This window comes from Chenopodium quinoa, unplaced genomic scaffold (assembly GCF_001683475.1).
Source record: "Chenopodium quinoa cultivar QQ74 unplaced genomic scaffold, ASM168347v1, whole genome shotgun sequence".
NCBI classification, from domain to species: domain Eukaryota; kingdom Viridiplantae; phylum Streptophyta; class Magnoliopsida; order Caryophyllales; family Amaranthaceae; genus Chenopodium; species Chenopodium quinoa.
This window is the reverse complement of record NW_018742461.1, coordinates 3753157-3823534: the sequence shown is the minus strand read 5'-3', so window position 1 is coordinate 3823534 and position 70378 is coordinate 3753157. Positions and strand designations below refer to the sequence as shown.

The 70378-nt window shown below is 35.0% G+C and overlaps 10 protein-coding genes across 11 annotated transcripts in view; 4 read left to right on the top strand and 6 right to left on the bottom strand.

Annotated features, from left to right (window-relative positions):
* The window catches only part of LOC110718828 (TIP41-like protein), a 6039-nt gene extending 2352 nt beyond the window's left edge, over positions 1–3687 (top strand). Inside the window, exons 2-8 of the mRNA XM_021897744.1 lie at positions 1–22; positions 1606–1696; positions 1864–1974; positions 2651–2710; positions 2803–2844; positions 3201–3329; positions 3429–3687. The exon at positions 1–22 is cut by the window's left edge and continues 164 nt beyond it. Coding sequence (XP_021753436.1) covers positions 1–22; positions 1606–1696; positions 1864–1974; positions 2651–2710; positions 2803–2844; positions 3201–3329; positions 3429–3548 — 575 coding nt within the window. The 3' untranslated portion in view covers positions 3549–3687. The remainder of the gene's footprint in view (positions 23–1605; positions 1697–1863; positions 1975–2650; positions 2711–2802; positions 2845–3200; positions 3330–3428) is intronic.
* A 1899-nt stretch (positions 3688–5586) lies between these two features.
* LOC110718827 (zinc finger protein 7-like) lies at positions 5587–7487 on the bottom strand. Its single transcript, XM_021897743.1, has one exon. The coding sequence runs from the start codon at positions 6450–6452 to the stop codon at positions 5895–5897; it is 558 nt and encodes a 185-aa protein (XP_021753435.1). The 5' UTR covers positions 6453–7487; the 3' UTR covers positions 5587–5894.
* Positions 7488–21159: 13672 nt separating this feature from the next.
* Positions 21160–26468, top strand: LOC110718825 (transcription factor 25-like). Of its 2 annotated transcripts, none has more exons than XM_021897740.1 (6): positions 21160–21479; positions 21609–21668; positions 22795–22982; positions 23242–23774; positions 24532–25443; positions 25946–26468. In XM_021897740.1, exons 3-6 carry the CDS (start codon positions 22800–22802, stop codon positions 26205–26207), a joined length of 1890 nt encoding a protein of 629 aa, XP_021753432.1. In that variant the 5' UTR covers positions 21160–21479; positions 21609–21668; positions 22795–22799; the 3' UTR covers positions 26208–26468. The 2 variants fall into 2 exon arrangements, with proteins under 2 accessions (XP_021753432.1, XP_021753431.1); XM_021897739.1 differs by having other exon boundaries at positions 21161–21479; positions 21609–21663.
* A 93-nt stretch (positions 26469–26561) lies between these two features.
* On the bottom strand, positions 26562–30187 carry LOC110718826 (alpha-L-fucosidase 2-like). The gene is made up of 3 exons (XM_021897742.1): positions 29563–30187; positions 29139–29287; positions 26562–28985 (listed from the first exon to the last, which is right to left on the bottom strand). Exons 1-3 carry the CDS (start codon positions 29864–29866, stop codon positions 28380–28382), a joined length of 1059 nt encoding a protein of 352 aa, XP_021753434.1. The 5' UTR covers positions 29867–30187; the 3' UTR covers positions 26562–28379.
* Positions 26931–28157, bottom strand: LOC110718983 (alpha-L-fucosidase 2-like). Its single transcript, XM_021897919.1, has one exon. The coding sequence runs from the start codon at positions 28155–28157 to the stop codon at positions 26931–26933; it is 1227 nt and encodes a 408-aa protein (XP_021753611.1).
* Positions 30188–31946: 1759 nt separating the features above from the next.
* LOC110718824 (alpha-L-fucosidase 2-like) lies at positions 31947–36783 on the bottom strand. The gene is made up of 3 exons (XM_021897738.1): positions 36185–36783; positions 34672–34820; positions 31947–34257 (listed from the first exon to the last, which is right to left on the bottom strand). Exons 1-3 carry the CDS (start codon positions 36462–36464, stop codon positions 32164–32166), a joined length of 2523 nt encoding a protein of 840 aa, XP_021753430.1. The 5' UTR covers positions 36465–36783; the 3' UTR covers positions 31947–32163.
* Positions 36784–41432: 4649 nt separating this feature from the next.
* LOC110718823 lies at positions 41433–46650 on the bottom strand. The gene is made up of 4 exons (XM_021897737.1): positions 46276–46650; positions 43927–44018; positions 42132–42315; positions 41433–42037 (listed from the first exon to the last, which is right to left on the bottom strand). The coding sequence occupies exons 1-4, from the start codon at positions 46339–46341 to the stop codon at positions 41717–41719; spliced, it is 663 nt and encodes a 220-aa protein (XP_021753429.1). The 5' UTR covers positions 46342–46650; the 3' UTR covers positions 41433–41716.
* Positions 46651–47864: 1214 nt separating this feature from the next.
* LOC110718822 lies at positions 47865–49839 on the bottom strand. The gene has a single exon (XM_021897736.1). The coding sequence runs from the start codon at positions 49656–49658 to the stop codon at positions 48042–48044; it is 1617 nt and encodes a 538-aa protein (XP_021753428.1). The 5' UTR covers positions 49659–49839; the 3' UTR covers positions 47865–48041.
* Positions 49840–57113: 7274 nt separating this feature from the next.
* LOC110718821 (LYR motif-containing protein At3g19508-like) lies at positions 57114–62244 on the top strand. The gene is made up of 3 exons (XM_021897735.1): positions 57114–57441; positions 57543–57606; positions 61777–62244. The coding sequence occupies exons 1-2, from the start codon at positions 57232–57234 to the stop codon at positions 57597–57599; spliced, it is 267 nt and encodes an 88-aa protein (XP_021753427.1). The 5' UTR covers positions 57114–57231; the 3' UTR covers positions 57600–57606; positions 61777–62244.
* A 1386-nt stretch (positions 62245–63630) lies between these two features.
* LOC110718820 (transcription factor bHLH113-like) lies at positions 63631–67206 on the top strand. The gene is made up of 5 exons (XM_021897734.1): positions 63631–64477; positions 64708–64836; positions 65018–65083; positions 65338–65460; positions 66668–67206. The coding sequence occupies exons 1-5, from the start codon at positions 64229–64231 to the stop codon at positions 66833–66835; spliced, it is 735 nt and encodes a 244-aa protein (XP_021753426.1). The 5' UTR covers positions 63631–64228; the 3' UTR covers positions 66836–67206.
* The last annotated feature ends 3172 nt before the right edge of the window (positions 67207–70378 follow it).

The window sequence follows — 70378 nt, the reverse complement described above, 5'->3', positions numbered from 1 at the left end:
CAGCAAAATGGAAATTCAGAAGGTTAGCTGAATTATTAAAATTGAGATCTCATGTATCTTTAAATGCCTAACAGACATAACAGTTCAATTTAACATGCCCAGTAAATGATGAGCAATCATAGCACACCTCAACCCAACTTTTGAATAGGTGCTGACTGCTGAGTATATCTGGGCATCTTTTGAATTGTTTGGATTTTTTTTTTCCCCCTATATTCTGGTTAAGGAAAATAATTATGATCATCGTGTTGCTTCTACTTGAGTATCCTCTTCTGTATTCCTGCTGTCACTGGGCTGTCTTGTATTCAGGACTTGCGGTTGCCATTGGTCTGTTGCTTTTGCACTTTGCCCCTGTCATATATTTCACTTCTTATAATAAGAATGTTATATGTAACTAAATCAAGAAGCAGATTACAACTCTAAACCACATGTCTTCCTCCAAAACTATCTGTGTGAAATAACCTGTCCATTGTGCTCTAAGACCCAAAATAGAATGTATCTGAAATGCCCTGGTTGTGTGAACACAAAAGTAAGCTTGTGAAAATTTTAACATTTCTTATTTTTTTGAATCCTCTCAAATCACAAAGCTAACAAGTTGGTATAATAACCAAAGATCTTTCTGCTCCAAATTCCATCCTTTAGCTTGTATATGGACCTGTATATGATGAGGGTTTTGTTTTTTTTGTTTGGTTGTTGAAGTCCTTTTCCTCTACACATCTTGAACAGGTTACGAATGGCTTAAAGGCGACTTCAGAATTGGAATTAAAAAAATAAAAAAAAAATAAAAATTCCAGTTTCTTTGTTAAACTACACCAAACACAAACATGCTCATGACTCATGAGAGTACTCTACATGGCCTCTGGATTTGTAACCTGTAAATAATTCTGATTGAAAGTCAGAGTGAACAATTATCTTCTCTGTTTCTTGAAATAGTAAAATAGTAGCTTGCTCAATTCAAGTCACTTGAAGCCAATGACAAAACACAACTTTTGTTGTTAAATTACTCTGCCAATTTGCTTGTGGCCGAAAGGAAAATGTTAGTGGTTGAAGGAAGTATGTAGACATATTTAATGTCATCAAATTGCTTGTGAATGATTTCCTCTCCATGCCTATCAACTGTTTCATCGGATTTCACCCCTCCCATCCCTGTTACTTTACCCAAAAAGAAAAAGGAAAAGGTGTTATGTAATGGAATTGGTCTGTACTCCAAAGTGTGAATATGAAATGATTTTCTTCTTAAAGTTGCTCATATATGATGAGTGATATTGGCAGGCTTTATAAACAAATGGTGTAATTTATTTTGAGCTAGGTGAAAGTAACCTTTTGTAGTATAGCTGGAAGTTGTGTATATAAATATATACTGTAATTATTTACTGTCTAGTGCTGGGCTGCTGGCTTAATGTGTATGCTCTGGATTGTCTAATCAAATATAATTTCCTTGTAACTTTGGATTTGTTTTACAGGATCTAATTTCGTGGGCAACCTGAGCCTGATTCTGTTTTGTTTGTAATGACTTTTCTTGCATAAAGTACATTTGATTGGCTTCATATTGCCAAATGTTAAAGTGCAGTCTAATCCAGTTGCATGGAATTTCTCGTATGCTTGCAGCCAACCATTTCAACAGGTGATATTGGACTATGACTACACATTCACAACTCCTTATTGTGGAAGTGAAAAGGTTGACACAAATAGTGAAAAGGTGTGGTTCCCTAAAGATTCGCTTTATATACTTCAAATTTTAACTGCCCATATTTCTGGTGCATATTCTACTCCATGCGTATTTCTTATGGTGTGATTTTCAGACTGAAATTTGTTTCTCATTTATTTAAGATTTAAAAAAACTTGTTTGAATGTTATGCAAATCAGGCTGGAGGGGACATTTTAGATGGTGGTTCCAGTGTTTGTTGGGAAGACTGTGAGGAGAAGATTGATATGGTAGCTCTGGCTTCGAAAGAACCTATTCTGTTTTATGATGAGGTTAGTATTGATAAAGCAACTATAAACTGCCAATAGAGGGATATTGAATCTGTCTGTCTGTCTTGAATAGTTCAACTGAGACTTTCTGTACCTGTCTCGATGTAATCACTCTTAAAAAAAGGTGCATTATGGGGTCTAGGTCTGCAAGTGATAAAGCGTCTATAAACTCCGCCTTTATCTTTTATAACAGCTACTTGCTGATATGACGGAAAACTATAACTATCTTCTTGTTATAAAGGCCTATGACATTTCTCTCATGTAATTTCTAACAAGTTTTCAGTGTACCTCGTTTTTCGTTGGTGCACCAAATGCCATTGGTTTTTTTGGTTATTCAATTTCCTTCCTTTCTGTTCTAATTTGATTCATTAATGCATTGCTACATACTTTCTCCTTTCTATGCACTATATGTTGTTTTACATCGAGAGCTCTATGACTTGTTGACTAGGATTAGAGCTCTTATTCTTTGGTTGCTGACAAGGATCTATACTTAAACACACAGTTGTCTCCACAATTTTAAGATCTCTCTTTAGAAAGTTAAACTAGATGATCTGTTTTGAGTTTCTTCAAAATCTCTTTCAACTTTTGAATCCTTCAGCACTTCTCTGTAGCTATGAATTATGTACTCGTATTAACAAGTATTATCCTCTATTTTAATGCTTCTCTTCAATTGGGGCAGGTGGTTTTGTATGAAGATGAATTAGCTGACAATGGAGTGTCACTTTTGACTGCTAAAGTGGTAATTCTGACATTTTTAATGTTTTGATTAATGAAATTGTTGTATGTTCCTTGATCACATAGAGGTCTGAGTGAATACATTTATTTTTGCAGAGAGTTATGCCAAGTGGTTGGTTCGTTCTCTTAAGATTTTGGGTGAGTACTGAAATATAAATCTTCCTTTCCTTATCTATTTATCTTCTTTCATAAAGTCCATATCTAATAACACTTTTGCCTAAGGCAAGGTACAGAGGAGGAGAAGAGTGCTTCTTACCCATGCAACTGAGGGAAGAATAGTTCTGTTAGATTTTTGACCGAGAGATCAATTAACTGACTTGTTAATTCACAGCAAATAAGTGGGGATATTAGTTATAGGACAATTGTTTGAGTCTTTTAACCCATGCTTAGTTGTGCTGATGCAAAATATTGTATATAGAGAGCATACTGATCTACACTCATCTGTTGTTTCATCTGTCTAATACTTGTCTAAACATAGTTTAAATTCCATATAGCTAAGAGTTGATGGAGTGCTTATGAGACTTCGGGACACTCGTCTGCACTGTGTTTTTGGAGAAAACTCATTCCCTGTGGTTCTTCGGGAAAGCTGCTGGAGAGAGTGTACATTCAGTGCCTTGGCTGCAGTAAGTATCTGTGTTTGCCCTTAGCTGTCTATTTACTGCTGTAAATGGATTTCTGCAACTGTTTTGCTCTCGTATTAATTTCCGATCTTAATCTTGCAGAAAGGGTATCCAGTTGATGTTGCTTCATATAATGATCCAAGCATCATCAGCGAGAGGCTCCCTATCATCAAGCATAAAACACAAAAGCTTATATTCAATACCAAGACCACCAACCTGTAAGGCTGTTAACATTTATTTGTCAGCGGCTATTCATAACACTGATATACTGACTGAATCTGAAATGGAATGAAATTGTTTTTTAATACCCATCTAACATAATGATGTTATTCTGAATGAGAATTCCTTTCTGCATGTAAAATATATGTTTATTTTGCATTAGAGTTCATTAATGTGGAGGCGTGAAAGGTTGTCTGCTTGGTAAGCACGGTTATAATAAACCATGTGAAGGCGTCAAAGGTGCATTTATAATGCCCATGTACTATAAAATGACTTCGGAATTGATACCAGAAGCAGCCTTTAAATTTGCAAAAACAAACAGAAGCTGTCAAAGTGGCAATGCTTTGTTGGTATTTTAGGCTGCCTTCAACAAATACCACTAAGGTTCCACTTCCACCTCTGTATTGATTATGTTGGGAACTAAAATTGTTTGAGGGAGCAATGGATTTCACCGCGTTTCACAACTCTACATCATGGGTTTGATTCTCGCCACTAGGGGATGGTGATCAAAGGAGTTGTAAGCTATGATCCCATCCCTCACCTGGTATATAGACTTAAGTGGGGATCTCATATTGACCTATGCTACTCGGCTTTGAGTACTCATGTCAGAAACAGAGTACCCGTCCAATGTAAAACTTGACTATTTTGTGGGAAAAAAAAATCATGATTATGTCCCAAATGAAGTGTTTTAAGTGTATCTATTTCGGAATACTGAGGATCCGACATAGATTTAAATGTAAGACTCTGAGTAACATTTTTTTTTTGAAACAAGACTCTGAGTGACATAGGTGGGGGCCTAAGCTTACCATTATAAAATAAACTTTTTTCAAGGAATATATTTAGGTTATATTTTCTTGAAAATATGCAATAATCCACCTTGGTATACAAACTAGTTCTGTAGTCAATTTGTCAAATTCAAAATCAAAGTGCCCAATATCATTATCATTATATCTTATATCTGTATAATCTAATTCTGATTTCATTTAAGGCTGAGCCGAATATCTGAGTTTTTTAACACCAGCAACAAGACCTAGCTGTTGGGTACATTGCCATTGCAAGCTTTTTGTCGACATTACACTACCTAAAGTGACACTAACATTGCAATCACTCTGTGGCAGCCTATCTTTTCCTTGTGGAAGAATCTGAGCTTGAGTGATTTATGTAACCTTGTCATTTGTGTGCCTGACTCTGCTGAGTGCGTTTCCTGGTTTTCAACCCCCTCCATCTGCAAAGAGTTATGACATTCAGTAGTTTTTTCCGTGGTCATTATTTACTTTTTCATGCGTCTTTTTTTCAAACAAGTCGTCAAGGCTTGGCATGTATAATGTCCTCGACCATGCGAGATATTGTTGGTCAATTATCGGCTATAACTTTCATCAATTTCTTTCACGCTTTGCAGTTTGCATTATCTTCTCAAACACATGAAAATTATCGGTATTTAAGCAGTTGTCCTTTCTGAGGTTAGATTTTTTTCAAAAAAAGAAGCCTTTTCTCCGACCTGTAATCCCCCCCTCTTTGTGAGACTTTTGTGGTTTTAGTTCTTGATGTGATGATTCCGACAACTACATCCTCTAGTTTAACTAGATGACTTTTGATGTGAACTGTGTGTAAGTGTGTTTGACTATCGTGGCTTTTCAATTAGTCTGGTTGCATCTATTCAATATATTGGCTGGATACACACGATAACAAAAAATCACAATAATTTTGGAAGGATCCCGATTGGCCTGTCTGTAGACGGTTTGGGGGTGGAGGTCTAACTATTCACATACTGCAGCCATACATTTGATTGGTCCGCACCAGCTAAAGGACTACTTCTGAAACACCTAAACAAAGCTGTTTAGCCTGAAAACTACTTTGATGGTTATTTTTATTTAGTTAAGTTGAATTACAGTCGAGGTGTTTCTCTGTTGAAAGTTTGAAACAGTTATTACTGAGAACCACTGGGAAGTCCAGAACTAGACTTGTGTTCTTCCTGAAAGTTGTCCTTTGATCATTTCAGATATGACTAACCATGTAGATGATCATGTTGAGGATGAACAAGTAAAGAAGAAAACTTAAAGATAACTGGCTTTTTTATATGCATAAATTTCATATACATTATTTGATTATGTAAATTACAGTACTTCAGCAAATTTAGCATTATTGGGCATCACGTTGTTTATATTCAAGTGGAAGCTTGTACAGTTAACACTTGTGAGTATTTAGAGGTAGGACCACTCTGAATCTTACTCTGGGAAGTCGTAGACCTGGACTAGGAATTTGCAGAGGCTTGGTTCACATAAAGTCGTGTTCTTGATGCTTGATAAAAAGCCTGGGTTGTGAAGCTAAGGAAGATTGCTTGAAAGTCATTCAGAGCCGGAGATTCAAATCAAGCTTCGATTCCTCTGGTTGCTGTTCAACTGGTTGCAAATTCACGCGATAACTCCCAGGCCACAGGACATCTGTTGTGCTGTCAGCTATGAACTGGTTCCAAGGAGTGGCAATTCCTATATCTGAGTGTTTAAATCTTCCAGCAAATGGATAATCTTCTCTTAGTGGTTTGTATACCAGTGAATGGGGATGCACACCTAGTGATCGTTGCATCAGTGAGTTGACAGGTAACTCCATCATCGACATCATCCTTTTAGATTGAAATCTTCTTGCTGCACCCCTTTCCCTCTTGTGTGCATTTTGGTGACCTCCAAGAGCCTGGGAACTAAAAAACTTCCTCATGCAGAAGTTACATGAGAAAATTTTAGCAGGAACCGGTCTTGAAGAACTCAGTTCGTCAGCTATAGAAGCCGGCTTTGTTGTCAAACCCAGATCTAACCACCCTTGACCGTTCTCCTCCATGTCCAAATATGTTTTTTGGACAGCTTGTTCTTGGTTAGATGTTAACCCTGTCGCTAAATCACTCTGAACTATCATATCTATCCTACAACCCTGAGGATCAAATTTTTTTGCTGATGGTTGTTTTGCTGAGTATTAAACAGAAGAGTTGTTCTAGAAGCGAGCGAGCTAGAGTGAGAGAAAGAGTTAGGAGGAATAACACTAGCGAAAGTGAGAGGGAAGATTAGAAATATTATCTGAAGTAAGATTGGCCCATATAGTGATGTTTTGGTAGGACAGAAGACAATACTCAGGTCAGTGAAACAGTTGCTAATGTCGAGCTTAGGATTCCCACCTTAACGTATCTTTCTTGGATCATATCAAATCATACCAACTTTAAGTGGCACTCTACACTTCAAAGGTAGGCCAAAAGGAACACTAGTTGACTATCCTACAAACTACTTTATCAACTGACAACTTCATGTTTCTTACTATTGGACTCAATTGCCTGCTGTCTGTTAGTAAATCCACTAAGTTTGTGCTCTACTTACTACTGTACTTAGCTTTACCTAGTACTATAGATCTCTTCTTGTACTGCTGTAAATGTTTTGTACTGTCTTTTGGTACCAGTACTTGGAACTTAACTCTGGGCAACTCTTTCACTGGCTGAAAGCCTAAAAGGCCATAGCTGCTAAGTGGATTGGAGCAGAGTAGGTATTTATGTTGCACGTACAGTAGTTTGATGATGATAAATTTTGCGAGGATGAGGGGCTGGAAGAGCGGTAAGCTCTTTTACCTCTTTACATCTATGAGGATAAGATTAGGGGTTTAATCCTCGTATTAGTCCCTTATTTTTGGAACCTTCGCATCCTATAGTACTTGGAACTTGTTCGTGGGAGTGGTTGGTAATTAGTGAAGGATGTGGTGGAAGTATCGGATGGTTTTGTTGGGTGTATCAGTGTATGTAGTGGCTGGATGGCTGGCGGTGGTCAATTTGTCGCTTAGGGCTGAGAGAGGAGGGGTAAAATTGTCAAAAATAATAATAGTGTAGTCATATATAATTACAAAGGACATAAAGAAATGCTCAAATTATCAACCTTTACCTGAACCGAAAAAAGGCCCTCATAATCAATTATTCTAGGTTTCATAGATTAATTAGTCTAGTTGTAAAAAAATAAAAAATGTAAAAAAAAAATAAAAAAAAAAAAAAAAATTATTCAAGGTGTCAATAATTAAGGTAGAGGTGTACTATTTAAGTCCCTAGATCCTTTTGTTTTGGGTGGACATAGCATTTGCCATTATCGTATGGATTATACTTTTCTTTAATTAGCAGGATATCCTGTTAACTACTAACGAGTATCATAATAAGCTTTTATGTCTTAATGATATGATCTTTCCATCATCTCATGTCATGTCCAATGAGATGGATACCACCCAAAAAAAAGTTTAAGTCTTTTTAATAAATTTTTTGTAGGTGTTTGGCTTAAATGAAGGAAATTATAAAGTGGATTAAAGTTGGGTTATTGAGTTACATCATTAATAGTAAAAAAATTATTGTGATGTTCCCAAAAAAAATAATGAATAAAAAATTAACTAAAATTATTTTGATGTTTTGTGGAATAAGTTGTCCCTAGATGATAATATTATTGGGAAAAGTTGATCTTAGTGCTATCTTACTATTTATGGTATTGTCCTTTTACAAGAACAAGACTATCTTTGTGGGAGTTGAATGTAGGGTTTGTTTGGAAGATCTCATATGAACAAAGTGGCCACCTGCATGTGACGCATTAAGACCACTTGTACTTGCCTTTATCCCCTTTGGAAATTATTGCTTGTTACTCTTCCCAGTTTCCCCAAACTCCCAAAGTGGGATTTCGAGTAACACGAGTTTAAGCTTGTACTTTTTCTCGAGTAGTTCTATTTTTTGTAATTGAACTAGTTTGGTTGATCATGAAAAGTAACGTGCTTTATTACTTCGTATGTGGGAATAAGAATTTTATGTAAAATTGCACTATTTGTATACAAAGTATATATCAGCTAATGACTTAACACTTTTATTCATGACATATATCTAACTCAAAGTGTTGATTCCACGATTTCCTGAGTTTGATCATAACTCGATAGATCTTGAAATTTTTTAGCTCCGATAAACAGTAAGCTGATCATAGGAGAAGTAGTGCAAAGCTGGATTTTCATCCATATTATGTTGAATTGGGTGTTGAAAATGAACATGGAAGAGATGCCCTTATTGGCCTACAAACAAAGTTGTGCCAATTAAGCTTTATCAGTTCCTGCATTAGATGGACGATCCCCATATAAATATCTACTTTATGGGGACAATTTGATTCCTTCGTGTTGGAACTTCTTTGGTAAAAAGAGACTACCATTAAATTTGAAAAACTACCGAATATGGTAAAAGAATAGTCATGTAAAAGCGCAAACAATAATATTTGCGACTAATTAAAAGTAGGTGATATTCTATTCAGCTTCTTTCCACTTATTTCATAAAAAATAAGTTTAATAAGGGTTAATTAAGTTTATTTTACAACTAAAATAAATTCTAAAAGATTCACATAGGTTCAGGTAAGTTTAAGATAGGTACAAATCAAGTTAGAAGAGCAAAATGCGCATCAACTAGTCTTAAGATTCGTTTCTCGATGATTTAGCAGTAGTAGTAGATTATTTCATTATCTAGTTATGGTGCTAATTTCCTGTACTATAATGTGTGTATGATCAAAAAAAAAAAAAAAAAAAGACTTTGACGTAGTATGTGATATTTATCAAAGTTGATAATTACGAAAAGAAAACATTTAATATTCAGGATTATAATTATTTCCTCCGAAATACTTGTATAAGATTGTAAATTTCTAAGTGTGTAACTATGTTCGCAGCTTGCTTTACAAACTTGTCGGCCAACCCCTGAGCACCATTGTTGGCTTGTCAATAGGAAAGTTGAGCTGTTAAAGCAAATAAGTGCATTTTTTTCTTTATCAACTTTCATTACAGTACAAAACATTAGACGTGAATTCCTCAACCAAGTGCATATCTACTGTCCATTTGACTGCGGCCTCTCTTAATCACCTTCCTTTTTAACAACATTCTTGTATCGTAAAAACCAAGCTAGTCCAATCCGATGTGATGTTGGATGATCCCCTTTATCACTTGCCAAGCGCTACCCATTATTTTTCAAAATGTCATTATGAGAAACAAAAGTGTTTCTCATAATGAGAAACTGGGGCTCCCTCTTTCTTTTGGTGGATTGGAGCAACCAACATACGAAAGCTTGATAATGCATAGCGCATGTCTGATTGGAATATTCGATGAGAACCAGGCTTTCTTGCTTCCTCGACTTTAAGAGGTGCATAAATAATTGATCGACTTTGTGCCTCTATACGTGTGTGTGTGTATGAGGGTAGGGGTCAATATAATGCAAAGTGTAACAATGCCAAACCTTTTATTCTAAGCCACGTTTACATTATAATTATGTTCTCAATCAATTTAAGAATATAGAATTTTTAAAGTCGGATGTGACGTATTATTCTCAGTTCTCAATAATTGGAAAGAAGGGGAAACAGACATTTCCTACGTACCGAAACTACCCAGTGGCGAAAGGAGTTGTATATCATTGACAATTTACGGGTCCAGGGGAAAGCTCTTACATAAAATGGCATCTTGTTCATAGCATATGATGAAATGATGCCAAGAATCAAGATAGATCGGAAAAGTACAGAGAAACATGTGTAGTTTCCACACGAGGAAGGAATTTTAACCCAAAATTGGTCCTAATAATAAGCTAATAGCGACTGCCTATCAGTTCCGTGCACAAAGGCATAGATAATCACTTATGTCCACAGCAAACAACTTGCAATGGAAATACTCTCAACCCATAGATTCACTTCCTTGCCGAGATGCATACGTACTACATTGTATCATCCTCCACAAGAGGAAGAAAAAAAGGAGAGAAGGGCAACATCGCGCTTTTAATACTATTAGGCAAATTTGATTATCTATGAAAAAGACCTACAGAGAGTACAAATTATCTATCTCATTATGTTATCACATTCTGTATGCCATATCATCAACTTGGCAAGGATCCTCTTTTGTGTGGAGCGGAGGAGCTGAGGTTGCTCATCCTCGCTTTCATCCTTTTCTCACAGGTCACAATCTTGGGCACAAGAGAACCCAAATTCTCACCAAGATCCATAAGATTTTAAGTCATTTACTTCAGTTAAAGAGGTGGTGACAGCAGAAACAAATAGCCATATGAACCACAAAAGAATGGCATAGCTCAACCAACTAAAAGTAATTCTAGCTTCTGCTCATTTAAGGATTCTAAGTAAAGCATGAGAATTGTGTTTCAAGACTAACAAATTGCAATTAAACTAAGTACTAGGATCCTTCTGTACGAACCTCTACCTGTTGTTCACTACCTATATCACAATCAAACAAACAGATCCAATCCCGTCTATACCATTTGCCTTTTGTAGCCCTCTTTACATTGAACAAAAAAACAACAAAAAGGCCACTATCTATCTTCACCTACTTTGACAAACACACCAAACAAAATAACCCGAACACCAAAAATCAATCAGATTGCCACATCTCATCACATAATACAAGTGGTTCTGAATCATAGCATAAAAATCTACCAACATTGTCCAAAAAAATAATGTCCTAGAAATCTTAAAAGAGGATTCTCATGCACTGGCACAAAGGAATAAAGGATAAACACTGATAATACTTCGAGTGATCTAACTGTCAGCTAAGTACTTTGGCTAACAGCTAATTGGCCAATGAGATTTATAGATCTGTCAAACAACGGGCCCTACGCTAGCAGGATTCGACAGTATTTTACATTGCACATTGCAAAAAACTAAAAAGATTTCAAGCCGAAGGACCCTACATTAATGAAAACTGACCATAACCAACTCAAAACTGTAGTTCAAAGTCACTGAGATCCACTTCTCAACATAGCCCTCAAGGAAATATGTGTCCTCCCCAAAGAAGGGTCCCTTTAATTTTAAGAGTCACTGATTTTCCTCCAACAATAAACTTCAACGTTTGCGTCTTCCGATTTGTTGTTATTGTCCCCAACTTCTCCAACCATTGAATGCCTAAAATTATATCAGAGTTACCAAGCGGTAACGAAAGAAAATCCTCCAACACCTCAATCCCCATATAAATCATGTAATTGTCTAGAAATCAATGCTCCCCTTGATATTGAAGTTTCACTTTAAGATTGTTAGGTGGATAGACATTGTGATAATGCTTAAGCAATTGATCCATTATATTCTAATGGTGGTCATCATATCGATTCTCCCTTTTTAGACTAAATTATGTACTGTAAACAATGATAATCTAATACATGTCAATAAAACATGCCATTTAAGAGTTCCGTATAATTTTTTATTTTATGCCTCTACTTAATAAAACTACCTTAGTAATTCCTATTTCTTGATACTCAAATCGACCACACAATTTCCTTGAAACAACTAACGGACAATCTTAATATGAATTAAAACATGGAAAGATGCAAATTAATAAAGTGGTAGGAAATAGTATACTAATGTAGCAAGTTACTACATACTTATAGAAACCAAAAGATAACAACATCAATATAATGAAGCCATCTATATATATTCCTTGGGTCCTTGCTGAATTTAGTCACAGTAGGTGTGCTGGATTCTTTAACAATTTTCTCCAAAGCATCCACCACATCAAAGTCCCACAATATCAATAATATTTATTTGCTCTCAAGATACATGCATATATGTTAGCGATCTTCAATATATTATTATTATTATTATTATTATTATTATTATTATTATTATTATTATTATTATTATTATTATTATTATTATTATTATTATTATTATTATTATTATTATTATTATTATTATTATTATTATTATCTTGAAGGAACAATCTTGAAGTACCTAAGTTAACAACAAAAATTTATTGTGCAATCTTTGTTTAATGTTCATATGTTCATGAGAACCACCTTTATGTGTGCTTCTCATCTACCCAAATTTAATATATGCATTAAAGAAATACTTCTATAATAAAATGAATCTTTATGCTTGTTAATAAATGTTACTAAAACACACACTCATATCCTATATAAAGTCCATGCAATCAATTGTTCTACTTACACTTCCTACACTAATTTTCCTCAAACACATACCTTTTTCACTACAAGACTCTTTTAAGTTTCTTAATTTCTCACAAAATGTCAAGCTTGAAACTTTTTCTTTTTACACTTTGTTTAGCTTCTTATGTTTCCATAAACAAAGGCCATGACTACTTAGCCGTCTACAACCTCAAATAACCCAAAGTGAATATTTCAAGCTTGGTTGATCATGGTGGGATAAGATCGATATGCTAAATATCCTTACCAGAAATGGTTTCATCCTGGGGAAGTTGTACAATATTAATCAAATGAATGCTACACTAACTAAAGAGTTAGGTCGTGCTCCAATCATTTCATGTTCAATTCTCAATGGCCAACATTGTTTGAAAGATATATGGGTTTGCTTAACCAAGGATGGAAAAAATATTAGGAAATGTTTTATGAATTATAGGAGAAATACTTGTCACTCTCATAATTCACAGATTTATATCCCTATATAAAAAAAAAAGAAAAAAAAAATTGTTTATACGACATGAAGGGATATAAGCAATTAACATTTTAAGTTTTTTTGAAGAAATTTTTAATATACGATTTTTTTTTCTTTGTGCACCATGTACTTATGTAGAGCTATATGCTCCCTTACATTAAAAAAGAGAAGAAAAAAAAAAGGTTATATGCACAATAGCCATTTTGGTCATTTGAAGTTCTCTTCAACTTTTATAGTTTTACATACCATATTTCCTTGCTACATGTCTACCTTTCCTACAAAGCCAATTAAATGACTTAGGCCCTGTTCTTTTGGATTGAATTAAACCGAACCGAATAGACCAGAACTAAACTGAACTTAATGGAACGGAACGGAATTAAACTGAATTGAATTGAATTGAATTAAATTGAGATTAATAATTATAATAATGATAAAATATATTATTATTTATTAATCATATAATAAATAATAATATTTAATATTAATATAATAAATAATAATAATAAATAATAATAATTAATAGTATAAGTATAATAATAAATATTAATAATATTAAAAAAAAATATAATAAATAAATAAAAATAAATATATAATATAATATATTAAATAATAATAATAATGATAATAATAATAATAATAATAATTTAATTAAAAAATAATTAATAATAATTATTAATAATAATAATAATAAATAATATAATTAATAATAATTAATAAATTAAAAATAAATATCAAATAATATAATTAATAACAAATAATAATATTAAAAATGATAATATTATTTCTAATATTAATATATAATAAATAATAATATTAATAAAGTGTAATAATATAATAAATAATATTAATTAATAAATAATATTACTAAATAATAATGATTAATAATTAAAAATAATTAATAGACAATATTAATAATTAATACAATCACATACACATGCTATTTCTACAATTATAACCCAGGATTTTTGCAATCATACTATATAGTATTAGATTTCCTAAGGTAATTATTTTCTCCTCCCCTAGGATTTAAGGGAGTTGTTGGATGCAGTTTGCCTAAAGCTATATTGATCTACTTTTCTTCTCCTGCAGTGACAAACATGATTTTTCGGTTTCTACCAATACAGCTCCGCACTCACCGGCATTCACCAAATACGGTGGATCAAACCTTTCTTTTCATCACAGCTAATCAGTAGGTCACATAGGAACAGTATCTTATTTTGAAGCTAAAACAACCCAACATCTTCAGCATAGGTCTTCAAGAAAACAAAATTAACTGTCTCCATTCCAGGGATAATTGGCTATGTTATACTATGCCACTTTGGGGGTGTCCTCAAGCTAACATACGCCTTTTTTCTCTTTACTTTGTATCTAACATTGTTACTCATACCCACCCAACAAAATTATCCCCTCTTCTCTCTCCCCTAGCAATGAGATCATTTACCTGATTTACATCAGATTATCAATCATGTGAATGATTCCTGTGAGTGATGACTCCTATCCCGCAGCATATACACCGCAAAACAAAGAAATATCTAGTAAAAGCCAAGCATGGAAAAAACAGAGGACAGTGAAACAGTTAACAAGTTATTGCAGCTTCAGATATTCTATATTATTATGAACAAGTTGGTCTGATCCAGTGGCATCCAGATAAGATCCCTTTGAAGTGGTTAAGAAAGATACTTGTATATCATCCCAAAAAGGCACCACAAACAGAAGCTCAGGATGGAACTGAGAATAAAAATCAAAGCGTATGGCCACAGGAAATTAATAGCAAGATCTAATATAGAGCAGAAAACATGTGTCAAAAAGAAATAGGACAGCAGCAGGGTCCTACAGTTTTCTTAAAAGATATGGATCTTCATGAGTTGAGTTGATTTTATAATTGATATAATGTGCCAACCAAAAAGGGTTCCAAGGTCAATATTGCATACAGTACACCCACTTGTAAAGTTGTAAGTGAGGAGACTATCAGCTTTGGATGAGCTGATCCATATCTTGTTATGTACCTGAAATGTAACAGCAACATCAGAATTCAGAAATTTGTTTTAAGTTTATCATCATAAACCCCAGATAGGGTCCAGCTTCTACATAATTAATAGTTTAATACTATTAAAGTACAACTCAGATTCCATTTAGTATGAAATATGTTTAATCTAAAAACAAACCAAAGGGGTGCATTAACAGGTGTGCTAGAGCCTAAAATACCATGCCCTCGAGTTATCTTAAAGTATATTTTTTCTTGGACCCTTGGAAGTTGGAATGTAACACATGACTTTAGCTATACCACAGCCTCAAACCAAAAAACTCAAATCTGGACTTGAGCAAGTCTACACTAAAAGACTCCCCCTCTTTTCACTTTATCTTCATCCTTTTACACACCACAAGAACAGCTTTAAACAAAAGAGGTTGAACTCAACTCATCCTAAACAGAACTAAAGATAAGAGTCAAAAAAAATGAACTACTTTTCAACAAGATTGGCCTCGTTCTTAGGACAAAGAGAACGTCAATTTGCAAAATCAAAACTTTAAACAGCTTCTCATATCCCAGAGCACAGGGACTGGTACCATGTCACACTATAAGTTCTACCAACATTTCACAAGGCTCTCACCTATTCCGTAACAAAGGGTATTGTGAGGAGCCTGTTTAACTAGACCCTTGACTGACATGCAAGGGGGAAGAAGCAGAGCAAAGATAATGTGTTTGATTTATCCCTTGATGGTTTTATGTATTTATGTACAGAAAGAAACAGTCGCAAGCATCAATACAAGTCAAAGTGCCCCTCTTTATCAAAGGCTTCACACTTTCACAGCAAAGGGTAAGAGAGGATGTAACATGAGTGCTCACACAGACAAAGATCACTGGACCTTAACCAGCCCATCCACAATAGTGCCGAGGATAACATTGTTAGGATGCTTGCATAAGGCTCTGCGTTTTGACACTAGTGATTAGGCCCTATTACGGGTCCAAGAGTTTGAAAATGGCTAAATCTACTCCAACATATACCACTAGCATGGTTAGTGGATTGTAGCCAAGTGCCAGGGGGAAGGGGGGGTAGAGAAAAAATGGGGTGAGGTGGAACGAAAACAAAGTTCTCTTGATTTTAGAGTGGCTCTGTTGCATTCAGAATGTTTGATCTCTCATAATTGAAAATCTGATTCCGGTGACAGGATCCAGTCATCCAGATAGAACTTGCTCGACAAAAAAACAAAAACAAAAACAAACAAACTGACAACAGCTGTGTTCTCATTCCAGAGATGGAGCTTAGGACCATAGGCTGGTGCTCAAGGCAAATAGTTAGAAAGTGGGCGCCATCTATTGAAAATCAACAAGCACTACTTTTTGGCATGTAGCATGGGATAATTACTGTCATTTTTGGGATATGTCAAAGCCCAAATATTACGGACAGCAGCTTACCTGAAAAGATATTCAAATCATAGTATAAGAATCAAATAGGATTTCTGACTATAGTAAGAAGAATACAAACACCCTTGAAGGCATTTTACACATCCCTTTATTTTCTGACACTCCTTTAAATCTATTCTGCAAAGGATAGAATGCCACAAGATACAAGACAAATGCATGTAAATGGTCCCTTACCATTTCCAAATCATTGTTCAATTTGCCAAGAACCAAAGGAAAAAGTTTTTTTTGAAAAATTAGAGTAATTAAAAGTTAAAAACAATCAAGAAACTCCCGGTGGTATTTGTAAATTTACAATGTATGTCTTGAAAAATATGGGGAGGAGGGAGGACTCTTGTTATCCGGGAAAGACTCTAGGTGTTGGCAACAGAAGCAATAGAATTGGCTTGACCTGACCCGAACTAGATTTACTGAGAGAAACCTGAACCACATTTAGCCTTTTTTTTTAGGGACACAACCTGAAACTAAACTTGAGCCTGGTCCATTGACCTGAATTGCCACCCAAAACGGACAATGAATAAAATTACAAAACCAGGAGTCAAACAAAACCTATAAAGTTCTCAACCATCTCACAAGATTAAATACATGACAAGTCTCCACATGTACATGTGTGCTTTCGGGTACAAGAGTTGTTTTAATAGCTTATCAATGTTGTCACCCCCCCCCCCCACCCCTCCCATCTTTTTGTGCTTTATCCTTTCCGATTGGCTAATTTGCACACCTATAGATATCCTCAGATTTAACTTTCCATCATTCTTACTCCATCTTTACACAAATCAAAGACAAGATGTTCCAACACTGAATTATTGTACCTTTCTCCTAATAACCCTTCACCCACAGAGGCCCCAACTATCACTGAATCTGTGGTGGAAAAGCTGTGGTGATGGTGGAAGATTATAGCCTCCAGAAAGTTGAAAATAAATCTTTTTACCATAATGTTCTTCAAGTGTGGACTCGCGTGTAGTAGGCTAAAATAAAGGAGCTCATAGAGTCACAGGTATTAGGTGAGAAGTGAGATATGGTAATCAACATGAAATTATTGTGTTGCTGAGATTTATGACAAATGGGGGTAAAAAGGGACAAGAATGAGTCACGAGGCGAACAGAGAAGGGAAAGACATGAGGAAAACATTGCGGAGAGCAGTGTATGATGCCAAAGGATGAGGTGGGAAGGGGGCATTGGTTAAGGTGTGAGAAATAGGTTCTATGTGGAATTGTGGAAGAGGATGTAGCTCTTTACAAACTCCCTCTACTTTAAATGAGTATCTTAGTTGGATTGGGGACAAATATTAAATGCAGCTCTAGGAGAGAGAGAGAGAAGGCATCATTGGGGCTTGTGCCCATAAGGCATTTTGGGGAATGAAAGTATGAAAAGAATTAAGTGATGAAGAACAGAAGAAGTATTCAAATATGCTAGGAAAAGGTATTGTTAGTTTTTAAGGGTATATCGTCCAACATGATTAAAAGATGATTGCCTCACTGCTATAACTCTCTCCAACAAACTATAATCATTACATTGAAACGCTTCCTTATTATTACTCGACATTTCAACATAAATAGTATATTACATGGCAAGGCAACCCGGCTAACCTCCGAAAAAAAGATTATGTAATGGATCTAATTAAGTATGGTATGCCTGTTCAACCCCAAGCTTGAATTAGCTTAATCCTTCAAGACACCTATGAAAATTTCCAGATGATTGGAGGGAGAAATTTCTAGTAGTTTGATATGATGCAAAAGATCTTCATCTTGTAGAAAACAGGATATAGCTAAGTCACTATACTTTCTAGAAATATGCTTGTGGCTTTTCAATCAAACCCAAGTTCAAGACTCTAAAGTAACTAACTTTTAGCTAGGTTTAAGTAAACATGTCCTCTTCAGAAGATAGAAGTACCAATATTGCATGGCACACCAAATCCAAAAAAGCTAGTGTATTGACTTGCTATAACTCATACAATCCTCAACACACCAACTTTTCATACTCCAGTTGCCAATTTGGTTATTCGTCCAACATAATACCAGACCACTAATTTGCAAAGAAGTAAGGCAATACATATTGACATCACCATGGGATCTGAATTGAACTGGTAAAAGAGAGAAGATACGGGCATTATAGGTTTCAACAAGAAACTCCAACAAAATATATCATATAAATTTCCATATAATAGGGTAATAAATTTAAGGATGAATCAAGAATCATATATAAAAATCTTCCAAATCCAAGGTGAAGAATACATTGAGAAGTAAAACACGATTAAGCATAAAACTGTGAAAATGGAAAAAACAGTATTAATACGAGCAATGAGAAGTTCAAAGCATACAATAGGTAACTATTTACAGGATTAAGGAAAAGTAATGTGTAGAAGTCTGCGGTCTTGCATTATACTGTGAGACAGATAGCTAAGATATGCTTGACGCAAACAAACAAAAAACAAAGGCATAATGTCTTTAACAACAATGAGAATGTCCATAAATATATAGCCTTCTTTCCTGTTTTCTGGCAGGAAGTCATCAATCTCAAGTAATCAGCTATAATTGTTTTTCCTTTAACAAATTATGTTTTGTAATGATTTCAAATTTGATACAATTAATAATAGCCAAGAGTAATCCAGGAAAAAATAAATAGTAATTTAAACATGTTAAATGCTGGGGAGCAATATCAAAAGAAGATAATAACCTAAAGATGCAGCACCTCTGTCCTTTCGATGATCGACGCTTCCAAGCAACATCACCCATCCTCTCCATTATTCCCTATAATTCCCAATCACAACAATTCTCAACAACCAAATCCAGCATAAAGACGAAAGTAGATAAGCAATGTTAACTAAGTTATCTTATTCTCTGAATTCTTAACTGGTCTAAACAGCATAGTGTAATATTAATGTTGTTTCAATTAACAAACATAATACATATAAATTGGATGTCAATTTGATAGCATGGCAATTATCACAAAAAAAATGTCCTAGAAATGGACTCACAAATTAACTACTAGCGATCCTGACAAGAACGGCAAAAGGTACCATGGAAGAGTTCGGATACTCGCAATTCAGTAGATAGGCGTCCAGGCAAAGTTGCAGCATAGCTGAAAGGAAGCAATGACTGCGTGCATCCTAATTCTCCAAAGTTTCTACAAACAAATAAAGTTACAATTCAATTTAGAAACACAAAATTAAACAACATTGATCATTAGATATAATACAACCAGCAAATCAAAGATGTTGCATTTAGCCTCTGAATATCAGATGCATTAATAAAACGACATCCTTATTCAAAGATCACATTTTTAGAAATCCAAATTAATTGCAACAAAGTTCCCAGGAATCATACACATTTACATATGAATCACACACTCAAAATTGAACCTACATTGATTCTAAGATACAATAAATAACAACCAAGACAATAATTTATGTTCACCCTTCAACTATCTGCTACATAGTCAACTAACTAACATTATATTAACCCAACTAATACAAAATTTTTATTCAAAATCTACATTTCAGGGATTAAATCAAAATTCAATTTCAAAAAATACCCATAAGTCATTTCAGCAAATTAAATAAATTGAACCAAAATAGAGCAACATAATAATCATTAAGTAAAATGTGGATGAAAATAGTGGTGAAAAGGAAGAGAGAGAAAACGGAGTTGAGGGAGACCTGGAAGGAGCGAAGGAGGGGCGGCGAGGGCGGAGGCGAGGGGAGGAGATAGGAGGAGGACGGAGGAGAGATGGTGGTGAACGGAGAGTGGAAGTTCGAGCAGAAGACATGAAAGACCTTGACAATGAACCAAATCTTGCAGCCATTTTTATTGGTGTGTATGTTGAGTATTGACAAGCAAAAGGGTTTTGCAGGGTTTTGGTGGAGAAAGATGTTTAATTGAGAGAGAACGGAGAAATTGGGTATACTCGGAGCACGAAGTAGAGATGCGGTTAATCTAGCGGTTGTAGGATTGGTAGACAATATGGTAGATCCTATGTGGTTAATCCTCGAGGCTCGATCTACATTGGTCATTCTCATATACGCAATAAGCTAATGAATAGAGGAAATAACACGAAATGATGACACTAACTTGCATCACAAACACATGTATTAATAAAGCACTGACATAGGGAGGTTGCCTACCAATTGGTTATTGGTTTAGTGGTGATTGAGACTACACTTGGAAGGAAAGACCTGTGTTCGATCATCCGCAACAACAATTGGGAGGGGATAAAAACCTAATCACTTGGAAATTGTGTCAGGGCGACTGTAGCACATGACAAGTTACTCACTACTTTGGCTAAGATTGAAAGATTTTTTAATTTCTCTCTTGTCTTGCCCATCCATAGCTCTACCACACGTTACATTATATAAGCAATTGCCAATTTGTTACCATCAAGGAGCATGAGTGCATGATGAAAATTTGTCACCATATCTAACAATGACTTGAGACTTGATTATAGATCTAAAAAAAAGGAAAATTTGTTGAAAACAACCTTATAAATTTGATTTTTGCTACAAACTGCCTTAAAAAAATTGATAAAGCTTACCTATTAAAGCTTATTTTTGTGAGAAGGTACCACTCGCCGGATTTTAGTCGTTGACTCAATTTTTCCGTCATTAAATTCATGAGAGTAGCATGATTTTTCCCATTTTACCCTTTATTGACAAAATAACCCATAAATATCTCAATTTGTGTGTAAGGAATTGTCTCAATTTCAATATGCTTCGATTTTCGAGATGCGATTATTGCTCAATTATAGTTCAAGAGATCATTTTTGGTAATTAAAAGCTTAAGTCGAGATCGACATTGACAAAACGCCTTGACTTGTGTGCTGCATTTTCCAAGTCACGAAAAAATGTGCAGAAAGTATTTGAGTCATTTTGACGTTTCAAAAAAAATAAAAAAATAAAAATCGTGGTAATCAAATTTTTCTTCGCAGCATTTGTCTCGAGGCCTCGGCGTCGCCGACTCACTACAGCTGAAAACACCTCCGTTTTCAATTTTTGTATTTTCGTTCATCCATAATCTTCAAATTACTTACCCATCATCTAAAATCTTGAGATTCTTGATCATTTCTTCTTGTTTATCCATTTTCTGGGTTCAGGCAAGTCAATCCTACTCCTCTCTAATTCTTGTCATATCTTCTGCTATAAATTTTTATTGGCATTAAACCCCAAATTTAACGAATTTATTGAAAAATTAACTGTTTTATGCTCTTTTTCTTGTTCCGCAGTTGAAATTGCTTTTCCCCCACATTAATTCCAAGGTGGGATAATCTTAATCTCCAGGTAAGGTATTAATTTCGTTTATTTTCAGTTAATTACGTAATTTTAAGGTTTTTCTAATAATTTTGAAGTGTTTTTGCTATATATGAGTGTTTTTGTGGATTTTTTTTTAATCAGATGTACCCAATTGAGCAATAGTATTTTGAGGGTCTTGGAAGAGAATTCCTGCATTGAACTTTACATTGTATTATTTCTGTTTTGTGGCGAGCTGTGGTCCGAAATACGATTGAATTCTTGAAAACCTATCAGAAGTTCTTAAAACAAAGCTAAATTCCAGCCATGTAACTCGGGTTTGAATCGAACATGGAAATTGATCTGACAAGGCAATTTTTTTATGCTGTAAAATTGATGTGTTGGTATTTAAGCGTTGTAGTTTGGTCTTTTGAGTGACATTGGGGATAAATGGAGGTTTAACATTGCTTGACTTTGGAACTAATGTTTTGCAAGGTTTAATTCAAGCTATGTAGTGACTAAGGTAACTGGAGCCTGGAGGGGAAGTACCCAAGTATAATATGAATTACATTTTAGTTTGATCACTTTATTGAAGTATTACACACTTAGGTATCTAACATGGTCTTACATTGTGTCCCATGTGATAAATGAGGTTGTACTTGTCTGTGGCAGTAAAGGTACCAGAGTCTGGATGAATTAGAATCTGGCATTGCCTATTTGCTTCCATGTAATGAACAAGGATGGTAAACATGTCTTGTTGATTTTGTATGGCATGTCAATGAGATATGGAGAAGCATTTGCTGCTTCCTTTGAGGATAAAATCTTTTCCTGTGTTTAGTGGTTGGTTTTTGTAAAGTTTTTCTCCTTTCCGAAGGCTGAATATTGGTATATTGCTTATGTATATCGAAATATCTTTCATCAGCCACTTAAAATTGAATGTTTAGGTGTCTGAAAGATGGAAAATGAAGTTGAGTCTTGACTCTTAAGTCCTTCATTTTTCCCGCAGCCTTACTCATTCTGTAAACCATAGTAATTTTGAGGCACTTATTACTGGCATCTAAAAAGATCGTTGTGTTGCTTACTCTTTTTGCAAGATGCTATATATCTTTGCCAATTCATTTCACCCTTTCTTTTTTACTTGCTTGATAGCATTGACCTATTCTATAATTCTATATTATCCAGGGAATATGTCTGGTCGGCTATTAAGAAAAGTTTTGAAGGAACAAGAGCAAAGTCAGAAACAAGAGGGTGATGTTATTGCAGAAGAGCTTCAGGAGGAACTTGATGATGATGAGTCTGACTCTGATGCTCAACCTAAAAATCCATTTGATCTCCTCAATGATGATGATGATGACCATGAGAATGACCAGGTTCTGTTTCTTTGCTGCACGTTGAATAAACATTTAGATAACAAAGTTCTTTTCATGAGATGAAAGATCCATTTGTCTATCTCATGTAGAAGAATAAGATCACTACTGGAAAAAGGAGAATTACTTCCTGAGTCCCTGTGCTTGGACTTTTTACCAACTGCATATAAGAAGCACTTTTTGTCTCCTCAGCAGTTGGTAGCATGAATTTATGATTTACTGTTCTTCAATCATATGACTTTTTTCTCTATTACTGCCGCAGGAAGATGAGTCCAGTGCCATAGATGATGCCTTGGATGATAAGATCAATGATTCGGGATCTGTTGTGAGAAGCTATGCCCCTACTGTTCCAGCATCTAATAAGAAATCTAAGAAGAAGAAAAAGAAGAAAAACAAAGAGGCTTCACTCTCAAATGCTGATCGATCTAAAAAGTCTGTGGAGATTGATATAGAAGCTTTATCTCTTGATATTGATTCTGCTCCTGAAGCTAGTTCCAGTAAGAATGTCAGAGCTCGTGATACTGTTATTAAACAGTTCAAATCCTCCATTCTGAAGGTGGATCCTAAGTTCTTGAATGCTGAATATGAGCTACGAAGAATATTTGGTTCAAAGGTAGTGAGCTCGTTTGAGAACGCTAATCAAGGCAGCACTTCTAGGCAAGTGCGTGGTGGAAGACGTGGATTGTACAGCCACAAAAAGTGTATTCTTGTCTCCCCAAATGGTCACTGGCCGCGATGGGATGGGTCTCTTTCAATGGAGCTTTTAGAGACTAAAGACGGGAACAATTACTTTAGGTAGATATCTTTTTTATTTGTCATATTCATAAAATGCTTTACTGCATTATGTTACAATTTAGTTGCTTGTTGAGTCTCCATAATCTCCGCTCCCTTCTTTTGTGCTGTTGCTATCTCTGTTCCCTTCTCCATAATTAATAGCTGCACAATATCTTTAACCAAGTAATGTGGATTTAGTCAATTTGCCATTGTAGAATTTGAACATATTGTGTTGGTTTCTGTGCTGCAGCTTGCTGCCTTTGGGTGATAGATTGTTGATAAAGGTGGGCATGGGGAGGGTTTATCTTTTCTCTATAAAGGGAAGATGGATGCTCAATGCACTTAGGGTCTGTAAAACCTTTTGTATCAGAAATAAATTTGTAGATCAATTTTGGTGGCAAACTTGTTTCACCTATTATTAGTTGGAATTTAATACCTATGTCCTCTCATGAGGAGAGGAATACATCTCCTACTCTGAAAAACAACTCATTTTCGTATATTGCCTTGACAATATTAATACTAAACCCTTTTACCAGCGGTTCAGTTACAACTTCCAAGTTATACTGCGAAATATTATGATTTGGCGTTTTTATCGCAGACTCAGCTAAAACTTATGAGCTAGGTTCCAGGAATTTTTTAAAATTGTGAACAATTAATGAGGTGTTCTGCTTTGACGTTTTAATGTTTATGGCTTTATGCTTCAGAATAAGTAGCAGAAAATTGTAATATGTTGCTATGATTTTGTAGTTCTTTACTCTTATTTCCTTGTATGATGTAGATATGTGCACTCAGCTTCGTACAGCCACATTCAAAGGGCTTTTGAAGCTGCCAAGGCAACCCATGATCTGAATGGTGTGGCAAGCATTTTGATGCACCATCCTTACCATGTGGAGTCACTTATGACATTGGCAGATTACTTTAGATTTACAGGTGAACATCAAATGGCAGCAGATGCTATTGCTAAATGTTTGTATGCTTTGGAGTGTGCATGGCATCCTATGTTCAGTCCCTTGCAGGGAGATTGCCGACTGGAATGTACCCATGAAACAAACAAGCCGTTGTTTTCTACACTTTTTGGTCACATGAAGAACTTAGACAGGCGTGGTTGTCATCGATCTGCTTTAGAAGTCTGCAAATTACTACTTTCACTTGATCCTGCAGATCCCATGGGTGCGATGTTCTGTATTGATTACTTCTCCCTGAGGGCAGAAGAATATGCATGGTTAGAACAATTTTCTGATGAGTATCAAAGTGACAACTCTTTATGGAACTTTCCAAACTTTGCTTATTCTCTTGCCATTTGTCAGTTGTTTCTTGAGCGTGACTCAACTGCCAAGAATGGTAAGAATTTGCAAGACATAGAGACTTCATCTGGTCTGATGAAGCAGGCTTTGATGCTTCACCCTCCAGTTCTTAGGAAGCTAGTGGATAAGGTTCCCTTAAAAGACCAGGCATGGACAACCATAACGAAAAATCCTTTCTTCAAATCTGAAGATACAGGAATTCCATCTTTGGATCACCTAATCAGGATATATATTGAGAGAAGTTACATCATTTGGAGGCTGCCTGGCGTGCAGAAGTTGTTGAAGGATGCTGCTCTAGGTGTGATTGAATCTCTGAAGCATGATTCAAGTGAAGCTAATACATGGGCTTGTGTTAGAAAAGAAGCGTTTCCCTCAGACAAGAATGAGTAAGTCTTACAATAATGAAAGAAATTGGTTTGTGAGCCCGTGACTTAATGACCACCTGGTTTACCTCCCCTTCCCCCTAAATATAATAATCTCTCTCTCTCTCTCTCTCTCTCTCTCTCTCTCTCTCTCTCTCTCTCTCTCTCTCTCTCTCTCTCTCTCATGAGTTTTGTTTCTGGTTATTTTTAAAAGTGATTTTCAACACTTCAATGGTATTTATTTTGATCATGATATAAATTGTGCAAATGAGACTGTTGAGGTTTCTGGCCATATTTATCTGAATTTGGAGCATACAGTCCCATGCTGGTGGCATATATAGGGAGTTAGAAAATTAACAAAGAAATTACATCATATGCTGAAATATTATGCGACATTTGATTTCCAAGTCATCTGTAATTGATTAATCATAGCACTACCATGTTTGAACTACCTTTGTGGTTTAGATACAAATTTTATTTTTTTTCTTGCAATGATTTTCCCTTATATTGTCTCCTTACTTTTCAGGTATGGACATTTGATGGTTTCAGAATTCTCTGATACTGTAGCCACCATGCCACCTGAAAACCTGCAAAATTTCATGGTGCTAGACCCAAGGATGAGAGAGATGGTAGAAAATCAGGAGCAGGGTGCCAATGTGCAGGTTCGTGCCCCACGCGAGTTGGCTGATCGCAGTCCGTTGGTTGTGTTATTTGAATCATTGCTTCCATGGGTAGATTATGGAGCTGATGAAGCTGATAATGACCAACCCCACCATCAAGATAACTAACATCTTTGATTTTCAAAGTCCTCTAGTTTTCAGGTGATTTTGAGACTGGAAAGTTTTCCATTATACTTGTATACATCAGAGAATTTAAATGATTTATCTGCAATGCTATGTAGTGTGACGGAAAGAGATTCTCTTCTGTCTGAACAAATACAAGGAAATCGTTTTTGGGGTATCTAGGATTGAATTGTCTTATTTCTTCTGATCTAGCTGGCTTTTTTGCAACCAGCCCCCCAAAAATCACAAGCTCTTGAGATTTTTTTCCTGCTTTACTGTGAAATTATGTTAATTAACAGTGCTTCTGACAGGCTTGAGTGATTTATTTAGCTGATAGGCAAGTAATATTTTTGGACATTATCTTGCCTCCTTTTAGTATATTTGGAGATTTGAACTCCAGTATAGGAGATAATAATCTCCTTTTTCCTGATAATTCATAGATATTCTTATCAATTGCTGTATCAATCTTCCTTTTCTGATGCTCCATAGTTTCATACTTCAATTTGGAGAGAATGAAAGAGGAAAATAATTTTGTGCTTATTGCTTTTAGTAATTCGGAATCAATAGTTCTTGGAGGATAGAGGTAAAAAAAATCATATATATTATATGTATATCTCATGAACATCAGAAATGAGAAGTGGCACTCTGAAGAATCAGCTTTCAGCAAGCAATTGAAAAATGAAGACCCTGATCAGGGTTGATTCCTTTCTGTATGTATAAAAGAAAGAATTATAGGAGAGATTGTGCGTTCACACATCTCAATTTCCTATCAAATGTGTATACTGTACCAGGTAAGATGTTTGCCATGACTGTAGTACCTCTATAATTTAGTCTCTTCACAGAATTAGACCCATTTGACCAAAGACCAACTTCATGCAGATCTCCATCAGTCCAGCATATATTAACTGTCACGCCGCCCCGAGCCCGCAATCCTTTGACACAACCATTAGTCCATTTGTCTCTTGGAAGTGTGGGCAACAAGTAAAGATCTTTTACAGTGCTCTGAACAAGCATTTCTGCTATAGCAGCAGAAAATCCGAAATTTGCATCAATTTGAAAAGGTGGGTGTGCCCCGAACAAATTACTATAAAGCCCTCCTTCGTAGCTGCCCTCACGGTCAGGATCCACCAAGTCAAACAAATGCTTGACCATCCGGTAAGCATGCTCACTGCTACGCAGATGTGCCCACAGTGCAGCTTTCCACACCGTAGACCACCCAGGACCCTCTTCTCCTCGTTTATAAAGACTGTAATTTGCAGCTTTGCAAATATCAGGATTTTCCTCTGGAGTTATCGAATGCCCCGGAAATATACCAAACAAGTGTGATACATGTCTATGATGTGGATCAGGGTCCTCGAAATCTTGAGCCCATTCCATTAGAGAGCCATCCTTAGCGATTCTATAAGGTGGTAGTTTTGCCTGAGCCTTTAAAACATTTCTGACAAGATTATCTCCAGTTCTTCCCAATGCTTCAGCAGCAGAAACAATTATGGAAAAGACTTCTTTAGTTATAGCCACATCCATGGTTGACGAATAGCTCACACTTGCAGTCTTACCATCTGATGCTGTAAATGTATGTTCAGGGGAAGTTGAAGGATTAGTTTCTAAGTACCCATCTTTTCCTTCTATCCACCAATCCAACAAAAATGAAGCTACACCTTCTAGTAATGGGTATGCCTTGTTTTCTAGAAAGTTCTTATCCATTGTATAGGTATAATGTTCCCATAAGTGGGTCGAAAGCCAAGCCCCACCCATCGGCCACAAGGCCCAGACTGCTTGCCCGCTATCAGGTGATGTTTTTGCCCATATATCAGACACTTGGTGTGCAACCCAACCACTAGCTTTGTAGTTTACACTTGCGGTTTTCTTCCCATTAATTGCAAGGGCAGACAAGTAATCAAACACTGGTTCTTGTAACTCATGAAGGTTGCAAGAAAGTGAAAGCCAGTAGTTCATCTGTAGATTGATATTCAGATGAGGAGCTCCGTTCCAAGGTGGATAGACATCCTTACTCCATATCCCTTGCAGATTTGCAGGCTGAGTTCCTGGTCTCGAACTAGAAATTAATAAATATCGACCATACTGAAATAACAGTTCCACCAAAGAAGGATCTTCATCAGTCTGAAATGATTGCACTCTCTCTGCTGTAGAAATTTTTTCGTCTGCCTTGCTGATTTTTTATAGCTGAAGTGAAACACGGTGAAATAGTTTCTGATAGTCATCCAGATGACGGGCATAAAGAGTGGAGTATGGAATGTTATATACCGAATTCATCCTACTGAGAGCTTCTGAAGTCGGGTTTTTCTTTGAATCTGAAGGTTTAGTGAATGGCCCATTAAATGAAGATGATGCCATTAAAAGTATGACTGCAGAATCTGCCTTTTCTACTCTTATTTTCTGTCCTTCTAGATGATGTATTATACCTCCTACACCACTTATTTGCAAATTAAGAACCAAAGAAAACTGAATTCCCTTTGGATAGCCGGAGCAACTCCCTTCCATAATGATCTGGTTTTTGTCATTAGTGTAAGAATGATGATCCAATTTGCTATCCAAAGAGGCTATGAAGGAGAGAGCACCTTGTTTACTCGACGAGATCTTGGTCACAATCACCTGATCAGGATTTGAAGCGAAGTGTTCCCTTGTGAACTCTACATCACCAACAGAGTATCTCACAGTAACAGTTGCAGTATCCAGGTCTAGCTCCCTATGGTACATGTGTTCAATGTGTGTAGAATTGTGGTCTTCAAAGTCCAGTATGAGATCGCCCAAAAGTTGGTAAGCCTTCACATGTAACAAACTTAACAAAATAAATTACAACCTCAGCATTATAAGTTATAAACTATGCTTAGTGGAAGATAATCCTTTTGTCTCAAAGCGAGTTAACACTTTTTTTTTTGTACATTTAACAGCAATAGCTCTGGAAGAGGAACTTACATCAGATGAATCTCCTGAGAGCTCCTTGTCTGCGAAAGCAGTAGCTTCCGAATATTTTCCTGTATCGACGAGCTTTCTCACATTTGCTAGCGCCTTTGGAGCATTTGGATCTGTGTAGTTTCCTGGGATGCCGGTCCAAAGTGTGTCATCTGTGCAATGCATCAAGGTTTGTTTAGTCATGTTTAAACTTCTATCACACTATGACAGACCAAATCTATGTTACAATACTTTGACTATCCATTTTAATTGAATATACTTTTTGTTGATGTATGCATGTTTTGAACCTCTTAAAAGGCCAACATTACTAATGATGACATAAAATATGTTCAAGTATATATGTATATGTTAAATTTGTGAATATGCTGTTATTTTACCGCTAATTCTTAAAGAATGAAAATGCTATTAAGAGCAAATTATGACATACCACTTAAATTAATAATCTCAGATGAAACACCACCATGTACCATAGCACCAAAACGTCCATTACCAATAGGAAGAGCATCAGTCCAATTTCTAGCTGGCCTTTTGAAGATAATTTTAAGAGGCCTACTTTCTTCATCTCCCATTACCAAACTTGTTGAAGGTTTCCATAATTCTTTCTCCCATGGCTTCCTTGACACTCCCCAATCACCGCGTTCCTCCATCGCCCCAAAATGACCCAATATCAAAAGAGAAAAAGATAGGAAAAGACATAGAGGAAGAAGAAGAGAGAGTTGGAGAGGATCCATGCTATAATAATCAATAATGCAAAATATTCTAAGGTGAGTCTAATATAATATATTGCCCCTTTGGCATAACATAATTGGGTTTTTTTTTGTTTGTTTGTTTATATTTTGAATTATGGAGTTGATATTCTAGTGATGTGGTCCTTTGCTTCATGAATAATGTTTAGTTTTTGGAGCTTGTGAATGATGTAATTTGTCCACCAAAATTTCAGAACTTTTTACTGGAAATTCTTAACTGTTTTTCGGTAATTTAATATTTATGAATTGTTAGGATAACTTTGACGTAAATCATGCTTATATTGGTCTCATGGTCTGTGTAGTAGTTTGCTGATGTTACAATAATGTAGTATGTAAACATGTATAATTATGTGAAACTATTTGCAGCTTTGCACAAACCCTATCTCTTCTTGTTCCCAAAATCTGAGTGTTAAATGACAAATTTTATTCCTTGAGCTAAGAAAAAGGCACAACTCATGTTGTTGGTTGCGTAGTTACCCTCTTGCAGTCTAATAAAACCAATTTTTGGATGATTGGATGAGAATCATATTTATAAAATGTATACGTAAACTTAAATTTATCATATTCTGTATACTTTTCTAGCCCCTATTTACTTTACACTTCGTATTAACTTTGTACTTCATATTAACTTTACACTTCGTATGTATAAGGATTACGTGTTTAATTTCACCTCACGTAAAGTTTTTGAAAATAAGCTATACATATATCAGCAATCTGCATGGGCCATATTAAGTGTGTGATATAGTAGCTAGTGATGATGCCTCAAGGAAGTGGTTAAGATAATATCTTTCGTGAAAGGGACGCATCTAGCTGGATTGATTTCCTTCCACGTTTTGGAAAATGAACTTGAGAGGATTTTTGGTTTAGTTTGATTGCAATGCAACTTGCATTCCCTTCTTTCTAATGGTCCCATTATCTCTTTGTTAGACATTATAACTATAAAAATGAATACATTCAAGCCATTTTTTAAAAAAAATTTTGAAAAATATAATAAGCATAAATTATGCTTTGCTACTTACGTGTACATATCAACAACAATAACAATTGTTTGGACCACCTAGTAAGAAAGTTATTCTAATTTAACCAATTGCCTTAGATTTGAGCTTTGAGAATGCACCATACGGGTTGGTCATACTGGATATGGTGAAATTTACTAGTAGCCGTAGTAGGGATGCACCACTTGATCCATGTGATTATGTAACATGTAAAAGAAGAGCGAATTACATTAGACTATCGATAAGATTGTTATTTTGGATGTCAAATTGTTTTGTACCGGAAATGTTACATTTGTTAAAAAACTTTCATAGTTGTCTCATGTTAATAAACTAGATAGGTTTTGGATAATATCTAACTTGCCTCACTTGTCATCCTCTTATAATTTTTGTGAGTTGTCCTCTTAAACGGTTATGTTGTCATACTAATTTGTCAATTTCTTTTGTGAGATTTCTGGTCTTTAAGACTTCTATTTATCCTTGCAGAATGTAAAATGATCATTGTCATTCATGTAATAATGTCAAAGGTGGTCATAATCAATGTATTTGCTTCATAAACTGAGAGTAATTATTTTTAGTTGTTCAGCTAACATTATGGGTCTACAACAGTCCTTATAATTACATGTCATTTGGCTTAAATATTATTTAATGCATATCCATCATTTTTAAATTACCTTCAAATTTATATTTAGTTCTGAAATTTGTTCAATGATTGATTGTTATATGTGAGCAAAGGACCCATTCACTATTAATTATACCACTAATTTTCTTCACTCACCTGTCACCTCTATTAGAAAAAACAACTCACCCTTGCTCCTTCAACTGCTTCAAGTATAATCTGACCTTAGTTACCACAATTTACGAATGATCTGCTCATCTATCTTAGGGGCAAAGAATGACAAGCTAAAGATATGGCCGAATTTGTAAACAGAGGACCTATAATTGTCTGAAAAACTGCTACTGTAAACGTACACGAATGACAACCATTACATTGGATGTGGAATTCTGCTTCAGTCCACCCAAGTTAATATTGTTTGTAAACATGAATCACTTAATTTACGATCCATTGTTAATGCTCCTGATCAATAATTTATCATTGCTTTCAAGATAAAAGTTGATGATACAAAATTTCTAAATCAATGTAAGCACCAGTAATGAGGAACTATGTTCCTTGAAAGAATTAACAAGAATAGTAGCAAAATGAATAATTCCCTTGGCCATAATGCTAGAGCTTCTTCCCTGCATCTATATGTGTTGAGTAATCCAAGTATGATGGAAGAAATCTACTAACTACTTACGAGAAAGTATGCTTAGGCACTTTAATCGCCTGTCAAAACTGTAGACTTTACCGGGAGAAATCTGTGTTGTAACAGTAGTACCTTTATAGTGCAATCTCTTGATAGAAGAGGTGTCATCTGACCAAAGCCCAACTTCACATAACTCTCCCTCGCTCCAACAAATATTGACTGTCAAACCACCTCGAGCCTTCAGTCCTTTGACACAACCAGTTGGCCATTTATCCCTTGGAAGCGCAGGCAACAAGTAGAGATCTTTTAGAGTGCTCTGAACTAGCATTTCTGATACAGCAGCAGAAAAACCAAAATTTGCATCTATCTGAAACGGAGGGTGTGCTGAAAATAAGTTGCTGTAAAGCCCTCCTTCAAAGTCTGCTTCTCGATCAGGGTCTACCAAGTTGAACAAATGCTTGACCATCCGATATGCATGCTCACTGTTACGCATATTTGCCCACAGTGTAGCTTTCCATACAGTAGACCATCCAGGGCCATCTTCTGTTCGTTTGTAAAGACTATAATTTGCAGCTTTACAAAGATCTGGATTCTCCTCAGGTGTTATTGTATGACCTGGGTATATTCCAAATAAGTGTGATACATGTCTGTGATGTGGGTCAGGGTCCACAAAATCTTGTGCCCATTCCATAAGTGTACCATCCCGAGCTATTCTGTAAGGTGGCAGTCTTGCCTGAGCCTTTAGAACTTTCTTGATAAGATCATCTCCAGATCTGCCCAGTTCCTCAGCAGCAGAAACAATTATAGCAAAAACTTCTTTAGTTATTGCAACATCCATGGTTGATGAATAGCTCACACTTGCTTGCTTACCATTCGGAGCAGTAAACATATGCTCGGGAGAAGTTGAAGGGTTACTTCGTAGATACCCATCTTTTCCTTCGATCCACCAGTCTAACAAAAAAGATGCTGCTCCTTCAAGTAAAGGGTAAGCTTTGGTTTTAAGGAAGTTTTTGTCCATGGTATAAGTATATTGTTCCCACAAGTGAGTAGAAAGCCAAGCCCCACCCATTGGCCACAATGCCCAAACTGCTTGCCCTCTATCAGGTGATGTCTTTGCCCAAATATCAGTCACTTGGTGCAAAACCCACCCACTAGCTTCGTAGTTTATGCTGGCGGTTTTTTTCCCATTGGCTGCAAGGAAAGACATAAAATCAATCAATGGCTCCTGCAACTCATGAAGGTTGCAAGGAAGAGAAGGCCAGTAGTTCATCTGAAGATTTATATTCGTATGAGGAGCACCATCCCATGGTGGCTCAATATCCTTATTCCATATTCCTTGCAGATTTGCAGGCTGAGTTCCTGGCCGAGAGCTAGAAATCAACAAGTATCGACCATACTGAAACAATAGCTCCACCAAAGATGGATCTTCATCAGTCTTAAATGATCTTATCCTCTCTGCAGTAGGAACTGCTTCATTTTCTTTATTAGCAGTCTTGCTACTTTTCGACAGCTGAAGTGAGACACGGTGAAAGAGTTTCTGATAGTCATCTAAATGACGGGTATAGAGAGCAGAGTATGAAAGATTACAAATTGAGTTCATCCTTGTTAGAGCCTCTGAGGTTGGATTTTTCAAGGAATCTGAAGGTTTTGTGAATGGTCCATCAAATGAAGATGATGCCACAAGACGAACTATTGCAAAATCTGCATTTTCAACTCTGAATTTCTGATCCTCTATATTGTGTATTACCCCACTATCACCACCAATTTGTAGATTGAGAACCATACAGAACTGGATTCCCTTTGGAGAGTCGTCAACTTCATATATTTTTGGTGGTATCCTTTTACCACGGCAACTTCCCTCCATAATAATCTGGTTTTTGTCGTCAGTGTAGGAATGATGATGCATTTTGCTATCCAAAGACACTGTAAAGGAGAGGGAGCCCTTTTTACTGGATGAGATCTTGGTCACAATCACTTGATCGGGATTTGACGCAAAATGTTCCCTCGTGAACTTCACATCACCAAGTGAGTAATTCACAGTAACAGTTGCAGTATTCAGATCTAGCTCTCTTTGGTAATTATGAGTAGAATTATGTTCATGGAAGTCCAGTTTGAGATCACCCAAAAGTTGGTAAACCTACATATATAATAAGCATACTGTTTGTATTACGATATTGCAACAATCATTTCATGTTAATAAGATGTATCTTAAGCAAACATGCATAAATTAAAGGTTGATAGTTCATGTTCAAATACTAGCCAAATCTAGGGGATGAAGGATGCTTAACATTATTAGTTTTAGAATTAATCCAGCGTAATCAGAGCTGTTTCTGGAGGCAAGCATAGAAAAAAATAAGGCTGTCCAAGACTAACAGCGCTAAAGGAGGGTATTCCTTAGGGTAACTCACAATCATTCTTCTAAGATGAGCATTAGCCAAATATTGAACATACATAAGATGAGTATAGCCTTATTTTACACTAAATTGATGTTAACAAGCTTAAGTTTCATTATTCACAAGATATAGCTAAAGAAAGGAATGGAGGAACATACATCAGATGGTTCTCCGGAAAGCTCTTTGTCTGCCACAGCAGTAGCTTCAGAATAGTTTCCTTTGTCGACGAGCTTTCTCACAGTTGCCAGTGCCTCTGGAGCACTTGAATTTGTATAGTCCCTGGGAATGCCGGTCCAAAGTGTGTCCTCTACAGATCATAAACAAGGTTCTTGTTTGAGCAATTGATTTGTTCAGTTTCAAATTTCAACATCAGAACCAAACTAACGTTGTTACTCAGACTCTTCATTCACCTCCAAATATGACATCAAATTCTAACAATTCAAATTAAGCCGATATGTTATCTTAAGTGTAAGACTGTGTATATTCAACCCCAACTTACCCGACTAAGGCGGGAGCCTATTTAAGTCATTTGTTGCCCTGCCTATTTCACACTAATATCTAAGTCTTAAACATAAGGATCTGGAGGGCCTATATACACCACAAATGACAAAGGAATAGCTATGTGTACCCATTATTAGTACCCAATCCAGCATAGCAATGTTAGTTAAACACTAGGGAATTTGGGATGCATAACATAGACGAGAATCAAACTTGGAGATGAGTAAATAATTCTAGTTTTCCCCTTAGGAAGCAAGTTTATCTTGAAATCATTTACCTAATACTTTCTTCGTCTATTAAAAATTGCCACAATTTCCTTTTTTATTTATTCCTTAAAATTTGCCCCATTTTTTCTTTTTTATAGTTAACGTGATGATACCGTGTACTTTATTTTCTACCCCAAATCAAAAGGATAAAACTACGTCCTAACTCAATACAACTCTTAAGAAAACATGGGACGAACATTAAGAAACGGAGATAGGAGATAGAAATATCAAGCATATAATACACATAAACAACCAATTCAATTATTCATCCTTTGAGCAAATCAAGGAATTGGGCCATTGGATAGATAAATCTTGGTCAGGTACATATTCAGAGACAAAATGCAGCTACATTCAGCGATAGTTGCAATTATTTTTTGGCTTGTTTTGTGACATAAAGTATCTACTAGTACAATAATTAATTATATCTATGCCGTATCTATGACACCACCCACTAATGAATTTTTATAATGTAATTAATTTATATTTAATTTATTACAGAATAACACATTCCTTATTTCCTTCAACATAGAATCACCTGATAGTAGTTCCAAAATGAAGAAGATGAAACTCCAAACTTGTAAAGAAAAATAGACATTTTTTTAAATCACAATGCTAGATCTTACCACTTAAACACACTAATTAAACCCCCATTGCACAAATTGGTACTCCATATACCACATTTCTATTTATGTACGTTCCAAAATAATAAGTTACTTTCTAATTTACAGTATTTACCCAATAAGTCAAAATAGTTAAGAATCTATAATCTGTATGTTACACTAGTTAAACCAACCCGACTCCAAACCAAATGTGGCGTATTATTTAGAGACAAAAAGAAGTACAACATTATCGAACCAAAATGCAAGTCCAAGGAAAAAAGAGTGAAGTAAAACATAACATAACATACCATTGAGATTAATAACCTCAGAAAGAATCCCACCATGAATCATAGCACCAAGACGACCATTACCAATAGGAAGAGCATCAGTCCAATTCCTAGCACCATCTTTAAACATAATCTTAAAAGGCCTAATTTCTTCATTTTCCAACGATAATCTTCTAGTTGGTTTCCAAAATTTACCATCTTTAGGCTTTTCATGTTCAAGAAATGTACCAAAAGAACCTAAAAAAAGAAGAGAAAAACAAAGAAAAAGAAGAAGAAAAGAGTGAAAATGAAAAGGGTCCATGTGAAACCTTGTGTAGGTATGAAAAAGTGGGTGGGTCTTGTTGATTTTATGGCATTTTTGGCGTAATTTAATTGGGTTTATGGAAAAATGAGGGGTATTTATTATTGTTCAGAAACCGACAGTGCATGGGACTATGGCCCTCTGGCTGTTGCTTACTGCTGTATTGGTTGGTGCTTGTGATGAGAGATTGGGTTAGCTTTTGACTGTACGGGCTGTTTTTACTCTATCTCGTCTCTTAACAATTGTCTCATTTTAACTCTATTTGTCTCTTAACGATTATTTTATTTTTATTCTTTGATTTATTGTAAGAGATTTATCTCATTTTATTTTAATCTACACGTTCGATTCAATTCTTAATAAAGCGAAAGAAGAAAATGCATTTGGTTGAAAGAGAGACAAGAAATATATACATTTAAGGATAGAGATTTCTTTGATTAAGGACAGTAAGATAATGCTTGCTTAGTTGTAATTTGGCTAAGTGTCATATTTATCTTTGTATCATATCTTCCTTAGTTGTATATTGTTGCATATAGATTGATTGCTTTCCATAAATATTATTTTTTACCTAGAAAATTGATCCTTTTTAAGCAAATGATTATCTTCCAATTTGCAAGGATTAGGACACTTTGTAGTGTATCCTCCTTGCAATATTAAAATTTAAAAGTGCCTTTGTGAACAATAATTTCTTAAGCTTCAAACATTATCATTATCACATATGGAGTATACAAAAGTAAAGTTCTTTATTTTTTCTCCTGGATAATAGACAAATCTAATATGTATTCATGTACAATTTTTGAAAACTTTTGAATAATGATTTTGGACTCATACCTATATATTATTTCACATCGAAAAAAGACGAGAGAAAAAACTACCTCGTACTTTATATATAGACGAGTACTATTAGGCACCTTTCACTTCACCTTATTTTGTTGAACTGAAATTATTTTTACTGAACTGAAATTATTTTTGCTGAACTTAGATTATTTTTACTGAACTGAAATTAATTTTACTGAACTGAAATTATTTTTGCGGAACTGAAATTAATTTTACTGAAGTGAACTGAACTGAACTGAACTTATTTTACTGAAGTGAACTTATTTTTACTAAATATTATATTTTTAATGTAAAGTGAACAAGGTCTTAATATTACCTACAATATCTCTTTAGAGCTTATAAGTAGAACACACTCAAAATTGTCAAATCCATTAGAGTCCTATCAATATACCGGTATTTCATATTCACTAATCATTCATATATTAAGTCAATAAAGTTTTGTAAAATAAAAACTTTTTTTTTTTCGAAAAAAAAATTAATTCATTAATGGAAGAGTCATACGACATCTACAATATAAATCAAAACTAGCAAATACAATACAAACTGAATCGAATAATATTCTAATTTGACAAAACTACGATCGTTGTTATCTAGATCTGACATTTCTAAATGCCCTATTTCACACCGCTTTTTGATACAGCTTTTCACGAGGGGGTCTTTCGATCTATTGTAGCTTTGGAATCGAACACCATTCGCTACAATTGATTGTAGATGTAGAATTAACCTCCATGGTAACATAGCACAACTCCTCATTAACAAATTAATTTTTCGTACGAAATTAAAGAACATAGCCCCAAAACTCTCAAAAAGAGAGAAAAATTAACCCTATATACGGGTAGAAATAACCCGACATAAGGGTAGAAAAACTCTCAAATTGAGAGACTACAATTATTATGAGCATAAAGTAAAAAACTAGTAAGAAACTACGGAGTAAGAGATTAGGGGCTTACCATCAACCAAAAGGTTCGTGGTAGCCCCTAGAAACAAGAATTTTTTTATTTTTTTTTTGGGTTTTTGAGGAGGAAGAGAATAAGAGGAGAGGCGGAGAGGAAGGGTTGAATAATAGATATTTCTTCTTTTAACTTTTGTAAAATAAAAACTAAGAGTCAAATAATATGGAATAATCCGGTTTTATTGTATTTTGGGTCTAATTTAGTTTTGTTGTTTTCTTAATAGATACTCCCTTCATTTCTAATTGTTTGTCCCATGTCCATTTTTTAGTTTATTAAGTTTTGGTTGAGTGAATTGATGAGAGAGAAAAGTGATGGGGTATAAAGTTGGTTTTTGTGAGAGTAAAAATAGTGATTTCTATAGACATTTAAGACATGAAACAATTTTTACGGGACATCCATGTATAAAAAATAGAGCAAATAAATAGAAACAGAAGGAATACCGATAAGAGATACGAGGCACAAAGGAAGAGGCAAAATGTTTTGCTTTATGTCTGATACTCTGATTTCTTTCCCGGCCCTCACTTTTTGGCAAAAGCAATGCCTTTCTAATTTAAATTTGACCCTTTCTCCATTACTTAAGACTTACGAGATCTTTTATCAGGGAGTATCTAATTAATTTAAGTTATTCCATCAACAAGGAAATCAAACTTGCATAGATAATTGTCATTTGATTAATCATAAACTATGAAGTACGAGTAGTTTGTATACAAGTTATTAATTGTTGAAGTGTATATTAACAAATAAAAATGTGAATGTCAAATTAATGTTTGTTTTGAGAGATGAAAAAGGTGTCAATTTGGACTGAATTATAATTTTTTCCTACAGTTGATATGAATTACCGTATATTTTTCATTAAAAAAAAAAAAAAAAAAAAAAAACAAATTACCAAGCAAATATAGTCATTGGTGTAATTGATTGGGTATTCATTTTGTATTTTAAAGTTTACAAAGTTATATTCCGTCTATATTATTTACCCTTTATAACATACTCCTTTATATCCCTTTTATACAGATATACAGATGTAATCAAATTATGATGCTACTTGCAAGCTAGTAGTAGTAGATCAACTGTACTTACAAAGAAAAAATAAGCATCAAAAACATATATAGACCCTACTTACTTTAATTGATTGTAATACTATGTTTCTTATCTGATTGCTATTTAGGTTATAATATTATGTTCCTTATCTATTAGGGCTCCTTCATTCAATCAAAAATAAGTAGGTCCTTTGAAGATTATTAGAACTTAGAATGAAATTACAAGTACTATGAAATTAAAGAAGCTGACCACCGGCACAACAATGTATTAGCTGGACCTCCAATTGATCGATATTACTATGTTAGAAACTTAGAATGTGACGTTGTGTTCTTATGTCAACCAGTTTAATTGTCCAAAGTTTGAGTAGTTTCCGCGAAACCAAAACACTCAAGCTAAGCTGTCATTACGCGTTTGTGCATGCTATACATACTCGCATCAAACATATGTCATGTATGTGTCACATAACCTTACATGGATACGTACTAACAGTTACTAATCCGTAGGAGTATTAATTAGAGGAAATATCCCTGAAATTACTGAAATCAATTAGATCATATATATTGCTTGAGCAAGCTGTATGAAACTATGAATACGAGTGAGATTTGATATTATATCAACACGATTGATTAATATTACTAACATGAGCTGTTTTCTATAATTACATAACCACTAACTACATAACATTCACTGCCCTACAAAGGATTCTCTATTATAACTTGGCCAAAACGAACTTTGACGTATCTTTACAAGCAGATCTCACGCATGTGAGCTTCTTCAATAGTTTGATTTTGTAGCATGTGGACAACAATTCTCCTCATTCTTTTGTCTTTGCCTAATCCTCGAAGCGCCATATTAAATACAATCAATTCATTCAAGATCTACAGTCATATACTAAGATCATGTTTAGTTCATCTTATTTTTACTTATTTCAAATGAGATCAGAAAAAATAAGTTCAAATCATATTAGAAAAAAATAAGTGTCATGGAATAACATAATAACATTTATTTTAACATACTGTTTTTTTTTTTTTTAAGTATAACCTTTATGTTTAAACAATAACATTTAAACATAGTAACTCTAATATTAATGGTTTACAAAAAATTAATGTAAACTAAGTCAATTGGGGCGGAGATGAGTCTCGGTTTGGCGGGTGCAGTGGTGGAGCGAGGATGGGGATGAAAACCATACCCGCCAAGGGTGATGGGGCGGGGGTTGATTTTAGGTTGTACCCGCCCCACTTCATACCCGCCCCGCCCCACTTCGTACCCGTCCCATACCCACATCTATTTAATTTCAAAAATAAAATTATATACTTTTATACTATTTTATAAAAAAATTATGTAAAAAAAAGAGTAAATATAATACTTTGTAATACACTTATATTATAAACAAAAATATGTGTAATATTGACATTTAAAAAAAAAAATTGTATTCTATATTAATTATGTAGGATTGTGTACTGTATATGTGAAGCGGGGATTAGGCGGTTCTTGGGTGGGGATTAGGTGGAGGTGGATATCCAAGTGGGGGTGGGGCGAGGATAGTTTTGGAATTGCACCCGCCAGGGCGGGGATGGGGATGAATTTTGGATCCGCCGTGGGGATGGGGATGGAGATGAAAATTTTAGATGGGGATGGGAAAACCAACATCTGATTCGACCCGCCCCATTGACATCCCTACATGAAATTACTAAATTAGTACAAAATATCTTAACGATTTTTCACTCAAAATAGACAAGGATTAGATGTTTGCAATATCAGCATATTATAGGAAGATTAGAACAGAGAATTGTCTTTATAAGTACAATTAAAAAACTTTTTTAAAAATAATTGTAGTACAAACAAGACTCACTTATATACATAATTATAAATTTAATAATTTCGGATTATATTTCAATATTAATTTGTGCTTGATAAGTTGAAGTATGTAAATAAAAATAAATAAATAAATATATATATATATATGAACTTTTTTGTAAGAAAGTTTTACAATTTTTAAACATAATTGCTAGATTTCTTACCAGAGCTAAAATGCAATAACAAAATTTTATAAAGTCGTGCAAGGTGACTAGGTGAGCAACTCTAACACACAAACTTAACATCAAGTAACGAACATCTGATTCAAATAAATGTGATAAAGCAATACACAAACATGGCAAATTGACTGCCCATGTAGATTAGTAGATTAAATTAAATATATGTACTACGTATTGTGAAGATTTTTTACAAGTGAAGCAAATTAGCGCTATTTACATTAAACTGCATAACCCCTCCTTAAGATAAAACGCTTCCCTTTGCTAAAAGACTCAGACTACAAATACATTTTTCTGCAAAAATCAGAGGGTCGATGGCAGAAGCAGTTTCGGGTACTTGGATGATCAAAGCAGAACACTAAGATGATCAAGTATGTTGAGCTCTCCTCCTTTTCTATATAATTTCTATATCTATTGCTCCATCATTCTCCGCATTCATGGCATACGATTCATCTAAAGGAGGCATATTATCTAACTCGTACAAGGGTTGAACTCTACTATTTATATCATCTAGCTCTGCTTGAACTGAAGCTACCTCTGATCTTAGCTCTGACCTTTCTACCTCCCACAAAGCTCTTTCATTTTCTCGCCGAGACTGAACATATGCTATTCTCTTATGCAGCCGAATACACTCATTCCGAAGAAAACTAATTTCTGTTCTACTTCTTTCTATACTAGCTGATAACTCATCAGACCAATGAAAATATTCACATTGCTGCAATAAAGTCAAAAAGAAAGGCTATGATTATGAGTCGAATAAACTTCTTGAAAAGAATTGAACACTTGAGGTTGAGATATAGAGCACATACATGATGAAATACATTCTTGGGGCAGTTATAGAATAATCTATAGGGATTTCTCGAAGTTTTTGACATCCTCAATTTGGCTGGAAGCCCACAGCAACAGTGCAGCTCGGAATTTTCACTAGTCGGACTTGCACTCTCAGAGGTACTGATGTCATGCAAATCTTGGATCCTGCGATGTTTTGTCCATCTGTGAGATCATGAAACAACATTTGGAAACCAGAATCAAAATGAAATGAAGTGCTAACAAGTCAACTAATAATACATCCAAATGATCCCGAAAAATAAGATAACGTCCACTATTTTTTTTTTTAAATATATGTTTTTATAATTAAGTCGCATTCCCCTTTTCTGGAGAATTTGTCTCAGTAACCCCCCATCAAATCCACCTATAAGTAGCCTACTATAATTTACCAAGGCACAAATGCAAGGAAAGCTTCAACCTTTCAAACGACAACATGCCAAATCTTGCTGATATGTAATTTAGCAGACACGAGGTATTGTGAAGACGGTCAAATTATAATGATAGCACAAGGAAAAGCATTTTTTCCTATCGTTAAATAATGTGTTTGTCAGTAAATGACGTCTACTTTCCAAAGCTTCATAACATGGTTATTGGGGAACAGCTCTACTAAGTGTTTCATGGGTCTTCTTAGCAAGATTTTGGATTGCTTCTGAGGTTGGAGTTGATTAGAAATGTAGCTTCTTAGATAAGTATAGCAGCTGGTTGATCTCATCTGGTGGCATTTTACACTTGGAAAAATGAACAAGACAAAACAGGCAGTTTAATTTCTTAATGAGTGCTAGACACATGATGTTTTACGTGGCAATAAAATGTAAGCAGCAAAACTCCAACAGGTGGCTTCATGTTTATTTATTTATTCTGAACAGGTACATATATGCTATTAATATAAATATGAAATCAAACACAACTAATTAATTTTATAAATAAGACTTTTTTTTATGCAAATGACTTTATATAATTATATTTCAACTAATTAATATTATAGGTAATAAATTACAGTATTAGATCACCTAAGCTTTGGCAATGCCAAACTTTGAGACATTTCCATCATGTGTGTGATTTGAGGATTGTGGTAAAAGTTTGAAGGGGTAATCTTCTGCTGTGATGCTGTTGTGATCAATAAAATGGAGATACTCCTTCAATTGTGTGTTAATTGCATGTTGCTGGTCTATATGCTTTTACGTTACCATAATTCAATCATTAAAGTCCATCCTAATATATTGCAGACAAGTTGGCGCTTGAAAATGGGGTTTGAAGGATTAATTGGCTTGCCAAAGCTTAGGTGATCTAATACTATTATTTCATTACCTATAATATTAATAAGTTGAAATATAATTATATAAAGTCATTTGCATCAAAAAATACACTCCAATGCGAGCATAAGGCAGCATAATCATTCATGCCAATGCACATGTTTGACCTAGGTGCTTCACATATTTAACTTAGGTGCTGCACGCATTTGGAATTTTTACTTTGGTAGCGTTAGCTTGGAATAACTTTCTTCTTTATTTGCAGGAGATAAAGGCATCTCAAATCAAACCACATAATGTTCCTCAAAAATAATTTAATGTGAGTGAAGCTTATAAATGAATTTAGAGCTCCTCTGAATTTAAAAGTTTGAGAAGTGAAGCTAAAAGTCAAACTATAACCCTTAATTCAAAGTAATTTATAGTAAGTGAGGGTATTTATCTTAAAAGTCTTACGCAGATCCAAATATGTATCAGTGATAAATATTGTCAAAGCAACAAAATACAGGCTGTGATGAAAACCTTGTACCTTATCCAGGCATGCCTCCATAGAAAAGTTGCAACTGCAATTCCAACCACCGCAGTGGCAGAGTACTTGGAAAGCCAAACTCCTTGATGATCCTGTACCAGTGTCAATCAGAAAATTCAGCTTACAACAAAAACTAGAGATGACAGTAAAATCTAGAAGAAGGAAAATTAAGATAACAGAAAGAGAAAATATGGGAAGGATAGTTGCAGTAAAAATCTTGAATCTTATTCTTTATACTTCCTCTGTTTTTTTATTAGTTGACACATTTCATATAGTCACATTTGCCAACACATACTTTCAAATGTAAATATCTTTAATTACATATAAGCAAAAAATATAAAATTTTGATATTTGGAAACTAGACGTTGAAACGAAGCTAACAAGACCCCACATGACAATGTTTTTATCTATCACTAAATCACGAAACAAAGTTAAAGTAAGTTATGTGAATAGTGCACAAAGTCAAAACGTGTCAACTAAAAAACGGAGGTAGTAATAGATAAGAACAGTATGATACCTCTGCATAGTACAGGAAGTCAGATGCCAAATTGTGAGGAAAGTCAGGAAACATAATACACAGCAAACTTGGCCTTTTCCTTCTTCCCTTCGGAAATGGGGTTTTTTAGGGAGCGAGGAGGGGAGGCATAGAATGGGTTATAGACTAATAGTTGCTGGTTCTTTATCTTACATATACTCTAGACAGCAATTTTGAGCACTATGAAATTTATCCTTGTGTAACAGCAGCAATTATTATTCAGAATGTTACGACTGCTTGAACAACCATCACCGCAAATCGCTATGACATTACATGGATAGAGTGCTAGACCCAGCCTAATGACTCAACTCAGCACGTCAATGGCAGAAACTGTCCCTCACCACCTTCATATTTGGTGTCATAAGTTGTCTTGGATTACCTTTGGGAGAAGCACCATGCCATTTTCTTCACCCCTAATTCAACCAGTCACCCACCACTGTACCAATACCAGCTTCCATATCTCTGAATAATCACTATGACTCAAGCAAGGATCTGAATCACGACCAGGAAATGGAGGGCCTAGACTATTAAAAGAAGATGACACTATGAATAAGTTTGATGCAATTACAGAGGTAGAAGCAGCAAAGCAACCATTCATATGTTATTTTCGAGAATAGATTATAAAAGGCATCCAGAAACAACACCAAGGCTTTACCCTTTTTTGTCACTGCCAAAAGTAACTCAAGATCGTCCATATCAAGAGCCAGAGCTAAGTCAACATAGCCTAGCATACTAGACTTCAAGACATTCCCACTGTCTCTACAAATGAAATATACCATCTGAAGAGATTATCAGCTAAGCTTACTACAATCAATTGCTACTCTTGTACTCGGTTCCTTTTGCACCTCTTAACTTCCACCAAGCAAGCAATTGCAAACAAATAAAATCCAGCAATTCAATATAAAAAAAAACCAAACATATACGTCAGGAAATCAGCTATATTCACCTTCCCTTTCAGTTGTTTCTACTTTTCACAAGGAACTCTATATGAAGGCATATTGTCGCAAAGCCAAGCAAGTGTGTTCTTGTGCAGTGGGAGGGCACTTGGAAATGTTGAAATTCTAAATCAAACAAAAATACCCAATAAAGGAAGAGATTTGAAACTACTGATATAAATTATAAACCAATGACTTATCCCTCGACAAACATAACTCTATCATGTGCCCCCTCCACAATTCATAACCACTTTGCCAATAAAATACTCGCTGGATTATCATCACGAAAACATTCTCAGCAAGCGGACACAACTTAAGTCAAGGTATATTGCATTGCGACACTCCAATCAAAACCACACCAATCATAGCAAGCAGTGTACAATAAGATTAATTAGGTGAACTAGGATAGATTTGACCGCTTCTATTCACAATTACAAATTTATACAAAAACTAGCTCAATTCAAACACATTAATTAAGCTCACTACTGGAGCAATACTGCAAACAATTCACGTACATCAAGGTTCTTTCACAAATCAACTACAATGTGGAGAATTTTAGCAACAAATTTCACAAATCATTCTCAAATGTTGCATTAAAATTCTTCGTTACAGTGCAATTGAATAAAAAAAAAATTTAAAAAAAAAAAAAAAGGAAGAAAAAAACATGCAAATTTATGCAAATTAAATAATTGAATTAGTTATATATACATGAAAAACTTCCATTTTTAATGTCGTATTAAATTAATCCAAGCTTGCAAACAAATAATCAAATAAAAACAAAATATTTAATCGATTTTTATTACATTTTTTGTAATTTTGCTTAACAAATTAAGGGGATACGAGGAATTTGGAGAGAGAAAATTCTCAGTATCGACTAACCTGGGCATTAAAAATGGCGAGAGAAGATGAAATTTTGGTCCGAAAAGCGGAAATGAAGAGAAACATCGAAGTTGAGCATTCCCAGAAAGCATTGAAAATTGATATTACAACAATGTCGCTTGAATTTGATCGATTTCTAGCCAAAATTGTGGGAAATAGTGCATATTAGGTTGAATTTGATTCCCGTCAAAAAAAAAAAAAATTGGTTGAATTTGATTAAATTTGAGCAAGGAGATGATTAATGTTTTCAAGTACTTAGAAACCCTAGCTTGGTTGATCAATGATGATCTGTCTCTTTGAGTTTAATTGAATTTCGTTTGGAAATTTTGAGGAAGATAAACTGTGTGCTAAACTGCTAACACGGTAGAATAATTTGACCAATCTTTATAATTTGACCAATTTCATCTTTTTATATTTCACAAATTCTTAAATATGACTGGTCATACTATAAGAGAAGTTACTTAAATTACTTCGTCATGGTGTGGCCACTAAGCTGTTTATATTTTCAAGTCACAATAAAAATGTTTTAGTTTGATTTATAATCATTGTCTTTGAGGGAACCATATGGTCCATGACTCCATGAGTACCATTTATGTTGTGTGAGGAAAAAAAAAAAAAAAATAACAAACATTGTTAATGGTTGACATATGGTATGGATAAATAATTACTATTTCTTTTTAAATAATATCACTTGTGCTTCGAATTATTTGCAACGATTTGACATATTTTACTCACACTTTATATCAAATCGTTGTAAATCGTTCGAAACAGGGGTAGTAAAAGAAATTAGACAAATACCTTGAATCATCTTTTCGAATAACATTGAAATACAAGAAATTTAAAATGGATTACAATAAGGTTAAAATGTACACCGAAGTGATGAACTTACACCATAGCCTTAGACTACTCGGCCCTTAACCTCAATTGTAAATAAACTTGAAGAATTTACCACATTTGAGTCCAATCTACTTTGTGTGTTTCATTATGTATTATATCTAATCCATTCAACGAAATGTTAATGTACCTTGGGACAGCAAAAGAACTCGTTCTTCCATTTTGAGATCTGATTCTTGTCAAAATAGATCCATCTTAAAATGAGACCTTGAATAGAATTGGAAAATATAGTCAAATTAAGAGTTAAATTTATTGAGTAACAATTGCTTTACATAAAGTTATTCCTCAAGTAATAAATATGTAATTATGGAGTATAAGATTAGGTACCCTAATTCTAATTGTCCTCGATACAAGATGAATGTTCTTTAATTGTATATTTGTATCAACTAAAAAGAAAATGAAATTATAGAGCGGAAATTATTATTTTTTTCCTCTTAACTTTTTAGCCTTTTTATTTAAGTAGAAAAGATATATAGTTTAGTAATAAAAATTGACCGCAAAATTCATTATATAGGATATTATATTTTACTCACATAAAATATATTTTTTCATTTTAACTTTTTAAGCATATTATATTTTCATTTGACATGGCTTATGACCAAATGTTTAGCCCATATAAACCTAAAGGTTAAATTAAAAAAAATATAAAATAAAAAATGTCTTAAAAGAATAAAAATCATGTAAAAATAACGAGATAAAATAAGCGTGTAGCAGTGCTAGTACCTCTAAACCATACATCAAATAATTAAGCTATAATTAATTACAATTACAATTATTTATCATACATTCATTCGGTTACTAAGATGACATGTAACTATATAATACATGGATTACTTCTACATGGCATTATTAATCATATACTTGTATACAATCTAATTACAGCTCGTAGGAATTAGTGGCAAGTCAACCTCATCACTCCATTCTATGCACCTAGTTTCATAATAAGAACTCTCCACGTCACTTGGCCAATAAGTCAACCAAATTTTGCACCCAATTCCCCACTTCAACACACTACCCTCCATTTCTTTGTTCAATCTCCACTTAACCTCTTCTCCATACTCATTTCCAGTGAAAACAAGGCCACCAGATTTCATAAAAGGCCTATTTACTGTTGAATACCTTTTCCCTAAATCGTCCTTAGGCTTGTTATTGATACATGCACCACCATTTAACTTTGTGCTATAAACTTCGATTCCATTTGTGTTGTCGTAAAAAATTGCATCAAATATTGCAGCGTTTCCCTCAACATCTTGGTCGCATCTCCAATTCTTCATCTTCATCTTTGTTGAGGTCCTTGACATAGTTTTCACCTTAGGATTCTTCATTTTACCAAAACTACCTTTCACTAATTTCTGTGTCTCAATTTCTCTTTCTGAATTAACGGTTGATTTTCCCAAACTCAAACTTGTTACATAGTCAGACCCAACCTCCGGTCCAACCCAAAATTCAATTCTTGAAGGGAAATACAACTCTTCACGAAATTCCACCTCGTTACCGTCTTCATTTTTATTAAACCCTAGTTTTACCACGTGGACTCGTATGTTATCAACACGTGCACTAACTTGGATATGGCCTTCAAAGAATCTAACTGCATATTCAAGCTGAATATGAGCCTCTAGCTGCTGATGTGCTAGAGCATACCTTAGTGCCGATTCCTTAGCCCCAACAAAAAGGAATCCTTCTTTCCCATCATTTGAGCACGTACGCTTCATCCCCCATATTGGCAAGTAGCCTTTCAACAACCAAAGACTACAAGCTTCCGAAGCATAAGTAAGCCCAAGGTTTGAAGGCAAAGGTAGTAACGATGTCAATCCCACGCGCATCTCTCTTGTAATCAACCACTTTGCTAGCATATATCCAAAGGCGCGTGAGATGCACATCTCAACATCGGCACCAACAACACCCATGAACCCCTTCAACACTGGCACGCGATTAACACGTGACAATAACTCGAGGTTTGGACCCAATAAAGAATGGAAGTAGAAAGATCCAACTTCGGTAGGAGCATCACACGCACATAGCCAAAATAAGCGCGTGAATAACAATAGATTGAAAAAACACGAAAAAGATTCAGGTGTATACGTCTCAAGGATCCTTGCAATTGGGTAAAGTTTTACCTTAACAAATCGGGATCCATGGTGGGTGTGATCATGAAAAGTTATAGGTGCACGATTTATTGTTTCTTGGACAAGTTGGAGCACAAGAGGTAGAAAAGGCTTATTAGAGGAAAGGGAACAAGGGTCGGACAACCATAGTGTCTTATGAGACGACGGCAACTCGTTAGGATCAAATCCTTGGATACATATAGAAAACGTTATCCATACTTCAGTTTTCAACTCGGATGAACGTTCAGCATTTAGTTGAATTGATCGAGTTGAGTTTTCTCTAGTGGTGTTACTAGAAGAAGCAAGGTTGTAAAAGAGTTGCGAGTTTGAATTGCTCCATTCGGGAGAACTAGGTAGGTCACATATCCATGACCAAATATCCATATTTGGGAATATTGAGGTTTATGGTTGAGAGAAGGGGAAGAGTGGTATATGGAAGACTGTAAGCGATGAAGTGTAGTATGCATGCATGGATTTATAGAAAGAATGAGTGATGCATGATATGCCAACTTGGAACTAATTTTAGCCACCTAGCAAAATAAGGCTCTAAGGTATCATCACAAGCGGTCCTTATTAAGCTAGGTCTTACTACTTCTGTTTGCTTCATGCATTTAATGTGACAATACACCAAATATATGTAACATATACGAAGTATATATTATATATATATATATATTATATATATATATATATATATATATATATATATATATATATATATATATATATATATATATATATATATATATATAATACATTATGCATATACTCCCTGCGTTCCTTAAAGATTATATTGCCCCTATTAATATATATTAGGGCAATGATTATTACAAGATTGTTCCGTTTTTATTTAAATTAGCATGATGTTTACAATTATTCCTGCTACTTTGTCTAATGCCCTAAATTAATTAAGAAACAAATTTAGCTATTCACTCAATATAACTCTTATAAAATCAAATAAACACTCTTTATGAGACAAAGGTGTTTGGAAAGTATATTCAAAGGAAAATGATACTACTGGTTATCCTTTCTCGATCTTTTGCATGGCCCGTGAATTTAACATTAATTGCATTGCTACGTAGGCTTCAATGAGTTCAATCTCATCTTCTTATACGGATCGGAGTAATAAATTTGTCTATTGAGTGGTGATGGAAAAGAATACAAAGAAGTTGACGTGGATATTTTGGAGCAGCCAATTTTGGACTTTACAAAAATTACTTTCTACGATAGGAAAGTTTAGGAAGTGGCCAAAATTCAACTTTGTAGTTTGCATATTAGACAAATGCTACGTGCTAAAATTGATACCACTAAAACCTAGTTAACTACATCTTCAAATACACCAATGTAGTGATTCTAGTCACATAATTGTTGATAAATTCTTATATACAAGTATATTAGTATATCATGTGGGGTTAGAGTAGAGATAATTCCCCTAATTATAAGGCAAAATGAAAGTATGTAAGAACGATAATGGTGGAGCAAAGATTTATTTGGGCCTTTAATTATCTTTTATATATGTCCGAAAATAGTAGTATTTCACAATTTAATAGTAGTATTTTTATTTATCCTCTTATTACCCAATTACTAATTACATAAATGCCACATATGGCCATACCCACTTTGTAAGGTAAAACACCACATAAACTTTTAATTATATCGTATATCTCCTCCGTTTCATATTATGTGCAACAATTTCCAAAAACGAAAGTTACACATTATGTGCAACAAAGTAAAGGTTTCCATTAGTAGTAAATATTTTTGTGTAAAATGACCAATATACCCTTATTTAATTTCAATTAGAGCTGGTTATTGAGTAAGGTAACCCAATGATAATAGGGTCAGGGCCAAGCTTACAGGGCTTTTAATGGACAGGACCTTTAACAAATAGGGCCCTTATTGGGTAGGGTCAATATAAGGCCAAAATGTTTTTCCAATTTAATAAATAATGTAAAAATAATTACATAGATAAATTTGTATTCATATGTACTTAATAATGGCTTTGTTTAATATTTATTTAATTGATATTTTGTCGGCCCGACCATTATCGACGCGCTATTGACCCGCGACCCGCTATTGACCCTATAAAATATGACCCTCTTTGACCCAACCTACAATTGACCCGCACCGACCCTGACCCGACCCACCCAATAACCAGGTCTAATTTCAATAACACATATAAAATGAATAAGATTATATGTTATTAACATATTAAACTAAGGGTTCGTTTGGCATTGTTGTGGTTTTCTGTTTTTTTGTTTTTTTATTTTCAAAATCATATGATATATGTCATATAATGAATAAGAAATTAGTCAAACATATTAAAATCCTGATAATTTAGAAAACTGACAACAAAAAAGTGAAAACACCTTTTTCTTGTTTCCTATTTTTGGTTTTTGGTTTTCAAAAAAACAGAAAACTAAAAACAAAAAACAATGACAAACAAGCCCTAAATTAATTCATTTATGAGTTAATCCCTAATCTCAATCTTTCTCCTCCCTCCTCCCTCACAACCACATCCACCACCATCATCACCAAGTTTTCTCTCACTTCCTTCTTAGCCTCCACCACCACCACCACCACCACCATCGTAACCACACCCACCACTACTTTTCACTCTCTTCTCTCACTACCACGACCCTAGCCCACCTGCAAGCCAAAATCCCCCACCCAGCCGGCCACCCCAACTCCAAACTCCCACTCCATCGTTGCTGCCCTAAAATTCCCAGAAAACTTCCGACCAGCCACACCGAACCTAAACATTGCTTCTCTTTCTTCTCTCTTCTCTAAAAACCACCGTTAATCGAGTCACTAAGCTTCCTTTCCCTTGTCAAAGTCGTCGCCGACTCCTTTACCCCTTATTATAGCCGCCGATCATCCTCGAAATTGAAACCCTAAAAATTGATTAGGTTTTGTTGTGGCTGTGAGTTAGTTGAGGTTGGTTTTCGGTGGTTATGGAGGGGTTTCAGATTGTGGTTGTGGTTGCGAATTGGGTGGGTTGGGGTATTGGATCTTGGCGGTGGTGACTAGGTTACAGGTTGCGGTGTTGGTGTGAGTTGTCTGGGGTGGGTTTTGGGTGGTTATGGTGGGGTTTTTGTAATACCCCGTATTTTTTATGTATTTTATAAATTATTTAATTAATTATAAAATATATTTTTAAAATACTCAAGTATTTTAATTAAATATTTAAAGGGCTAAAGTATTTAAATTATTGAGTTTTATAAAAGTATAATTTATTTTGGGCTAAACGTTTATTAATCTTTTAGGCTCGTTTAAATAATAGTATGTACACAATCCTTACATACTCCTTGTGGACCAACCCATTCATTTAAGTAAGCCCAATTCTTTTATTTGAACCCTTGTGGGTCAAATATTTCATAAATAAAGTCCATTTGTTTATTAAGCCCAACCCTAATCTTTATTCCCTACTCTATAAATACCTCTCAATACCCCAAAATTTTCCCACACAAGAGATCAAGAATCAGATTTTGGGGTAAGTAATCTTTTCTTTTCCCTTATTTTTCTTTTCTTTTTCTTTCTTTTCTTTTCTCCTTTTCTTATTCTTTTCTTTCCTTGCATGCTGCTTTGGTTCATGCGTGAATGCATGGCCAATTGTTGCTTTCATGTTTTGCAGCAACCTCACGCCACTCCCCAGCCAGTCGGCCACCTCCCGTCGGCGACCCACGTCGGCAACCATCCCCACCGTGAGCCACCTTTCTCTCTATCTCCTCCACCTTGTTTTAAATTATTGTTTTATGTAGTATATATTTTTGGGTTTTGATTCTTGTTATTTAAATATGATTAGTATATTTTATAATTGTGTTTTGATAACTAAAGAGTATAAATTTCTGACTTTGTATGGTTTTAAATTATGGTTTTTATAAAGTAATAAAAAGTTAGGGTTTTAACTATTAAAGTGTTGATTTTTAGGGTTCTAATAATCAATTAAATTAGGGCTTTCATTCCTATTGAATTTATAAAGATTAATTAAACATAAAAACTGATTTTCGGTAATCAAATTCCGATCTCCGTTCTTAATTATTTTTAATTACGTTTTAATCCCGCTGAGATTATAACTCGTCCGATTTTTACAAAAAAAATAGTGTTTTTCGTGTGTAAACAACGTTCTAATCATAACTGAACACCACCCTCTCGTGGCCAAAATCAGCCTCTAAATAGGGTTTTCGGACAATTTTTGATTTTTGACGAAGGTTTAATGTTTTAAAAATAATTTTCAGATTTATTTGGGGGTTTAAATTTTAAAAAGTGTGCTGGAATTTTTATATAAACACCATGAATGAGTTTTTACTTTGTGGTTTTAATTACCCACTTAAAGAAAGAATTTTAAAGGTTTTAAACCAAAATTTCAGCTTATTAAAGAGTGTTTAAAGTGTTCAAAAGTTGATGGAAATTTGTGTAATCAAGGAAGTAATTTGGTTTATGTATTTGGTATTGTAGGAGACTTTAAGTTGAATAATTTCTAGCATTGTGGCTAGTTGGAAAGATGATTTAATTAAGGTACGTACAAGAATACGAAGAACCTTGATTTTAGGAGCATGTTTAGGGACTTGGAAAAACCTAGAATCATGCTAGGGAACTTGTGGATTGGTTGACATTGTTTGGTAATGAGTTGATTGATGATAAATGTGATGATTGGTTTAATTTATGTATGAGAAAATTTGCATTGATTTTCCTTATGAGCATTATTTATGCAATAATTTGCAAAGTGAGCTTAGAGGCAAAAATACAAGGATATATGGAATGAATTATTTTAATTACTTATTCATTTGTATTGAAATGGAATGAGTAAAGGTAGAGTTAAAGTCTTATAAGACAAGATTGTGGATATGAGGTGCCTTATGCATTTAAGGTGTTTATACACCGAGGTAGTTAAAGGATTCAATAATAAATGTTGTTTGTCACTGATAAATTAAGAATTGAATTGGAAACTTGAATGATTTGAATGATTGATGTATGATTGGTTGTGTTGTTTGCATATGAGTCATCACCAAATTTAAACTGGTAAATCACGTAAAGTGCAAGAAGGATGAGCAATAAAACTCTAGATTTGTGCACATCTAGAGTAATGACAAACAGGGGTTGGGGTTCACGGGGTATTAGCCGTGTACTTTTCAGAGGCCGTCTGATCTACGAGTCTCTTGTTTTAAATTCTTTTAAAATTATAATGAGTTAGATGAGATCTCATACTAGCTATGGCCATGGAGTCGCGCCCATCTGCCATTGGATGTTTATCAATGTCTTCCGAAAGGAGGCATAGGGTTTTCTTATTTAATGTTCCGGAATGGAGCACAGGGGGACAACCCGGTCTATTGCTTAATCCAAACAAATTAACGAAGTAATCAATGCTATCTAGAGAAAACTTTGTAATAAGTAACAATTGAATCATGTGTTCGAGTCAATGATTATATTGAGTGTATGGAATGCTTGTTAGTATCATGCTAAGGCTCTTTACTGTGTTTCGTAGCTTGTATGTACTCAACGTTGCTGATGACGTGCTTTTGTGTGTTTCTCTTGGTCATGGCCTTCGCCTTCAACGACCCTGTAATGATCCAATTCTTACACTTGTAATATTGGGGAGCAGACTAATCACAGGTTTTTGCATAAACTGAACTTGCATCAGGGTGATGGGATTTGAGTGGAGCGTTGGTTAATCATTTAGCTTATTTCATTTCATAAATTGATGTTATTTTGACTCTAATTCTGCTCGCTTCCTATTTAACTGGGTTTTAAATAAGGGCCATTATGGTTCCAACTTGTAAGACTAAATTGAGTCTTGACTTTTTGGTTTTGAAACTTATATTCTTTTTAAAACTAAGTTAGTTTTCCGCTGCTGATTTCTGAAATTAGCCTTAACGTTTTAACACGTGGCTGTAGCACACCAGTAATTCTCTCACAGGTTATTAAAAGTATTTACAGGTTATGCAGGTTAATACAGGATTTTACAGGTTTTTGTAAAGAGATAATTATTAGGGTGTTACAGTTTTGGATCATGGTGGTTACGGGATGGGGTGGTAGTGGTGATGGTTTCGGGGTACGGTGTAGGTGGATGTGGTTGGTGGAGGAGTGGTGTTGGGGATAGGGAGATGTTGGTGGTGTACTGGTGGTTGACTGGGGGGATGTTGCTGCTAGTGGGTGATGTCGGGGAGAGGATGGTAGTTGGTAGTGGTGGCTTAATTAATTATCCCCTCTTTCTCTCTCCTACCCTTGATTACACACCCTTTACTTTGTTAATCAACCACTAACAAGTTCCCTTTACTTGTTAATCAACCATTAACAAGTTTTGTCTTGGAAAACGTGCAACAACGTTTTTTGCGGGTAACTTGAAACGGAGGAAGTAATATGATTAATATCAAATTTAATGTGACGTATCATAAAAACTTAAAAGAAAAGGGAGAAAAGTACGTAGGCATATATTTTCCAACCCAAAATCAAAAAATGATCCATCATTTAATAAAGGATTAATATTGTTTTTTAATCCCAACTTTCACCAATTTATTTTCATTAATCCCAACTTTAAAGTGCCCTATCATTCTTTAATCCCAAAAACCGGTGACCAGTTGAATGGGTTAAAAAAAATTATTTGACACATGTCACATGTTAATTGCTTTAAAAAAATTTTTTTTAAAAAAAAAAACCAAATTAAAAAAAATAAAACCACCCAGCCAAAACCCCACCCTAAAAGATCCGGTAACCCGCCAGCCCAGCCACCTCCCTCGTCGGACCTCCGGCCCTCCCCACCACTAGAGTCACCGCTCCGAGCCAAACCACCATCCCCCTTCACCGAAACTCCCACGCCACCAACCAAACCCCAAAAACCACCAGCAACCTTAACCGAAACTCCCACGCCACCAAACAAACCCCAAAAACCACCATCAACCTTCACTGAAACTCCCATGCCACCAACCAAACCCCAAAAACCACCAACCCCCTTCACCGAAACTCCCACGCCACCAACCAAACCCCAAAAACCACCAGCCCCACTCTTGAAAATCCCTCAAAGCCACCAGCCCCACTCGAAAATCCCCAAAAACCACATGAAACCAACCCCGAAACCTACGCTAAACATCTCAAAACCCAAAAATCAGCCATGGGATGGGGTTTTTTGGCGGTTTTTTCGATAAGGTGGGTGAATTTTTTCTGGAATTCGAGGGGTTTGGGTGTTCGATTGGGTGGTCGAAAGTCATGGAGTAGAAAGGGAAGGGAAGAGGGAAGGGGATTTCAGGTGGGTTTCGGGTAGGGGTTTCAAGGGGAAGTGGAAGGGCGGCCGGAAACGGAGGGGAAGGAGGGTTGTTGGAAATGGAGGGGATGGGGGGACTATCGGAATGGAGGGGATGGTGGCTGGCTAGCTGCCATTAATGGAGGTGGAAGGGGAGGGGCATTTGGTTCAGTCAAAAAAAATAAAATAAAATTGGACCACTCACGTGGCGACACGTGTCCAGCAACCTACAATAGAAGGTTGTTGACTTTTGTTGACCGGTTTGGGTCTGAAGAATGATAGGCCGCCTTAAAGTTGGGATTATTGAGAAATAATCCAAAGTTAGGATTAATGAAAATAAATTGGTGAAAGTTGGGATTAAAAAACAGTATTAATCCTTTAATAAATATAGGTAGCACGAATATAGAATTACCCGACTCTAAATTGACTTGACCAACCCGTTTGACATATGGAGAAAAAATAATCCATACCAATCCTCATAAGAGTCATTAACTTCACAAGGCCCACGATAAGATGAGATCTAAGGGGAAGCCCACAATCATAGTAACTGCAAGCCCAAAAGTTGATTTTTCAAAGGTACAACTTTAAGAGTCAGTAACAATTAACAATACATCGTCTTCCTCAATTGCATTACCAGTTCTACTCCCAAATTCTGAAATTCCCAATTTCCGAAGAAGAGAGAGAAAATTAGGGTTCTTATTTTAGCAGCAGCAGAAAAATTGAATGGTGGTAGAGAAAATGCAGAAGGCATTGAGAGCCTATGCTGAGGTACTGAGGTTAATTAGGCGTCTTCCCAAAGATACTCGCTCTTATTATGCTAAGTATGCTCGCGAAAATTTCGTCAATTACAGAGAAGTTGATGCTGCCGATTCCGCCGCCATTGATGAACTTCTTAATCGCACTTATGCCCATTCTATTTGGGTCCTTCACAAGGTCATCTGACTCATCTCTCTCTTCGATGCTTCGATTTTTGTGATTTTTGTAATTACTATTTGTTTTTTTTTTCCTGATTTTTTTGGTGGGTGGGATTGCAGTATTCTGTGAAAGAAGGTGCGGCGGAGAAGCTGAAGAATGTTTGTTCTGCCCAGTGAAAGATCAGTACGCTTTACCCACTTTTCTTTCTTTAAATTTGTTGGTTTACAAATAAAAAATTGATTGTTTTGCATGTGTTGGTGATGATTTGGAATTTGTTTTGATTTGATCATTGAATTAAGTTCAATTGTGTTGGATTGGAAATGTTGGATTAGTGATTGATATTCACTTTGTCATTTTAATTATTCATGCATGTAAGATGTTCTAGCTAACTGCTGTTATTGTTAAGCTTTTTGCTTGCCCTTTGAGAAGTATTCCATGATTCGTGAACTTTATGAGTTGGACTTGCTGTTGCTCTGTTGCTATGTATGATATATGCGGCTATGCGCGATCTGTCTAGTGATAGATCTCTCTTGCAATAGTGTGTTTTTTTTAATGTTGGATCGTGAAGATATATATTATACCGGATGCAATGGAGTAATTTATGTACTCATCATTGATGCATGAAGCTATGTGCACCCTTCGGCGCATGCATTACACGTGTCGGCGTATGAGGCATACACGATAGTCATGTGTACCTCACACACTGGCGCATGTGGTGCACGCGCTGGTGGATGCATGCATCTTTGTGCACCATGTAAGCATTGATTTAATGGCATGTATTACTGCCTTGACAACTAAGGAAAAGGAAAGGCCAGTGTTTTGCTAAAGCCTATATGAAATAGAACTTTTGAGTTTTGACTAAGGAGCCTCAAAATGTCCTAAGTCACTCTATGTGTTTGGGAAAGGCTTAGTGACATTTAAGATGCATTCTGGAAGCATATATATGGTTGTCCTTGTGCCTAAGCCTAAACCTCCTCTTTTCTCACAAAGATGATATATTGTTAATCTGTTACTTTGGTAGTATTTCGAGTAACCTTGATGTTATCAAGGGTAGGGATCCTTCTTGAAGTAAAAGCTTCAAGGGATTGTTTGAATAGCTCATGCCTAGCTCTCTAGACTCTCTACCCCTTAGTTAAATTGATGATCGCATTATATATATGAAAAGGCCGAAGGCGCACATTGTGCATTGAAGTGAGGCACATTGTGTAATTTTTTTATTTTATTTTTAAATATCTGCTGGCCTCACTGAAATCACCTCGTCTAGAAAAAGCACTCCACATCCTTTCTCTCAAATGGTGTTCCATCTATTGCCCCACTTTGATGAGGTTTTGTTGCCTCGTAGTTTATGAAGTAAATTATAATTAAGTTGTTTCTAATTTGCACAAAAATAATAAGATACAAAAATTAGTGTCTTTTAACTCTAACACTCCCTTTACTTAAGGAATTTTGTTTAGCATATATTTCTCTAAGAACTTTTAACAATCCTTTGTTCTAATCTTTAATTAGTGCTCCATTATGTGCCTTTGGTGTATTTAGCTATATCCACCTCTTGCACATGCATCACACGTGTCAGTGTGTGAGATACAATATATATATATGTACTTATTTAATGTGTGCACCTCACACTGGTGCATGTGGTGCACACTTTGGTTGGTGCATGTATCTATGTGCGCAATGTAAGCATTGATTTAAATCAATTAGAAAAAGAATTAAGCCCATTTGTAGGTGTGGTAGAAGTTATAGTAACTTGTTTGTGATTTGGGGTTTAGAGCCTTCTTGGATCTCTATCAGTCTAAAACTTAAAGGAATCGTTTAGTCAGCTCATTCATGGGATTCTAACTCCCTTGGTAAAAATGTTGTGTAAGCTTTGGCTACATATTATTGTAGCTAATCCATAGTTTGGACTGCCTCTGACTTGTCTTGTTGTAGAGTAATAACTTCTACGCATTTATTGTAAATTGAATTCAATGGAAGGTGCATGTCTTATCTATTAGATCATTCATTAATAATCAAAATTTTATGATTCATCCTACCTTTACCTCTTTTAGCAGCTAAACATGGTTTTGAATTATACATTAAAAATGGGTGTATGAATCTAACGTGGAAAGTGACATTGGGTGAAGGAAGAGAATTCTCTTTGTATCATGTACCATTTGTAAGTAGGGAATAAGATGGGCCACACATAAGTTCACCTCTATTTTTACTTCCTTTATAAGTGTTGTGCATCATGATGCATATTGGATTTCAATCATGAGACTAGGAATGATATGGTGATAATAATTGTTGAATGTTTTTTGCAATACAATATCCAAATGATCGTATTTCTATCATTTTGTTATGATATCTAGAAAATTCTCAGATGCCACTATTATTAACCTATCACCTCCTAAGTCCTCATGAAGACTTCATTATTAATAGAAAAAAAAAGAAGAGAAAATTATAATATATACTTCCCTTCTTTATTAGTTGCAGCATTTTGACATTAATGTTCTAATTATAAATGCTCAATAACATATAAGAAAAAACATAATCACGAGGAATTTTATTCTTGTTAGATTCTTCTTGATTTATTTTTTCTAAATATTAACTTTTTATAATGACCAATACCAAGGAAGTAATGGTCAAATAAGTATATTGAAGATTTTAAAGTCAAAATGTTGCAATTAATATGGAATGGAGGAATTGTATTGTATTCTCAATAGGTTTTTATTAAATTTATGAATAAGATGTATCATTTGTTATAAAGCGTTGTCATCATCGTTTGATGATCGACTCATTGATTACAAATCTCTTAATTCTTTGGGTTGGACATGGCTTTTTACAAGTGTGCTGATGTTAATGACACTAAATAGTATGTGATACAATTGGGCTTTTGAAGCTTAGTGTTTCTGATGGTAGGCTCCATCTTAGGTGTATCAAGCTAATTGCATCCATCGGCGCATGCATCACACACGCCGACGTATGAGTAACATAAGTTAGTCATATGTACTTCACATGCCGACGTGTGTGGTGCACGCACTGTTGGATGCATGCATCTCTATGCACCACTAATCATTGATTTGCGACGATACATTGTTATGTATTTTCTAAACAATGGCCTAGCCCAAAGGGGCTAATATAAATCTTAGTCTCTGCCATATGATTGAGGGAGGCATGGTTTTTTTTTTTAAAGATGTGATTCTGTGCAGAATGCTCTTGAAGCAAATCACCATGGCTGTCCATGCTCTTCAATTATAAGCCTCTTCTTTTTCTCAAAAATGCAGTAGAATTTATAATTACCTTGATATGTTAAAGAAGAGAGGGAAGAGGGGGGGGGGGATCCTTCTTATTCAGCAATAAGGGTGTGAATCTCTTATTAAATCTTCAAGGATTAGTTTTGTCAGCTGGTCATGGAAAATGATGACTAGATCTTCGAGAAAGACTGAAAAATCTGTTGGAATTTGTGGTTGGTTCTTGGTTCACTCTTGATCTTTGGTATGAGAATTTAGTTTCCTATTTCCAACTTTATTATTATGGCTAGAGACCTTTGAGGCACATTATAAAAATAAATAATAAAAACTTTATTTGAAGGGTTGGCTATACTATTATTGGAGCATCATTAACCAAAACTTTTTAAGAGATCCTCTTTCTTCGTTTTCATGAACCAAAATTATGGGGTAAGAAGAAGAGAGCATTATCAGAGGAGGGGAGAGGAAGGAGAATGACTCCATAAATGAGCCATCCTCTTTTTCTCTACCCTGTTGGCTGTTGCACAAGTGGGTGCACTTCATGAGCTCTTGATGTGTAGAAGATTCTATTTCATGTAAGGAGCGATTGTATTGACTTTATCTTCCTTGAACTAAGCAATATAGCAATTGTATTTGTCTGGGATAAAACCAGCAAAATCACATTCCGTCATCAACCATCACTCCTCAGTTCTCATTAGGTGCTCAAAGGAAGTTTAAGGTTAAAATGAAAAGAAGCTATAACTTGTATACATAGTAAGATTATAGGGTTGAGAATTCATATAGAGGTTTAAGTTGAAAATATGAGAGAAAAAGGAAGAAACTTGTTCTTGGTTGTAGAAATGAATACTTTTGGTTCTGACTAATTTGAAGAGAAATTGAGAGAAAAAGTATGAGAGAGAAGGATTAACTAAACCATTGTTACATTTCTTAAATATTACTGATATACTTACTGAAAATGTGTTTTATTTTATTTTATTTTTGAAAATAACTTCAAAATTTCATGCACTATTATTGTAATTTCATTTTCCACCTTGAAGATGTTTCCACTTATATGGAGTACTTGACTGTTGTATTATCTCCATTCCAATGCCTTGATGATTTTATGTTTATGTATCTTGTTTAATAGGCTACCAAGGTAACACTACTGCATCACAATAACGGAGGTGAAGACCTTCTAAATGAACTCATGCATCACCTGTGCTCTGCTATTGTTTGCAACTGGAGCTGCCAAGAAATCTGATAAAGGTCTAAAATTTGACTTTAGAGATTGTGGTACAAAATGGGAGTACTATTAAGCCCCGACTTTGGTAATCAGATTTACGACTATGTATTTGAGGATGGTAAAACTGTATCCTGGTATTGTTGCCATCAGTTGCACATACTTTTTTTTCGTGGGGAGCGGGGTGGGGGTGATGCGTTTTTATCTATATGAACAATCTTTGAGGGACGTTTTGATGACAAATAAGGCTGATGATATCTTGCAGAAACATAAAAGGGCAAGAGTTTTTGCACCTGTGTGGATTCCAGTTGACTTGCTTTGTTTAGATGATTTTGGAGTATTAAATAAATGAGCAAGTTGTTTATGTTTCTATAACGGAAGCCTTTCAAATTTGAGTTCTTTTGCTTCTTCTATACAGGTTTAATCCAGGGAATCATTTTGATGTCAGATTAAAATCAAATTTAAGTCACATTTACAGTATTAAGTGTATATGCAGCTGTGCAAGCGCAAGTAGCCCATGCTATTTCTCGTGTCTTACAAATGAAAAGTGCTTACATCAAACAGCTTCACAATAGAAATCATATTAGTATGAGTATTGATAATACTATAGTACTATACTATCAAAAAAGTATTGACATTGTATCACTTATGAGGATGATTAAACAGTTTTCATAGGCCCTGTTCTTTTAAGCTTCTGGGCAAGCAGAACAGAAAAGAACATAGCAGCTCAAAAGAAGGGCCTAATTGGTCTGAATGTGTGCCATAATACTTATGGGGTAATTTGTATATCTTAAGACCAAGTAAGACTTGACATTGTGGAAACACTTGTCAATTCCAATTAGGGGCCTCGTTGGGGGGGGGGGGGGGGGGTATGGGTGTTCGTTTGCTGTTCCTCCCCCTCCCCCCCTCTCCAATGGATCTTGCACGCTAATTTGAGCTAAGTTGATTTGGAAGATATTCCAGAACGGTAAAGTCTTTTATTTACCTAGTTCACAATTACAGCATACAAAATTGCGTATCTTTTTATTTGTATTTTTGGATACTGAAGACATACCAACTTAATAAATTTCTCCCATATGTGAGATTAACTATTCATATAATTTAGGCATTGTTTTTCAGGTTTTGTTTTTTTTGAAAGATTGAGTTCGGATGATTTTATACTTTTCTGCACCTTTTTAATCGCAATACTTGAAGTTTACTTTTATGTGCACTTTTTTTTTTTTTAATCGTAGTTTGTGTTCCATACGTTAAGGGGGAAAAAAAAAGTCATGTACTCAATATTTACTTTCAATTTGCAATTTTACTAATATAATTATAGATATTACTTGTTTAAAAGTGCATTGACGAGAATAAAACTTGGAGGAAACATAAGCTAAAACAAAATACATACTACGAAGCAAGTTGTTTTTTTAAACAGTTAAACATAATAAGTTAGATAAATAGGTGTCAATCAAGATAAATGAGTCTGGTTCGGTGAGGTCAATTCGAATCTATCTATTTTAAAATTAAGTCATATTAAATTATGGGTGATGCTATACATAGCCCTTAGGGCTATATATAAGCATTGAATTTACTCTTGAAAAATGTATAAAGTTAGGAATTCATGACAAAAACACGCGCAAATCGGTGTAATTAGTGTGTTTTTGTCATGATTTTCTAAATTTAAACAATTTTCAAGAGTAAATTAAATGCTTATATGTAGCCCTTAGGGCTATGTATAGCATTTTCCTTAAATTATTATATGTATATGAATCAAAATCTAAATCAAGTTTTTTCTCAAATCAGATCGATCAAATTAGCTTTTAATACCTTTAAATTAGAATACGAAGTTAAATTTTGAATATATTTTTTTTTCTTTGAAAATATGGAATCCTTAAAAATGTGAAGCAAATTTCATTTACATTTCTTAAAATCTTTCCACTTCCACATGAAGTTAAAACAAACATGTACTCAACTCACTTACTCGATTCCACCAAAGCGGTAGAAACACAGTAACAGTGCCATTATCTCTTTTTTTACTGTTTTGCATTTTCAGGTTTAGAAGCACTAAACCCATGACTTTTCTTGGGCTTAGTTTTTTTGATTGATAGATTGTGTTTTTCTTCACTCTTTGACTCCCTTAATCCCCATTACCCAACACTCTCCTTGGAAATTTAATTTACCCCTCCACCATTTCCTCTTCTTCTTCCTTTCTTCCTTCCTTAAAAACAGAGCAAAAGAAAAAAAAAGAAAAAAACAGAGCGTTACATTAAATAGAAGAACCTTCCGTTTTTTACTCCTAGAAATCTTTCCCACATTCACTTTTTTTTTTGGGTTTTTTTTTTTTTTTATAAAAAATAAAAAGGGTAAATAATATAGTATGACAATGGGTGAAAATGGAGGAAAAGAGGGAGAAATTCATCTTCCAGGTGGGAGTTTTTCAAGGCTACTTTTGTCATTAGAAGATGTTGAAGAAAAGGGCTTTTCTGTTGATTCCCCTGTTTCTCCTACTCTGTTTTCTTCTAATACTCCTAATATGCTCTGTTTTGGTGACTTTATTTCTAAAACTACTCCTAAATTTTCTCTTACTACTGCCAATACTAATAATCTCACTCCCTCCAACTCCAATGTTAGTTTCTTTCTCCCTCTATTACTCTATGAAATTTTATGTTACTCGGATATGTGTACTCATGTCTGACATGAGTATGTGTCTAAGTATCACACTCGTCTACTTTATGAGTTTTTTTTTTTTTTTGTATTAGTGTTGAGTACCTGACACGGGTAGTTGAGATGAAATGAAGAGTCGGAGTAACATAAAATGAGGATGCTAATGTTGATGAATTTAATTTTTAATTACAGAAAAGAAGAAATGAGCCGGTTAAAGAATCTGGAAATGGGTCTACAAATGGTCAGAATCAGAAAAATGGGGTGAAGAAGAATAAAACAGAAATGGGCCCCATTGTTACATCTTCTCCTAGACATGTAAAGGTTAGTAAAAGTTTTCAGCTTTGCTTTGCATGCATGTTCATAAACCATGATTATTATTCTTATTATAGTTCTACTGTTGTTACAATATATTTTGGGCTCTTTATTTTTTTTAAGATGACTCTAATCATTGATTAATATTGCTGGAAATTTATGTTGATGTTTTGTGATGTACAATAAATAGGGAAAAAGAGAGAAACTTGGTGAGAGGATTGCTGTATTGCAGCAGCTTGTATCTCCTTATGGCAAGGTTTGCTAACTTTTTTCCCTTCCTACTTAGCTTTGCATTGCCGATTCTACGTGGACGTTATTTTGATAACTGTGTTTATTTAGTAACATATACTTCGTACATAATGTGAAAACCGTTTAATTTTGAAGCATAGCAAATCCACAAATTGGATATATAAATGTGATAACTTTGTACACTATACTTGTATTAGTCATGCTAATTGAGTACAATTTTATTGTATTTGGTTTATTGATTTTAATTTTCTTGTGATACAGACAGACACATCTTCGGTGTTACATGAAGCAATGGGGTACATAAGGTTTCTACACGATCAAGTGAAGGTGCTTTCTACACCTTACTTGAAGCTTTCGCCTTCGTCGTCTCATCACTCCAAATTTGTAAGTAACCTCTATGATGAATCTACCCCTTCGTTTGGAAAAGTTTAAAAGAAATTTGGGAATAAATTTCATATTGTTTATGAATGTTGAGGGGTAATTCAGTGCAATATGATAAAATAAATGGTGATTGAGATAAGACAGTAGTACGCAATTGATTATTATTTTACTCCAATATGGCAACACCCTGAATATCTTGTTGCTAGAAGTGTTTCCCCTAATTTGGTTGTGTGATTGGCTGATTGGAGTCCTGATAAATTAACTAGTGGTTTCTATATTCTCGGTCTACATGATGTGGTATGATAATGTAGTTGGTCGGACTATAACTTTGCGAAATACATGTACTGATGTACATTATAGGAGGAACAAGTGATGTTTAGATGATTTACCACTCTTTAATGTTGCATCATTTTTGGAAGATTTTAATTCGAAATAATCTGTATTTAATTAGAAGGCAAGTTGATCAATATATTGACTGATTCTATGTTTATTATGCGGTTGTCAAAATTTTATTTAAGCCTCTTCATATATACTCCATTAGCTTAATCTTTCTAGCAAGTACTGTAGTACTTATCTATTCTGAGCATCTGTGTATCGTGTATGTACTTGATCCGAACACGGAAAAAAAAGTGGGATGATCTTATTACTTCGTATGTATGGATGGCCAGAAATGAAAACGAAAGTAAGTACTCTGTATTAAGGTGTGAATAGGTGATTAACTATAGACATTGGGAGAAAGTGTTCATAGAAAAAGTAGTTTTATTAATTCCAAAATAAGTGGGATTATTGTGGAAAAGAAACTGTAAGAATGACGCAAGGAGGAAAAACAGTGATATGATGTCAATCAAAATTCAAAAGACTAGACTTGAAAGCTGAAAAGAGTATTGATATGTGTAAGTTGTAACTTGTAAGTTTACGCAGCTATAGTCCCATCATAATCAGGCCATCTACTGAAGCATGCATGCACTTGCCTCTTACCCTTTCATTTTAATTTTTCTAATACAATGATACTTCGATATACAGTACTCCGTAGTACATACGTAGACATGCAGTAGTTATTTGGTTGACACACTTTGATCAAGTGTGTTAAGTCGCTCACCTCTATTACTCGTATGCAATACATCATATGTTCAACATACGGAGTAATGTTTTTGGGCAACTTTCATGAGATGAAACTGTAAATTATGAAATTAATTGTCAATTTTTGCAGGAAAAGGGTGGACCGAGTGCAATGGAGATGGATTCAATGGAGGGTCTAAGTAGCAGAGGACTATGCTTGGTTCCATTGGAATGCATCCTCCACGTCGCAAACAACAATGGTGCCGATTTCTGGTCATCTGCTACTATAACTTCACCAGGGCCAGGCCTTGAAATCTAGTAGTCATCTAAGTATAGTCCAAGTAGTAATTACTTTGTTTTTGTGAATTTAAGTAGCTAAATGAAGAAGTAGTGTAAAGTTTTTGCTCAAAGGAAGAAGAATTTTGTCTTCTTTTACCTAATGAAGGGGGCAAGTGTTTTGGGTGCCAAGGGATAAGATGGTATAGATTGTTAATGAACTTGGGACTTATAGCTAGTTGAAGGGTACGTATATAAGAAAATATTTTTACATCTGAATATCTAGTACGTAGTACATTATTTTGCATCTCTTTGTAGTGTGGACTGTGGAGTAGTGCAACTCAATTAGTAAAGTCTTCTTTTGATCCTAAAACAAAGGTTCGATACATGCACTTTGTACACATTATTGAACTCCGTATGAGAATTTCTCTAAACTCGCGAAAAAGGATTATACTTCCTCCATTTTTTATAGATGCATCACTTTTTATATATAAAAGTTTTAATTTAGATGCATCATTATCCTATTTAGGGTTGTTTGGTTGAACTTTTTGGAATGGGTTAGAATGGATTTAATGGTTTTATTTGTTTGGTTGGGCTACTTAAGTATGGAATCTCATACCCAGGAGATTTTAATTCCACCTCATTCCCCTAAAATCTCATACCCATCTCTCTCCAATGATTCAAAATCTATACTACCACTCAAGTATGAGAATCCATTCCATAATTAAAACAAACATCTTTAGATTGGTATTGGATATAGAATCCATACCACCCAAGTATGAGAATCCATACCAATCCATTCCAGCTTAATGAACCAAACGACTCCTTACTAGTAGTTAGTAAATTTTCTCTATCTTTCTCCTATCATATGGGTCCTTTTTTTTTCTCTTCTCTCTGTATTTCTCATCTCTAAAAATTGTCTGGGAATCGGTGATTCCTAAAATAATACATCTAAAAAAACGGAGAAAGTATTAAAATTAGTATCATAACCATGGTTTTACTAAACTTTTAAGGGAATTAAAAAGATGTTTTTATCAACTAATTATTATATGTGAAAAATTTGTTTTTAATGAAATCAAATAACTTAATCAAATTTAATTAGTCATATAGCTAATGCAACACAATATTTACTAGTATAACCGATACTATCAAAACCATAGCCGCTCCCAATCTCCCTTCTCCTCCTCTTTTCCTATAGGGTTTAATATTTTTTGGCCGTTAGACAGAATAATCTAAGAAATTAGACTATTTTCGACCCATTTTCCTTGTTTTGCTTTAATTTTCATTGTTGATTTCAATAAATCTACATGAATAATAATAATGTAGATGTACCAGTCTCCCCGTGGTAGAATTGTTGGTCGTTGGTGGAGTTGTTGGTCATCATTGGTGTAGTTGTTCGTTTCTCTTAGAGAATTGAGTTAGGTTTATTAAAAAAAATCTATCTTCTTCTGCACTATTATTAATTTGTTAGTAAAGAATTGTGCAAGATTACAAAGGTTTTCAAGTTTTCAAATACGTTCAAATGAATCAAATGAAATTCATCTTCTTGGCTACAAAGAATCGTTAGACCGTTTCTCTGATCCCCCCTGCTTACCCCCTTCCATGCCGAAGCTAGTCCCACCCCTTTTCCCACCGATCCCACCCCCCTTCCCTAAGTTCTTCTTCCCTTAAAAGACTAATTCATGTGTTTTTTTCAAGGGTAAGAGCATGACATGATGGAGATATTATATACATAAATTCTTTCTTACTTATTTTAATTGACATATGTTTTTAATGTTTGCCAATGCACAAGTTTAACATTTAAAATATCTCACTATGTTTTTTTTTCATGTACACCAAAAGATTCCAAACGAAAAGAACAAAAAAGATTGGCCGTATACTTATTAAAGTAATCAAAATGTTGAACTTATCATGCAAACTTTCACTTTAAATATAAAATTATTCAACAATCAATAAATTGAATAAATATATTCTTGTAAATTGTAATTAAATATATTTAAGTTTTTTTAAAAAAAAAGGAAGAATAATGTGCGTTAAAACTTAAAAGCTACTAGAACCTATCCCACAATTACATTAATTCGACTTTATGTCACCATACGAGCATATATAAGTAGTTAATTTATTTATTTAAATTATGAATAGTGACTAGGAAAATTTGTTGGGATTCATCCGAACTTTGCTCCGTCCGCTCAAAATATATAATCCCAACTTTCATTTATTTTTTATTAATCAGAACTTTATACTCAATTAAATTTTATCACTCCCAAGTGACTTGGAACCAGTTGAAGAGGTAAACCTTGCTGACTGGGGATTATTTTCACACATGTCGCAACATGATTGGTTAAAAATTAAAAATTAAAAATTCTGCAGCCCCTCCCTTAGCCTCGACCACCACCACCACCTCCCCCTCCCTCAGCCCCAGCCGCCTCCTCCCCTAGCCCCACTCTCGGAACCACTAGGGGGTGGTTGGAATTCGACGGAGAAGGGAGGGTGGTGGTCGAAATTCAACGGGGAAGGGAAGGGGGGCGGAATCCGGCGTGGAAGGGAAGGGGCGAAAACGGTGGGGGAAAAGAGGGGGACGGTCGGAATTGGATGGGGATGGGAGGGGGGGTGGTCGGAATTCGATGGTGAAGGGAAGGGGAAGGGGGTGGAATCCAGTAGGGAAGGGGGCGGAAACGGATGGAGAAGGGGGCGGAAACAGAGAGGGTGGTCGGAGTTGGATGGGGCTGGGAGGGGGGTGGTCGGAGTTAGATGGGGATAAGGATGGGAGGAGGGTGGTCGGTGGCATGAGATGCTGCCTGCCGGAGGTGGCTGGGGCTGCCACCCACCACTGGCTGGGTAGGGGTTTGGTTTTTTTTTTAAAAAATTAATTTTTAAATTTTTCTTGGACCAATCACATATTGGCACGTGTTTGATAATTTATTATATCAAGTTGGATGGACGGTTGGGATAAATGAAAGCAAATTGGTTATAAAGTTCGGATTAATAAAAAATAAGCAAAAATTGAAAGTATTTTGGACGGATGGAGCAAGTTCGGATTAATCCTACTCCCTCCGTGCTTTTATAATAATGCCTATTTCTCATTTTGCATGGGAATTAAGAAAGTTAAAGATTTCGTAAAATTAATAATTGGGAGTACAAATTCGCATGTGGGGTTAGAGAGAGAGATAAAGAGAAAGAAAAAAGTGGTTGAGAATTAAGAGAGAGAGTATTGAAGATTGATGTCAAAGTACAAAAAAGAAGAAGAAGAAAAAAAATGTCAAAAAAAGAATAAAGTGTTGAGAAAGAGCCAAAATGAAGTTCACATAACTTGTAGCTCATGACATGCATTTATTATGGACAATACTTTGTCTAAAGGTACAATCATGTATAGTATTTTGATGGCAATGTTTGCCTATAAATATGTTCACAATCTTGTGAACTATGTAGGTAAGAAGAAGAAAATAGCAACCGATTCTTTATATGTTCTTTTGCTCTCTTCTATTCATACAAACATACATTACCATCCCATAATTAGAAAGTCATCTTTTAACACGTTATCAGCACCAATTCCTAGTCAGTTTTCGAACCCATGATCTTTTGTAGA

Coding starts and splice junctions, on each gene's coding strand:
- LOC110718822 (XM_021897736.1), bottom strand. CDS start 49,658: ATGGATATTTGGTCATGGATATGTGACCTACCTAGTTCTCCCGAATGG.
- LOC110718821 (XM_021897735.1), top strand. CDS start 57,232: ATGGTGGTAGAGAAAATGCAGAAGGCATTGAGAGCCTATGCTGAGGTA. Junction 57,442..57,542: donor CTATTTGGGTCCTTCACAAG/GTCATCTGACTC, acceptor GTGGGATTGCAG/TATTCTGTGAAAGAAGGTGC.
- LOC110718983 (XM_021897919.1), bottom strand. CDS start 28,157: ATGAACTACTGGCTTTCACTTTCTTGCAACCTTCATGAGTTACAAGAA.
- LOC110718820 (XM_021897734.1), top strand. CDS start 64,229: ATGACAATGGGTGAAAATGGAGGAAAAGAGGGAGAAATTCATCTTCCA. Junction 64,478..64,707: donor TCACTCCCTCCAACTCCAAT/GTTAGTTTCTTT, acceptor TTTTAATTACAG/AAAAGAAGAAATGAGCCGGT. Junction 64,837..65,017: donor CTTCTCCTAGACATGTAAAG/GTTAGTAAAAGT, acceptor TACAATAAATAG/GGAAAAAGAGAGAAACTTGG.
- LOC110718823 (XM_021897737.1), bottom strand. CDS start 46,341: ATGTTTCTCTTCATTTCCGCTTTTCGGACCAAAATTTCATCTTCTCTC. Junction 44,019..46,275: donor TCGCCATTTTTAATGCCCAG/GTTAGTCGATAC, acceptor ACACTGGTACAG/GATCATCAAGGAGTTTGGCT. Junction 42,316..43,926: donor TGGAGGCATGCCTGGATAAG/GTACAAGGTTTT, acceptor ATGATCTCACAG/ATGGACAAAACATCGCAGGA.
- LOC110718826 (XM_021897742.1), bottom strand. CDS start 29,866: ATGGATCCTCTCCAACTCTCTCTTCTTCTTCCTCTATGTCTTTTCCTA. Junction 29,288..29,562: donor TGAGATTATTAATTTAAGTG/GTATGTCATAAT, acceptor TGCATTGCACAG/ATGACACACTTTGGACCGGC. Junction 28,986..29,138: donor TCTCAGGAGATTCATCTGAT/GTAAGTTCCTCT, acceptor TTACATGTGAAG/GCTTACCAACTTTTGGGCGA.
- LOC110718825 (XM_021897740.1), top strand. CDS start 22,800: ATGTCTGGTCGGCTATTAAGAAAAGTTTTGAAGGAACAAGAGCAAAGT. Junction 23,775..24,531: donor GACGGGAACAATTACTTTAG/GTAGATATCTTT, acceptor TGTATGATGTAG/ATATGTGCACTCAGCTTCGT. Junction 25,444..25,945: donor TTTCCCTCAGACAAGAATGA/GTAAGTCTTACA, acceptor CTTACTTTTCAG/GTATGGACATTTGATGGTTT.
- LOC110718827 (XM_021897743.1), bottom strand. CDS start 6,452: ATGATAGTTCAGAGTGATTTAGCGACAGGGTTAACATCTAACCAAGAA.
- LOC110718824 (XM_021897738.1), bottom strand. CDS start 36,464: ATGGACCCTTTTCATTTTCACTCTTTTCTTCTTCTTTTTCTTTGTTTT. Junction 34,821..36,184: donor TGAGGTTATTAATCTCAATG/GTATGTTATGTT, acceptor TATGATCTGTAG/AGGACACACTTTGGACCGGC. Junction 34,258..34,671: donor TTTCCGGAGAACCATCTGAT/GTATGTTCCTCC, acceptor TTATATATGTAG/GTTTACCAACTTTTGGGTGA.